We start from the raw sequence: 70553 nt of genomic DNA, 5'->3' as shown, positions 1-70553 counted from the left end.
AGTAATTAACAGGCAAAAGAAGTGAGGGAACCAGAGATTACCAAAAACAAAGGTTTTATTTACAAAATTGCCAGCAACTAAAGTTAAACCACAACGAAAATCCCAGTGGCAAAGCTCAGCTCTCTCCTCCTTTTAAATCCTCCTGATTAACAAGCCCACGTCTGGACAGCTCAGTGATGGGAAGGAGAGGGAGGGGCAGTACCTGGAGACAGGAGAGAGGGAGAGAACACAAACAACAAGGCTTGAAGGCCATAACAGTACAGCACTTTTTACAGACACCACCTAAGTTTAGTCATGAGTAAAATCAAACCAAGTCAAAACAATCAGATAAACATCTGTTAAATAGAAATAAAAGAAACCATATATTTAGTAGTCTGATAAATTTTTTAAATGTTTTTTCCTTTATTGGCAAATCTCAATTTTTAGGATGAGATCCCCAGATCATATAGCCAGATCAGCACAACTGTGCCAGTGCTCCAGCGCTTTTTGACGGCGACTATGACACCAGACCTGATTTTCGCCTCAGCCGGGATTCTCTGAATGCCCTCCTGAGGATGTTGCACCAGGATCGACACCATGGCTGGGGCCAAACCATTAAGGTGCTCGTTTTCCTATTCTGGTTGGCTTGTGGGACCTCCTACCCTGTTGTCTGCAGGGTTTTCGCCATGCCTAAGACCACTGTGTTCCGGTCCACCAGGGAGGTCCTTAAGACCCTCCTGCAATTTCGCAGCCACATCGTCAGGCTCCCAGCAACAGAGGAAGAAAGGAGGGCTGTGGGGGAAGGCTTTGCCAGGTTGGCCAACCACGGTGCGTTCCGGAGGGCTTTGGGCGCAATAGATGGCTGCCATATACACATAAAAGCTCCAGCCAACGACGCCATCTGCTATTTTAACAGAAAATTGTTTTATTCAGTTGTCTTATAAGCTGTCTGTGACCATAATGGCAGATTTATTGATGTGTTTTGTGGTTACCCTGGGTCAACCCATGATGCCAGAATCTTGCGCCGCAGTCCACTTTTTTTGTCTGCAGTGTATCCTCCAGCAGATTTTTTCCTGCTTGGGGATGGAGGATATCCCTGTATTGAAAATCCCATCACCATCATCACCCCATACAGGGAACCTGTGCAGAGGCCAATCCAAGCCCGCTTCAACAAGCACCATTCAAGGACGAGGTGCATAATTGAGACCTCTTTTGGGAGGATGAAAGCTCGGTGGAGGGCTATTTTCTTACAGACCTTACCCCTGGATAGGATGATTGTCCCCAAGGTAGTCACTGCTTGTACCATCCTCCATAACATCTGCTTGGAGTAGGGGATGTTGTGGACGAGGCAGTGGCTGGGCCCGCCGGAAGACGTGGACATGTGGCAGAAGTAGTGAGGTCTGCAAGGAGAGAGGAACTTGCTGCATTAATATCAGCCCCCCAGCAGAGACACACTGTGCTATAAGAACATGATTATGAGTAATGTTTCATTTTCACTTACCCTATTTAAGTTGTTGTAGTAACGGTAATGTAATCAGTAAATATTCATAATAAGTTTTAGAATGTAGAAAAGTTCATAACATGTTCAATTTGTAAATAGTTCTTAAGACTGATGTGTATAGTTTTCTAATAATAATAATTCCAAATTCAATCAACAAATTTATTAATATTAATTTAATAAATAAATAAAAAATGTTAGTGTAGCTGATTCATAAACAAATAAATACAAATAAATAAACAAATAAACAAATAAATAAAAACATTTTACCATTCATTCAAGAAATAAATTAATCTGTAACATTTCATACAATAAACTATTGGATCGATATTGATTGTGTAAATATAAAACTGAAAAATAATTGTCATTTCAATAAAAGATATAAAAGACTTGATTTGGGATTTGTGTGTGATTCAATAAATAAATTGGATTTGAGAAAAAGATTAATTCAATAACTATATTTCATTTGAGTATCTAATATAATCACAGAATCATTGAATAAATAAATAAATGTGGGTAGTGTATTTGTCACCGTCCACCTTATCCAGCGAATCTGTGCCATTTCAAACCGTCCCCAATTCCCCAACCAGATCTGCAATCAAAAAAAAAAAAAAAAAAAATACATGCCCTACTTTTTCAAAACTGATTCAAAAAGTGCCAAAAATCTTTCGTTAAAGTCCATCATTCTTTTCTCTGTCTCTTCTTTTTTTGATTCCTCTTTCAAAAAAATCCATGATTTCTGCCGCAACACGTTTCCTGGCTTTTGTTGGCAGGATGATGGGGACAGCTCTACTACCACCAGCTGACCCAGCTTGATCAGCTGGTGGCAGTAGAGCTGCTGTGGGAGCTGCTGCTGCGGCTGGTCTGGTTGGGGAATTGGGGATAGGTTGAGGTGTTGACGAGGGGTCGAGGGCACAGGACTCTTGGGATGAGGTGGACGGTGTTTCTGGAAGGGTGGCCACTAGTGCTGGGGGAGACATGGATGCTTTTTGCCCAAGAAAAGCATCCATGGCATAAAACCATGGCCAGGAGGCTGCTGTAACATCCCCCGGCTCAATACCTGACCCGGTTGGTGGGTTCTTCAGGTCCTGCAAAAACATTAGATATTGCAAAACTACAAAGATATATTAAGGCTATTAAGACCAACTGACTGGGAATTACCCCAAACTACTTATTGCTGAATTTACATTTAAGAACTACTAAGTTTACCATCCTTTCACAACAGCTTCTGTGTGTATAAATCCTGACTTGCCTTGTATTTTTTTTTTAAGTTTTCCCACTTACGGGACGCCTGAGTGATGGAGACTTTTGCCTCCAGGCCCATCTCTTTGAGTACAGCTCTGTAATAAATTAAGGATATATGAGATTGAGGAAAAGAAAGTTTATTTATAAAGCACATTTCTTCAAATAGGCCATGAAAGAGCTTTACATAAAATGTTGTTAAATAAATATAAAAGAGCCGAGAAGAAAGTGATTCAAACAAGCTAAAACAAAAAGACAGATAATATAGGAGAACAAATGGTTCACTACTGTGTTGGAACAGTTTATATTTACATTTGCAGTTGCATTTTCAGGCCTGTAGAAGTCACAGTTCGTTCATTTATGAAAAAACACAAAAACACATTTTTGTGTCAGCTAATAGTTACAGGGAGTGAGGTCACCGGTATAGTAGCCTATAGCACAGTTGTCACACTGTGGGTGAAGCAGTACAACTACAGTGTAAGAAATAAAAGCTACTTTAAAAATGAAATAGGACTTATTCGGAAATAAAGAACAATTGATTACTTACTCCCACCCGCCCTTTGCAGCGTTGCGCCGGCCCGTGAACAAATGATCCAGTTTGCTACGTCGCTGGATAAACTCCGTGGTCTCCTCCCGGGACCCTAAAATCACAATTAGCGTTAAGTTAACAGCAACATTATGCCAGTCATAATAAGTGCAGTGTCTTGTATGTAACTATTAGCCGAGTTATCGGTGTCTTGAAATAATTAACATTACCACAGCTAGAAAAGGAACGGAAAACTTGATGGTATTGTGATCACAGTTATGCTGACTAAATCACCGTAGCTCTTGTCAACGACAGCTCGAGTTTTAAGTAGGTTATTGCAAAATTGTTCTGTATAAGTAATACCACTACTTTCATGTTACAAAACTACGAATAACTACACCGATAACTTTAGTTACAGCAACGATACTTACACACGTAAACGAACTCGGGGCTCTCTGCCATCCTGACTGTTGGTTGTTGTTGTTGGTTATCTCGCGTTTGGCAAATAGAGTTGACCGTTGGTTCGACTCGCCGGCGCGCAATGACTGATGGGTAATATCCGTTGGCGAACTGGGCGAAGTGAGCAACCGTTGTTCACTTGTTCCCTGCACAGTTCACAGTGCCCTTCGAACTGCTCCCTGTGGTTTGGAATCACACTGAACATGGCGGCACACCCTGTGTAGTCCACTGCGCAGGGAACTACAGGGCGATCAGAACGCACCTCATGCATTTTGATGCCCCGGTCATGGTCGCGCAACCGCCCGGTAACTTTACAGGAACCTTCCTCCTACTCGGCCCTCTCAGTGGAGACACAGCAGTTGAGAGGGCTGAGCGAGAGGACGTTCCTGTAGTAGCCCCTGCCCCCCAAATACTACCAGGAACCTTTTGGTGGGAACGTGCCTATAAGGCCCGTTTCTGCCGCCGGAACTTCGGGGTAATTTTATGGGGCCGTGGCCGTTGTTGCGTGTCTCCACCGCCGGAACTACCCCGAAGGAGAGAGTTCCTGAACCTTTACAGGGGCTAAAAAACGGCCCTGCCTCGGGGTAGGGACTCTGAGCGGCCCTGAAAAACTCCTGGGTTTACACACGGCGCGATGTGATGTCAACAGAAAGCAGGCGTCCCTAGCAACACGGCCAACACTACCAAGCTAACGCTAACGTGCTAGCTAACGTTAACAACACACTTTGTAGCCGGCATTTTTAGGGGCGCTAACATTAGCTTTAGCGGACGTTAGCTTACGCTAACAACACACTTTTTAACCGGCATTTTTAGGGCCGCTAACGTTAGCTTTAGCGGACGTTAGCTAACGCTAACAACACACTTTTTAGCCGGCATTTTTAGGGGCACTAACGTTAGCTTTAGCGGACGTTAGCTAACGCTAACAACAGGCTTTTTTAACGACACGCATTTTGATGCCTCGGTCATGGTCGTGCAACCGCCCGGTAACTTTACAGGAACCTTCCTCCTACTCGGCCCTCTCAGTGGAGACACGGCAGGTGAGAGGGCTGAGCGAGAGGACGTTCCTGTAGTAGCTCCTGCCCCCCAAATACTACCAGGAACATTTTGGTGGAAACGGGCCTTATAGACTGCAGAGCCGTGCAGACTAGGGAACTACTGGAAGGACTAGCAGTGAAATAAAGGCAGCTGAAAAGACACAACAGAAGGATCATTACCACCAGAAACATAGTAAATAGCAAAAAATAGTAATCAGGATCTAGAACAAAGGTAATAGCAAAGAATAATACAAACGTGCATATTGTCCAAAAATATATCCCCTCCAGAACATTACTAGTTGCTTGTTGATAAGTAGAGCACAAAGCTAACTGTAGCCATTACCATTAGAATCATATAAATGCTGTTAGAACTGAAAGCAGTTGTTTTTGTCTAAAACAAGTCTTTGCCAATAGTATGAGGATATTACCTGAAGTGGAAGGCTGCTTAAAAATATTATATTTTGTGAAGGTGATCATAATTATATGCAGAGAAACTATAAGCAGAGAAAACTGTAATTTGAACTTGTTAAGACAAACAGTAATAATACATTTATGAACAAAATTAATCATAATATGCATATCCATGAAGTTCAAACCCATTAAATCTAATGACACACATTTTGTCCTGGAGAGGACATATTGTCCAAACTAAATAAAAGCTCATATAGCTGACAAAAATGACCATTCTTATGAATATATTCAATTCAGAAGTATATCTAATTTTCATTTCTACATTTTGTGGTAATTTATGTCACTTTCATTTTCCTCATATTAGTGAGGAATAAAATGAGTGTGCTGGAGAGGACTGGCTTTGGACAGACATATGTATACCATATTTGACATCAACTTGGTACATGTGAACAATACGACTCCTTAACCTCTTTCATGTCATTAATAATGATAATCCTTTGTAAAACATATAATTAATTTCAAAATGTGAGATAGTGGTTGTATTATCTTTTTGATAGGCATTATTCTGGAGATGACATTATGAAACTCCTTTGGACGGACAAATTGTTGCTTCACAAATTTTGTTGTTAAGTCTTTATTGGATGGTGGATTTTCTTCAAATAAACTTTGTTTTACTCATGAGTAATACACTATCACAGATCATCATTGGAAAACACCTTTAGTAATTTATATGTGCAGGAATGTATTGTAATAATAATGATATAATGAAGATGAAATCAAGAAAAACTGAAAAAAAAAAAAAAAAAAAAAATGTCCAAAAACAGAATTTCCACAACATTTTTGCTCTGATTGATATGAAATTTGTGCTGCAACTTCAGTTTCATACTAGCTTTAGGTAATATAAGTAAAATTGACACTGTGTTGAAGATTTTCACGAATAACAGGACATAAACTGATTTTTGGGGGAAATGTCATTTTACATAAAAGCACCCTATTGAGACCATAACATCTTGGGGACACTGTGTATTGCTGCCAGCCCAGTCGCCATCTGATGGCCATTAAGAAGAACTGCACTTTGAGGCACTTCCATTTTTCATTGTGATTGACCCAGAGGGGGACACCCTCATTTTCTGCATTTATCAATTTATTTATTTATTATCTAAACTGAATGTACATTCCTCTTTTATGCCCTGCAATCTCACCAAACCCATTCAAAATATATGGAGGCTGATGTGCTGATATAAAAATGCATTGACATCGGTAGGACCAGGGGCGTAGAATGGGGTAGGGACGCCAGTGACACGTCCCTACCAACATCCAGCCACTACTGTATAGTCCCTACCAATAGAAACACTGTCCGCCAGTGTCTAGTCTATGCTTATGGTACACAAGGGGTTAACAGCATAGACATAATATACGTTAGGGTTAGGGTTAGGGTTAGGGTTAACCCTAATATACGTATATTATGTCTATGGTTAACAGTCGGTCTCGGCTACAAGTCCCACCTCTAGCCTAATATCGCTCATCGATTGGCTCTGCCGTTTCCTGCTAATGTGTGATTGACCATCCCCGCTGCAGTCTGTGTGCATCTGCAACTGTCAGCTGTTCCATGTTGGGCGTTTGTTCTGCCTGAGTCACGTCAGCTAGACAGAGTTTAATATCAGTGGTTACATTTACATTCACATTTGTGTGTGTGTGTGTGTGTGTGTGTGTGTTTGGTGAAGTCAAAGTCAGGGTCCCAAAAAAAGAAAAGTTTCTTTAGAAGTCAAAGTGGAAGTTACTCCAAGAAAATAGGCTCACTTTATTTATTATATTGCTGATGTGGAGTTTATAATATTGGTGATAACAATAATAGTCAACTGAGCTACTGATGTTTTTCTTCACTGTTCATTTTGCCAGGTGGCAGTTATAACAATAGTTCAGCATGCTTGCTTTCTCCTTGTTGTCTCTAGGGAAGCAGGAATGATCCATTTTTACTAACCATGATTTAAAATATCAAGCTTATAGAACTGTAGAGCCTCAACAACACAGAGATTTTTTCCAGGTAAGAGCAAAACGATGGACACCAATCTGTTTGTATTTAGTGTCAAACATTTATTATATTTTATTATATTTTATTTATGTTTATGTACGATGTTGTCGATGTACAGTATGATGCACAGTTGTTTATGTCCCCACTAATGTCAAAATCAAACCTACGCCCTTGGGTAGGACAATATTGTCACTAAGTGCTTTAATTCTTTTCTTTCTTTCCTTCTTTCTTTCTCACTAAAACAGAATGTTCAATAAAAGTACCACACCCCTCTAGGCATTTGAACATCATCAGTAGTACCACATTACTTCCTCCATGGCACCTGATTGGAAAATATTTATCTTATTTAGGCACTTCCGCCTCTGGCATATGATAGCAATGGTTTGTGGGGATGTTTTAATCTCATTTGTTTCACTTCATCATTGCTTAACACCCACTGTACAGCGTTTCCTACATGTGTGTTGTACTATACTGTAAATAACCCCCCCCCCCCCCCCCCCCCCCCCACACACACACACACACTTTTAAGAGATGCCCCCCCTTCCATCCATGAGTTAGAAAAAAATATTCATATATACTGTATGTCAAACTTTTCCATGTTTGAAATCATTTCTCACATAAACAGGACACTTAAAGGATTCTTAAAGCAGCAAGAGTTCATCTACCTCAGTCTTGATTGTAGCATTTCTGACTGAAAGACTCAATAAATATTTTTTGAGAAATATTTTGGTTTGTTTCTTTTGCTTTTTAAATTGCATATATCTAGCCACTAGGTGTCCCTAGAGCCTGCCAAAATAATTAAAAGGCTGCTTATGTAGGCACAGTGGCCAGAGAGGGCGCAGACTGATGACGTCTAGTGTATAGCATGCGACTATTCCAGCGTGTGCATTCTATATTGTACATTGGTTAATATTGATGTACCCCCTCTCTTGAGAAATTGAGGACTTGACCCCCCAGAGGTGGAGTCGGATTGGCGCCCCTGCTGCAGCCCCATAATGTTTTGTACTGTGTCAGTACAAAACATTTGAGCAATTTGAGTTTTGATTCCCTGTACCATTTCTGGGTGAAGTTAGAAGAAACACATTGTGATTAACACTACAACTCCTTTGCTTTAGAAAGTCAGTGCAAACAGCAAACCGCAGCAGTGTACTGTAAAAGATATTGTTTATTTACACCTTAAGTATCAGTATATGAAAGATGCTCTGCAATCAGACTGCATGATGTGTACTGGAAATGTAAGCTGATTATCAGTGTTTCAAGTGAAGTTTTTCTTGGGATTAGAGTTACAGTTTTTGTAATCAGATAATTGTAATCCTGTTACACATAATCAGCTACTTGTGTAACCCTTTGTGAAACAGAAGCTATGCTTGAAATGAAGCATCACAGAGTATAAACTGAGTATAAACATGATCATATATGTGTATGTTAGAATTACATATAGTTTGACATTGTATAAAGTTACCATATGACCAGCCCAACCCCCATCCTATAATCCCTGGGGTTCCTGACCCCCTCATATTGAGATCCACCAAAAAGGGAAAATCAGTCTTTGATCTCTTTAGTGTCTCTTGTCCTGTTCCAGCTGGTTGCTGGTTGCTTTGGTGCTGCACGTTTGTAGGTGAACCTCTGCACTCAAACCAGTTGGTGCATTAATACTGCTATCAAAACACAAGTGGCAGTCACACTAGACAGGGAGGGTATTGCAAATTCTATTCTTTTGACAGAAGAAATGTGGTGACTGCTTTATGAACAGCTTATGGTATGATACTTAATTGATCAGCCATTTTCATCAATTTTGGATTCTATCGCCATCAGAATGTAAAAGTGCAACTCAACAAGCCTTTTCTCAACCACCAGGCTATTGTGTGTGAGTGTGTGTGTATCTCTTTCTCTCAATATAGATACACACACACACACACACACACACACACACACACATCTGTATGTATATGTATATCTATATATCTATATCTATATATCTATATATCTATATATATATATGTATTATGCATTCAGAAAGTTTCAATCCTCTTCACTTTTCTTCACTTCACCTTTTTGTGTGTTGCAGCTTGATGCTACACTTAAATTAATTTTTTCTCTTATTAATCTACACTCAGTACCCTGAAACTGTGTGGAGATGGGACAAAGTTCCAGAAGGACAACCATCACTGCAGCCCTCCACTGATCTGGGCTTTATGGCAGAGTGACTAGACGGAAGCCTCTCCTCAGTGCAAAACACATGAAAGCCTGCTTGGAGTTTGCAGAAAAGAACCTGAAGGACTCTCAGACTGTGAGAAACAAGATCCCAACAACATCCCATCAGTGAAGCATGGTGGTGGCAGCATCATGCTGTGGGGGTGTTTTTCAGCAGCAGGGACTGGGAGACAGCTCAGGGTTGAGGAAAAGCTGAATGGAGCAAAGTAGAGAAATGTCCTCAATGAAAACCTGTTCCACAGCACTCCTGGCCTCAGACTGGGCCGAAGGTTCACCTCCCAACATGATAGTGACCCTGAGCTCACAGCCAAGACAACACAGGAGTGACTTAGGGACAACTCTGTGAATGTCCTAGAGTGGCCCAGCCAGAGCCCTGACTTGAACCCTATCCAACATCTCTGGAGAGACCTGAACATGGCTGTCCACCGACAGTCCCCATCCACCCTAAGTACTGAGTAAAAGGTAAAGGGTCTGAATACTTATGTCAATGTGATATTTCAGTTTTTTCTTTTTAATAAATTTACAAAACATTCTAAAATTCTGTTTTAACTTTGTCATTATGGGTTACTGAGTGTAGATTAATGAGAGAAAAAATGAATGTAAACAACTGTAGCATCGGGCTGCAATATAACAAAAGAGAAAAAAGGGTCTGAATACTTTCTGAATTATATCTATCTATCTATCTATATATATATACGTATATATAGATATATAGATATATAGATATAGATATACACACATACACACACACACACACACATATCTATATATATATATATATATATATATACGTGTCTGTGTGTCTGTGTGTACATATGTATATGTACACTTCTCTCTATATATATATAGAAATAAAATATGATTTCCTGTATGCACATTATTACTGCTGTGCATATAGCATGATTACTATGTGTTGATGTAAATCCTTCTGAAGAATGTAATATGCATCTGTTATCCACAGGTACTGTTGAAGTTGGGAGTTTCAAAATGTTTTCCTTCATTTTGTTTAATTTTCCTGTTTTAAGCAAAATGAACTTTGTTAGAGTGTTGTGTTGTATAGTTTTCTTGGTGTGATATGAGTTCACATGGTGGTGAAATATCCTTATTAGTTGCTCCGTGCTCTTGTTGGCATAATCTATGTTGCTCATTTATATGTTACTTGGGACCTGTTTTGCTGCACTGTGGAAGTTAAAGCAAGGATAGAAATACAGAATTGTGGATTAGCAGCCGAGCGGAGCTCAGAGCAATTAATGAGTATATTTCCATGTGTATTCATATAACATCCAGGTAACTATACAATCCAACACTCTACCAAAGGACAGTTTTGCTTTAATCAGGTAGTCCCACTGAGATCAGCATCTCTTTTTCGAGACCTGAGAATAACATGCATTCATACAATGAAAAAGAAATACGCAATTCAGTCACATGTTCCAACAACATGAAAAACTGCTAAAAATATTCTTGCTGTTGAATGCAACCCCATTCTGAATTGATACTTTGGTGATGTGGTCGCCATGGAAACAGGCACTGCGGCAGTGTAGTCGCCATATCATTACAGTGGCTGCCATCATGATGCTGAGACAGTCACAAACTAATCAGACTCTCTTCCTCTTCCTCAGCTGCCTGCGTATCTATAGCTGTTTCACTGTCATAGTAACAGCTTCCCTCTGGTGTGTCAGGGGGCTGGTTGCCACAGTGACTGTTGCCAGGCTTCTTCTCAGACTGGTCATTGGGGTGATAGACGAAGCAGTAGGCCCCTGGTGGGAGGCTGCTCTTAACACTGAGGGCCAATTCTGTCGGGGCCAGGGGCCGATAAACATTGTCCACATACACACTCAGTGTGTAGGAGTCTGGAGGAGATAAAGAAGGAGGGGTCAGACTACCAGGAGAAGAACAGGAGAGGCCATGCAGTGTCATAACAATAACATTTATGAATTTATATTTACAAATTCATTGCACCAGCACCATCACAATGTCTTTTATAGGATAAGGAAAATATCATTCAATTTAAAGCAGGACCATGTGACATTTTACCACAAAATAACAGCTTCAACATCATTTTAATGCTTCACTGGTATGTAGTAAGTACAGTTCTGTCTCTGTCATGGCCACTGCGCCCTGAAAGCCTGCTCCTGCACTAGAAGTTTGGGGGACCAGTCAGACGAGTCGTAACGCTTTATGGCATGACGTCACCACGTCACCAGCAGCAACAGTGTATAGAAATAATGGCGGTAGCTTTGCCAAAAGAAACATGCCACGCTAAGCCTCTGAGCTGCTCGATGTTTGGCTGTGTTGGTGGAGTTGCTGACTTGCTGGTTTTTGTTCATCAACCAAGTCGGCCTAGTCTGACAGAGGAATTTATTTGAGCAGATATACTTTGTCTCCCCATCTGGTGGTAGCAGCATATTTTCTCTGGTTCAGGTCAAACTAAACTCATGTTACTGTTCTCTCTGTGTGTTAAGTATATGTAAACTTTGATTGCTGTCTGTGCATGTATTTTCACTTAAAACATAGGTTTTCAAGTCAAAAACTTGTTAAAACGCCGCCACACTTTGTTTGTAGTTAGCATGTACACGTGTTAACTACATCAGACAAGACTATTCCACACAGCTGGGATTCCAGATTTTTCCAGTTTTTTTCCAGGTTCTAGTTTCACCCTCACGTTGCTGTTTGTACACTAAATTCCATGCGTTGTATAACTGTAGCTATAAACATGCTGACTTGACCCTTTTTTGTATTTCCTTTCTAATGTGAAGCCAGTACTACAGTAAGAGGTCCAAGAGTTGGAGTGTGTACAGCCTGAAGGAGACAAGGGACTACAGCTACACCCGATACCTGCAGAAGGCCACATACAAGGCTGATGTGGCTGGAATGAAAGAATATGACCTCATGAGACCAATCACTGATTCTTGAGAATTTGGATAAATCATGTCCCACTAAGAAAAATGCTATTTCTGCTGGGAATTTACAACATTTTAATGAATAAAAAGAATCAAGGGCATAATCAGGGAGTCCTTTGCACATTTGTAAGGTTCTTTTATAGGTTTATTTTTAATTTGTATTAATTTAATGATTATATGTTGGCCCATGGCCTACAAAACCAGTTGTCCTCGGATAGGAGATAATCATTTCAACTTGATTAAAACAACAAAAAGTAATAATTTCATTGAATAATATCTTTACCACATGAAAGAGTACATCATAATATGTATTAAAAACTACAAACAATGGGTTTTGAACAATATTTACTATTATTTTGTGGTTGCTCAAAATGTGTCCCACATATTCGTCACCACCGTCAGATATATATTTAAAAAATAATAATAAAAAAACTACAAGGTCAATTACATTCCTGAGGATCCCTTTTCAAACCTTCAGCTCTACTGCATGCTTCAAGACCGCTCAGGCTCCTGGAAGTTTGCTATTTTCTCTTAAATCTCTTCATATTTTTGGACACTGCTACTGTCACAACCATAACATGTCAACACCGTCACTTCTGTATAAAAAATATTAAATTAGATTATGGAATAAATGTATACTTTTTAAGAAGAGGTCTGATGTAGGTAGCAACAGGGGGGAAACAAGCTGGCTAATGTGAACAACTCATGCTTATCATGTGAAAGGGCAGGTTTTTGTCACCACCGTCAGACGTCACCACCGTCAGGTTTTCTGTGTGACGGTGATGACTGAAGTCTGAAAAATGCTTATAACAGTGCTCAGGATTGTTATTTTTTGTACCAAATAGTTAAATAAAGTTGTTAAGCAAGAAGCCATTGACTTGAGTGGTATACATTTTGGAAATGTATGTTGTAATGAGGCGACTGTCACCACCGTCAGATTAGTGTCACCACTGTCAGAGGCAGTTATATTGGTTTTAAATGAATTTGCTTACAATATGTTTCTTTGGTGCTGTTGAGTTATTAAAGTAATAGTCTCTTTAATACAAAAATATGTTTTTCAAATTAAAAAAAAAAACATTACAGTGACAGTGTTGACAAAAACAAAGTAGCCTAATAACTGGAAAAACCTATTTTATGAAAAAAATGCAAAACGAGGAGGTTGCACCGGTACATTGCTGAACAGCCAAGACCTTGGCCTATAATGATATACCTTCAGATTCTGTAATTTAACGCACTTTTTTTTTTTTTCAAAATTAAAACCTGTTTTATCCAAATTCCCAAGAATCAGTGCAATACTCTTATATGTTATGTAATCACAAGTCAACCTACTTATATTGTGATCAGTGATGTACATGTATGAATAAAAACAGACTATATTTCTCCTCAGCTCAATATCAGCTCTGAGGTTATTTTTAATTCATGTGATGAAACTCATGAGAGGATTCAGGGAAGGTTCATAGAGACAAAATGCAAGAAAAAGAATGACACTGGACTCTTGATGTCATTTTTCACTCAGGTTAGTTTCACATGTCCTTGCTTTGTTTTATAAAAAGATATCTTTGGGGAGGAAGGTCTCATGTAAATTTCATACTGTGTACAAGTCATTTTTATACAGGGTATATTTTGATCACTTTTCCAAGAGAAAATATTTTACTAGGCTCTGTACTGTCAGCTGATGGGCCAAATGCAAACTGAAGTGCAGATCAACGATAAAGCAGCTGGTCAATGAATGAAACCCCCCTTAATAAGACATGAGCTCCTTTTCATACAATTAAACACATTCTCTCTAATCCTAGACGCGATAGAGTTACTATAGGAATACTACAGAAATATAGTTATATATTCATAGTCATATAGTCATTTCTAACTTTTTTTTTAAAAACAATAGGATAATGAATTGAACGTTCTGTTTACATTAAGCAGTGAAAATCTAAAAAGCCTTGTGCTGACAGTAGCTGTTTCAGAGAGTTACCTTGTTCAAAACGTTCAGCACACTGCTCTACCAACTGCTGGATGGTGGTAGTGGGCAGAACACCCATAGTTTTGGGGTTGGATCCGTTCTCAGGACAGCACACTGTGAGGAAGTCCTACACAGCATACACATACACAAACACAATATTCGCACCGTGTTAGGAGAAGTGCAGAAGTGTCTCAGTGTGCTCCAGTTCCAACATGTTCCCAGTGGTGGAAATAGCACTACAAACTTCAACTGAAGTAGAAGTACTATCACTCTGCTAGTATTTGACTGCAGTAGAAGTAGAAGTAGTGCAGTAAAGATCTACGTCAGTAAAAGGAAGAAGTGTCTCATTTCAAATGTCCTGGCAGTAAAAGTTCCTTTTTCCAAACAGTAACTGTGTTAGCTGGGATCTTTTCCATGCAGTTAGAAAAGGAGAAGAGAACACGCTGCACACTTCATTCTTATAATAGAGCATTACTCAAAACTGGAGTGAAGACCCTATAGACTCCATTTACAAATATGGAGTAAATTTAATATGATGGTTGAGTCCACTTGGTTCTCATTGTCAGGCCAGCTCTGATATTTTCCCCTTTTTCCTGCACTTATCCCACATTTTTTGACAGTTGATTCTAAATGGTCCTCACTTCCATCGACCATCTGCAGTTTTTCATGGTGCAGCTTTTATTGTGAAATTTGGAAATAACAAAAAGAAGAACCAACAAAGCAGAAGCAGATTCCTCCACTCATCTTTGATGACTGAGTGTTCATAGTGAAAGGTTCCACAATCTGTCACTGATCATCTGTTCTCTGTAATGGATCTGATTTAAAATGTAGTACAACACTCAAGCAAAAATGTTCTTCAGTCAAAGTAAAAATTTCAGCTTTAAGAAATAATCAATGCTTTGTACTCATATTGTAAATACTTTGAAATACAGATTTCATGCATATGTAGAAAAAAGAACCATGTGACCACAAGCGGGATAGATGCTAATATTCTTAAGCACTGGCCCCATGGGCTGTCAAGCCCCTATGTTTGGGGGCATAAATGTAAACTACGGTAAAAACATTAAAGAAAAGGTAATTTAACGCAATTTAACACAGCCTTCTTTAACTGTGACACATCAATAAATGAAATAATTTAACATACCATGTAAATTAAATAACTGGTAGACAAAGAAAAGGTTAAGAAGACCCCATACTTTATTTATAAATCCATATGTGTAACACATGAATGCTGGAAAGTTGAGTAACTTGAATGAGCCGCTGAAGAGTGGATCAAATCCACCTGAGTGTCATCTGAATGCATGCTACACATTAAGCTAATAAATGTGTTTAATTTGTTATATGATTTATTAAACATTAATGTGATATCTGATTTGATTTGTTTTCAGTTTTCTCATTTGCGAATTTGTTTTGCTGTTAAGTTCTTTTTTATACTTCCTGGCCACTGAACACAAGATTGTACAGTCACAATGAACAGACAGTGGAAGGTGTAGATGCAGAGTTTCAGACAAGCACAAAGGCAGTCTCACCTTAATCACTGAGCTGTAGAGCATGTGTGCATGAATGCATATGTGTATTTGTGTGTGTATATGTGTGGGCACCTGCACAGATCCCTGGGCCATGCGCTCCTTGTTCAGGGTGCGTCGTCTCTCCCAGCGGTGAATCGAGTCCTGAACTTCTCTGCTTAGCTGCCGTGTTGCTCCCCTCTGCTGGTCGAAGCTCTTAATGTGCTCCAGAGCTCCATAAGTGGTGGTTAGGTAATAGGAGCCTACACACACACATTCAAAAACACATGAAAATATGCAAAAACTGTCCGTCAAAAATATCTTTCAGGAGAACACTACTTTCTAGGATTCAATTTGTACCCTCTCCCAATGTGAGTGATGGATCCATTAACTCCATCATATATTCAACATCCAGTTGCAGTGCAGCCAAGTTGGATCTAGCCAGGACATACATCATCACAGGCAGGAAGTCATCAGCGCCATGGGCCCGCCCTAAAAATGTGCAGATACACACAAACATACACAAAAACAAAAAAAGCTGATACTTTGAGGAAACTGTCCAAAATGAGTTTAATGTGGACAAGACTGACACCAACATTAGTTTGTACCTTTGTTTGAAACGTTTAACCTGTTTATTTACTAAAACTGGAATTTGTCTGGTAGTCCAAACTAGTGTGACAGTTTTTTGAAGTCAAAATTTAGAGGCCAGAAATTACTACAATGGTTGAGTCCTATGTTGCATAACAAAGAAAAAATAGGTTTTTGCTACTCTATCCTGAGTTGATATAAAACAGTGGTGAATCCAAAGATGAGGAGAATAAAACAAACAAGGAACACTTGGATTAACACTATCAAACATTACATGTTGCCTGGACAGCTAACAGATGTACTTTAGAGTCCTAGATGAACCTGCAGGTCTTCAGTTCAGGACAGGGTTAGGGGTCAGAGGTTAAAGGGCATATTATAGGTTCTGACCTGAACAGCTAACAGACATGGAGTCATAGATGATCTTGCAGGTCTTCAGCAGCAGCTCTATCTTCCTCTGGGGAGAATACTCCAGATGCAGACTGTTCAGTTTACTGCTGATCTTCTCCATAGCCGGAGCTTCAGGGATTGCAGTGGTGATTCCCAGCGCTGTGGTGGTGCTGCCTAGGACCACAGACTGACACACATATAGTACAGATTACTATCATTAATATCAGGATCATTTATAGAAGGGTATAATTTTTACTGCTGGTGCTACATGATAGACCTTTTCTACAGCAGCCACTTTGACATGAAAAAGCAGGTAAACACAGGTGTTTTTAATGATAACAAGTAAGGTTCCACTGCATTTAAATGTCGAAGGGTGTTTTCAGTGAGTCAGAATCAGAATCAGAATACTTTATTGATCCCCAGGGGGAAATTACTTTTTGTTGCAATCAGCATGAACAACACCAGGGCCCTGGCTCTGTTAGACCTAAATGGAACTGGAGCTAGTATTTCATGTCAGAATGGCTGCTGTGAAAAAGGTCTATAGTTCACTTACTATTACTGGTTCACTTACTATTATTTCAACGGCTGTTGCTACTTCTACTATTAGTGCTATTACTACCGCTACTGCTACTACTATGAACTACTTTTAGTAGTAGTACTATTACTAGCACTGCTTTTATTACCATTGTTACTGGTATTGTTATTACAATTATTACCAATGACAATCTTTCTAATAATACTACTACCACCACTACAGTTACTTTTACTACTACTGGTACTATTATTAATAGTGCTGCAGCAACTATGACATCTAAACTTATGTGACTACTATTGCTGCTACTGCTTCTACTACTACTACTACTAATAATAATAATAATGGCAGCATGTCAGAGGTATTTAGAACACCTGTTTGTGTGATAGAGTCTGTGCAGAGTCTTAGTGTGAACTCTGTCCCAGCTGTAGTAATGATGGTAATAATTATACTACTACTTCTGCTTTTAATATGACAACTGCTGCTACTGCTGCCGCAAGGACATACAGTCCATCCCCCCATGACAGGGCATTCCTGTCTCACCTGGTTCTGTGACAATTGTTGAAGGCTGTCATTGTCAGTGTGCAGTTTCTCCAGACTGCGGTAAATTGGCTCTCGCAGTGGCTTCAATACACTCTTACACAGAGCTGCTTCCACTATGGTCTCTGGGAGGATACACACACAGTTTAGTGATGTGTGTATTGGTGTTGTGACTATTCAATTAAGATAGAAATGTTGAAATTACTTATTTAAATTTGACCATTTTAACCCCCCACTCCCCTCAAAAAAAAGAAAAAAGAAAGAAAAAAAGAAAGACAAGTGGTGTAGTGTTTCCCCTAGAATATTATTTTTGTCAGTGAGGAAAACCCTCTGAAACAGCCTTTAGACCAGAGTAGGACACTAAAACTCTCCACTGAAGATCATACCAATAAAAGTTCTTGTAGGTTTAGTAGCTCTGGTAGGTAAATTCTTGGATATAACACTGTTTATAAATGGCCAAATTATTCACAAAAACATTATTGACTATTAATTTCAATTTTCACAGACTGCTATGTTTGATACTACTCCCACATCATAATAGACTTATTTGAATGAGAAAACCAGTATTATTAATAACAATGTCACAATCTGTGGTCAGGAACCACCATTATATCACAGGTAAACAACACTGACTGGCCAACAGCCGATTTTTGTTAAAAATCAGATGTTTTGCCAGTCAGATCTGATTGTTACCATAAATTGGATGTTGGTCCTATTTGGCCTGATACGTTTGTTTTAATTAGTTGTAAAGATACCTAGTTTGTCCTGTGTGTACTGATGTTGCGGCTCCAACATGGCTTGCAGCTCTGTACTCTGCAGCAGGTAGCTTTTCAGTTGAGTCATCATCTGTCTGATCTCCTGTAGCAGCTCAGTGGTGGAGGTGTGACGTGACATGGTCTCCAAGGTGAAGGCACGGTGCTCCTTAACCTAAACAAAAAAGACAATAACATGGCAAAAAGTTATTAATGTATGGTTTGTTGACATACAGGTTTCAGTCTTCGTTCTCTTGTCTCTACACTGGGAGAAATGTTCATATTGAAGGAGCTAAGCCTATTGCTTGGCTACTGAGGTGATTGCCCAGGAAAACCTGTGGATGAAGCGCATTTGCTGCTGCTTGCTGTGTTCTCAGTAAGGAGTTCCGCACGCTGTTCTTCTGGTGCAAATATAACAGACAATTTATTACCCACAGCGCACGGTAACAGGGTCAGAGTCCATTTTCATTACAAACAAAAACCGAGCAAACACACTCAAGCATGTTCGCGCTCTCGCGGTCAAAAACCAAAAACCAACCTTTTGCCTCTCTTGGAGCAAGGGCAAATACTCTCTTATCCATCTCTTCCAGAAAAAATCTGAGAGGTACTGTACTTGTCTCCAGCATCTTCTCACATACTGGTCATGCGGTTCAAACACTCCAGGTGGCAAAGCTGGTTTACCTTTCAGGAGAAGATGGTTAGGCGTGAGAGGTTCCAGGTCCGTAGCATCATCCGAGAGCTTAGTAATTGGACGATCATTCAGAATGGCTTCCACTTCACAGAACACTGTATGCAGTCCATCATCATCCAGCTTCTGTTGACGTGGGACAGAACTGAGCACTCTCCTCACCAGGCGGATCATCTGTTCCCACACACCACCATGGTGTGAGCCTGCAGGTGGATTAAAACTCCAACGAATTCCAACCTGTGACAGAGCTCCTTGAATCCTATCCTGATTCAAAGCAACAAGAGCCTCCTTCAGTTCTCTGTCTGCCCCGACGAAGTTGGTACCATTATCAGATGTTAGGTGTGCCACTTGACCTCTCCTGCTGATAAAACGCCGCAGAGCATTGATGCATGCGTCCGTGTCCAGTGAAGCAGCTACCTCCAGATGAACAGCCCGGCTTGCCATACAGGTAAATATAACTCCATATCGCTTGCAGGTTGATCTTTCGTCTCTCGTTACTTCGACTGGTCCAAAGTAATCCACTCCTGTGTTGGTAAACGGTGGCAAATCAGGAAGGATTCTCATCTTTGGTAGATCTGCCATTTTTTGTTCCAATGCTCTGCAGTTGTAACGCCTACAAAAGCTGCATTCCCCAATGATCTTCCTGACAGCTGCATTGGCGTTCGTGATCCAAAACCTCTTCCTCACCTTGGACAGTGTGTGAGTCCGCCCACTATGGCCCAGATTTTGGTGTACATGCCTGAGAATGAGCATAGAGATGTGCTGCTCCTTGGAGAGAATGAGGGGATGCTTTGCTTCCTCGGGCATTACTCCTCTACTCAATCTTCCTCCAACCCTCAAAAGTCCATCCTCCAAAACTGGATCCAGCCTGTATATGGGACTTCGTCGACTCACTGTCACTTTCCCAGATGACAAAGCAGCAATTTCCTCACCAAATCTCTGTTGCTGACAATAGCGAACTATGGCAATCTCTGCTCCCAATAGATCATCCAGCGTCAGTGCGCCACTCCTGAATGTCAATGTGACCCTTTGTCTTTCAGCCTGCCTTGAAATGTCCTGACTGCTTTCATCTGGATGATTAGCCACAGAAGCCTCCAACTGCTTCTTCAAGCGACTCTGTTCCCACAGCATAGCCTTTAACCTGAGGATCCAGGCGACCGCTGTCTTGAGCCTCTTCCAGTCAGAAAAGTAGGTCATAAGCTGGTCAGTAGGACTAGACACGTCACACACACTGATGGTATTTACTGTTGCCTCCTTTCTGACCTCTTGGTCATTAGAATCCACAGAGACGTCCAACACAGTTTTAGGCCAGTCCTCCTCATGCTTCCAAAGAAATGTGGGACCTTCCAGCCACCTGCTGTTGTTGAAAAAGTCAGTGACCTTCATCCCCCTTGATGCGTCGTCTGCTGGATTGTCTTTGGAACTGACATGCCTCCACTGTGAGGGTTCAGATGTTTCTCTGATGATCGAGATTCTGTTGGCGACGAATGTGTGAAAGCGTCTATCCTCATTGTTAACATACTTCAACACTGAAGTGCTGTCGGTCCAAAAGACTGAATCCTCCAACTGGAAGTCCAACTCTGCCTTTAGCAATGAGTCCACTCTGACCGCAAGGACAGCAGCTGTCAACTCAAGACGGGGAATAGTTACAGCCTTTAGTGGGGTCACTCTGGCTTTGCCGAGCAGGAAAGTGACCTGGATGTTATTTTCCTGATTTAACATCCGGATGTATGTTACAGTTCCGTATCCACTTTCACTGGCATCAGCAAAGTGATGCAATTGGGCATGTTTGACCCCTCCAAAGTCCACGGGCTTGACGCATCTCCCCACATTGAATACAGCCAGCTGATCCAAATCCTCCAACCATCTTTTCCAGTGGGGTAAGATGTCCTGCGGCAAATCGTCATCCCATCCGCAACCTCTCCCACAGAGCTCCTACTGCATCATCTTGGCAAGCAAGGTGACCGGTGCCAGAAAACCCAACGGGTCATACACTGAGCTGGAAACTGACAGCATACCACGCCGGGTGAGAGACTATTGTTTCATCTCCATCTTGAACCCAAAAGAGTCCGTCTCGACACACCACTGCAGACACAGAGCCCTTTCGACTGGAAGCTTATCTCGGTTCAAATCCAACTCCTTTAGGTCCTTGGCCCTTTGATCCTCTGCAATGGCTTGCAAAACAACACGACTGTTGCTAATCCACTTCTCCAAGATGAAGCCTCCCTTCTGACACACCAAGTACCAAGATCTTTTATCATCTGGACAGCTTCTCTTTCAGTGGCTGAGCTCTTCAAACAGTCGTCCACATAAAAATTCTGTTTGACAGATTGAATCGCCTCGTCCACAAACTCAGACTGGTTATCATCAGCCGTTTTCCTCAGTGCATAGCTTGCGCAGCTGGGAGATGATACAGCGCTGGTGTACAGTCATCCTATACTCCACAAGGTCTTTAGTGAGATCTCCATCTGGCCACCAGAGAAAGCGGAGAAAGTCCCTGTCTTCTTCAGCAACTCTCACCTGGTGAAACATAGCTTTAATGTCACCCATGAATGCCACCGGTTCCTTTCTGAAGCGGATAAGGACTCCTAGCAGTGAGCTGGTAAGGTTAGGACCCTGCAAAAGTTCACTGTTCAGTGATGCTTCTTGAAATGTGGCTCCACAGTCAAACACCACACGGAGGGTTCCTTTCCTTGGATGGTGGACACCATGGTGAGGGATGTACCACACCTTCCCCTCTTCCCAATGCAGTTGCTGCTGAGGCGCTTGCTCTGCATAGTTCTTACTTATGAGCGTGTTCATGTACTCAGCATACTCCTGGTGCAAGCCTTTGTTGTTCAGGAACCTTTTCCTCAAACCCTGAATCCTTTGCTTCGCCACTGCAAAGTTATTAGGCATACACACCTCTTTGTTCTTAAAGGGCAATTTCAGACAATACCTTCCTTCCTGCAGCACTGCTGAGTGCTCCATGATCTCCAGAAACTTGTGATCTTCTCTGGACATTTCTTTCTCCCTTGAGGTTTTCTCATTAAAATCATGGTTGTACTGTTTGGCCAGCATTTCTTCGAGTTTACACACGGAGATCTTGTTCACCGTGACCAAGGGTAGCTCCACCTCAGAAGCACCACTGTTTCCATTCAGTGGACCATTAACAACCCATCCCAGCACTGTCCTAACGGCATACGGGCCATTCCCGCAGCTGTTAATAACCTCCCAAGGTTCCAATAATTTGGGAGCATCGGATCCAATCAACAGGTCAACAGTTGCTTTGATGTTTGGGATTTTTACCTTTGACAAATGTGGCCATTTCGCCAGTTCCTCAGGTGTCACCATATTATCAACAGTGACTGGCATTTTCATCTGTGTGAGAACCTCTGGGAAAATATGAAAATCATTGCCGTCCAGACCGGATACCTCCAAACCAGTCAATGAGTACGCCGGGACTACTGTCTTTTGCCCCATTGTGCTCAACAGGAAGTTGGTTTTTCTGCCTGCGACATTCAACTTCCGCATTAGATGTTCTGTGCAGAAGGTGGCGGAACTGCTAGGATCCAGAAAGGCATAGGTTTTTATGATGCGATTTCCCTTTGCACTTTTAATCTTCACAGGGAGAATGGATAATACACACCGGTCCTTACGGCCCCTGTATGTCCACATGTTTTAGGTGAAGTTGGCTGTTTGGATGTTTCCAACAGTTCTGAAGCTGGTTGCCTTTTAATATGAAACACGGTGGGATGAGTTTGACCACATACTTTGCATGTTAAGTGCCTCTCGCATTCACGGCTCATGTGACCAACACATAGGCATGCAAAGCAAACTCCATTTTCCGTCAGAAACAGAATCTTTTCCTTGTGCTTCTTTCCTTTGAACTGTTTGCACTCCTTCAAGAGTGACCACGAGCACAGCAAAGGCATCCAATTTTCTCCACCTTTCCTTGGGCTGATGTTGGCTCTTTAAGTACCTCAGGAACTTCCATAGATGTTACTGTGGTGGCAACAACATTTCCCTTTACTCCATTTCTGGGTTGTGACTTAAATGTGGCACCGGTCTTCATCCCAGCAACACCAGATCTCGGATCCTGTATTTCACCAAACAGAGGGTCAGAAAGAATGCTGACACGACGCTCGATGAACATGACCAGATCATTGAAGCGAGCTCTTTGGTTGGTTGTCTCCATTATGTCATGAGCTATGGTCCTCCATTGCTCCCTCATTTTGAATGGCAACTTTGACATAATGGCTCTCATGTTTACCGGCATATCCAGTTCCTGCATATACTGGAGCTCCTCCATTACATTGCAGCATCCACGCAAGAATAAGGAGTAGGCTTGGAGTGCTTTGACGTCCTCTGATTTTATTGTTTGCCATGACAATGCCTTTTCCATATAAGCAGTTGCGATTTTATATTGATTTCCAAAATGTTTATGTAGAAGATCCTTTGCCACTGCATAGCCACGCTCAGGAGCCATATGCTGGCAGCTACGCACCAGTTCACGTGGCTGTCCTCTGGTAAACTGTTCCAGGTAGTATAAACAGTCCGCTTTTCCTGCTTTTTCCTCCACTCCCTGCTCAAAAGCCCTAATGAATGCCCTGTATTGGAGAAGGTCCCCTTCGAATGTGGGAATATCCCGTGGTGGAAGTGACATCAAATGCTGCTGCTGCACCAGAGCTGCTGTTATTTCATTCTGTCTGTGCATGATGGTAAGCATGTCTCCGGCTGGCTTTGATGATGGTGAGTAGGTTGAGCAACTGTTGGGCTGTTGTGTTGAAAATGCTGTGATGATTCCACTAGTTTGTTTTCCTCTTGTTGTTCACAGGGGCTGCATTGATGCATTGAAGCAGCCTTAACCCACAGCTCTGTTTCCTTGGGTCGCACATTCTTTAACAGGGGTCTGTTGGGTGGCAATGACCATTTTGTTAAATCATTTTGTTGTGCTGATTTCCATGCTTCAGGCTCATACTCCTTTGCCAGAGGATTCAACCCATTGACAGATTCCTTTTTGCTTTTCTCCTTCTCAAAATAGGAACTCATGCCATTGGGGGGTCCCTGAGAAGAACTTCTCCTGTCTGAAGCTTGTAATACTGCCAACCTAGCAGTGGATGCAGCTATTTCGGCTTCCACTTCCTCTTTTTCTCCTCAACTGCTGCTCCTGCTCCTCCAAAGCATGTTTTTCCTTTAAAGCTGCAGCACGTGCCACAAGTGCGGCCCTTTCTGCCTCAGCCTTTATGGCTGCAGAGGATGTGGTACTTGACTTGCCACTGCTACGGCTCCTATGACTTGAGCGTTTACTAACATTTGAAACACTGTCATTTGGATTAACATCATCCACAACATTACCATTTTTGTTTGAATGACCTTCATCACATGAAACCCATATTTTTGTGTTAGCAATACACTCATTAATAGGCAACATTTTTGCTTTAAACCATATTTCATGTTTTTCTTTTTCATCACATGGTAGCAAACCCAACAAACAATCATGCATGCTTTTTACTTCATCCTTCACTTCAATCAGTTTACCAAGAGCATCCTGTACCTGTGCTTTATCCTGCGTTACCATTAAACCTTGTACTGATTTTATTATGTTGGCTGCTTTATTTAATTTAGCTTTTCTGCCAGACTGTAACCTGTCCAGTTCGTTTGCAAGCGCCTTTGCCGTGAGCTTAACCTGTCGTTTTTCGGATCGTGTGTCCACACCCTCGTCCTCCGCCGCCACAAAATGTGCCGAAGCATCCAGCCGCTGCCCTTGTCCTCCGCCGCCGCAAAACGTGCCGAAGCGTCCAGCAGCTGCCCTCGTCCTCCGAAGCCGCCTCCGTTATGTCGCAAAACGTGCCGAAGCGTCCACAAAAAAATACAACTGGTGCAGGTTTTTGACTATTATTGAAGGAGCTAAGCCTATTGCTTGGCTACTGAGGTGATTGACCAGGAAAACCTGTGGTTGACGCGCATTTGCTGCTGCTTGCTGTGTTCTCAGTAAGGAGTTCCGCACGCTGTTCTTCTGGTGCAAATATAACAGACAATTTATTACCCACAGCGCACGGTAACAGGGTCAGAGTCCATTTTCATTACAAACAAAAACCGAGCAAACACACTCAAGCATGTTCGCGCTCTCGCGGTCAAAAACCATTTGCCTTTCCGGGCCAAACACCTGCCGACAACAGTGACATCACTACATATATACACCTGTGCACAATGACATCACAGCGACACCCACAGTATATACAGGGAATAACAGCTAAATTTGACACACCATATTTGGCTCCTATAGTTCATGTTAATAGCTGCCCTACAAAAAAGATATATGATCTTTGAATGAGACACATCTGCATTACCATTCTTACATTTATATTTTGTTTTTGCATTTTGTTGACACTGTTATCTAGAGCAACTAAGCTCTGTGTTGGTTGTATCACAGTATTAGCATTTTTGTGAAGCTGCCAATACCTGATATTTTTAGCCAATATTCAGTGGATTTAACTGGACAACTTTTGCACTCAAAAAACCAACACAAAGATTCAGTGTTTCCCACAATTTTATTCTTGTCTGGACAGAAAAAATTAAAGTTTTTAGTTGGGTTTTAGGCAGGTTCTGCTGAGAGTTCTACACATTGACAACAGGTGAATTCTGTGAAAACTATAATCTACTAGTGCATCCAATCCAAAGGTATCTGTATACTGACTCAAACACTCATGCAGGTTCACCTCTTATGCTTTAGAGATCCAGACAATAGATGAAGATCTTTTCCAAAATGCTCTGTGTCTGCTTAGTGGTGTTTTGGGAGTTAGATCCTACTTGTTTACTGTACTCACCAGACTACCAAAGTAGCTCAGTGGGTCCCTGGCCAGTTCTACAATGCGTTGTGTGAGACGGCGGTCGTGGCTGATGAGGCCACTGAGGACAGTGGATAGGCGATGCCGGGCTCGGTCCAGCATCACTGTGGTGGGGGTTCGCTTCACTGCTGCCTTTTGGTTGCGGCCGTCTGCACTGCGACTGGAAAGAAACATACAATGAATGTTACAGCCAAGATAAGATTACACTTTACAGTAAAAATAGATTGATCTCTTCATTCAAATTAAATTCACAACAGCCTTTGTTGTATTTTTATTCACTTAACTGATGTGAGAGAGCAACTTAGGAAGAGCTGCAGTAGAATTCAGGAGCATCTGTGAACATGCATGTTTTTAAAGACATGTCTTACTTTGACCACAAGCCTGCTAACCAACAATGTTTTTTTTTTTTTAAACATATCTGTAAAGAGCATTAGAGAGCATAAAGAAACATTCACAGAAAATAATATAATGTTTGATGCCACCTTTTAAAGAGCAATAAAGGTACTCAAATCTCTTTGTTACCCTGGTAAATCTGATTGACCTCAACTTGCATCTAAAGTCTAAATATGACCACCAAAACCTTGGAGAAATCAGGTTTGTTTAAGTATGTACAAAAGAAATACAATACAAATGATAGATACAATTAAGTCCATCAGTATTTGGACAGTGGCACAATATTCATAATTTTGCCCTTGTACACCACCACAGTGCATCTGAAGTGGTGCAGACTCTAAACTTTAATTTAAGGAGTGGAACAAAAATATGGCATTAACCATTTAGGAATTACAGCCAGTTTTATACATTGTCCACCCATTTTCAGAGGCTCAAAAGTAATTGGACACTTGACTAAAAAGCAGTTTGGTGGCCAGGTGTGACATTTTTCCTAGTTATTCCATGACAAATTAAGAGAATAAAAGCTCTGGAGTTCATTCCAAGTGTTTGCATTTGCATTTGATAGCTGTTTATCAGAACCCCCAACCAAAGAGGTGTCCATCATTAAGCTCCAAAAAAAAAAAAAAAAAAAAAAAAAAAATCTATCAGGCAGATAGAAACAACTTTATGAGTAGCCAAATCAACGGTTTGGTATATCCCGAAAAGAGGGAATGCACTGGTAAGCTCAGCAACACCAAGAGGCCTGGAAGACGACAGAAGACATCTAAAGTGGATGACCAAGAATTATTTCCCTGGTGAAGAAAAACCCATTCACAATGTCTAGGGAAGTCAAAAACTCTCAAGGTAGGCGTATCTTTGTCCAAATCTACAGTCAAGACACGTTTACAAGAAAATAAATACAGAGGGTATACAGCAAGGTGCAAACCACTGGTGTCACTAAAAAACAGGAAAGCCAGATTCAATTTTGCAAAAAAATTAAAAAAGCCTGCCCAATTCTGGAAAAAGGTTTTTTTTTTTGGACAGATGAAACAAAGATAAACTTATGGAGTGTGGAGAATAAAAGGAACAGCTTATGACCCTCCATCACTTCCTCCATCATCTGTCCAGCATGGTGGAGGCAGTGTTATGGCATGGGCATGTATGGCTGCCAATGGATCTGGGTCATTAGTGTTGATGTGACTGCTGATGAAAGTAGCAGGATGAATTCTGATGTTTATGCTATACTATCTGCTCAGATTCAGCCAAATGCTACAAAACTGATAAGATGGTGCTTCACAGTGCAGATGGACAATGACCCAAAACATACTGTGAAAGCAGCCTGAGAGTTACTGAAAGCAAACAAGTGGAATATCCCTCAATAGCCAAGTCAGTCCCCAGACCTCAACCCAACTGAGCTGCTTTTCACCTGCTGAAGACCAAACTGAAGGCTGAAAGACCCACAAACAAGCAGCAACTGAAGGAGCTGCAGTAAAGGCTTGGCAGAGCATCTCAAGGGAGGAAAGTGGTGATGTCCATGGGTTCCAGACTTCAGGCAGTCATGGACTGTAAAGGATTTTCCTCCAAATACTGAGTATAATCCTTATCTGACCTGATGACCTGGTCATTACCAGGTCAACTCTGCCCATCTTACCAATCTGCAGGCTTATGACCTGGGGGTGTCTGATCACAAGGCCATGGGGCTATCCTCCTCATCTTCCATCTCTAAGCCTAAACGCCAAATCAGTTTCAGAAATATAAAAAACATCAGTACAGAAACCCTGACTGCAGATCTTCAGCATCTTTCCACTGATTTTTCATCAGCTGACGACGCACTGGACTACTATAACAGCCACCTGAGCAGCCTCTTGGACCTTGATGCTCCTATTAAGACCAGGACAGTCACCTTCTACCGCCCCACGCCCTGGGTCACAGACAAACTGTGGAAAATGAAGGCGGCAGCACGCGTCCTTGAGCGGCGCTACATTTCCACTGGCCTGATTGTGCACAAACAGGCGTACAGAGAGCACCAAAGGGCCTACGCAAAGTCCCTCAAAGATGCATGGTCAAAGTTCTTCTCAGATACCATCAGAAACAGGGCAGGAAATTCAAAACAGCTCTTCTCAGCCAACCGTCTCCTCAGACCAATATCCTCTCCACCCAACGAGGCCACAGAAGAACAATGTGATAAATTCATGGCCTTTTTTACCTCAAAAATTTCAAAAATTCGCTCTGCACTCTCTGGTCCCCAAACTGCTTCTTCAACACACAGTCAGCCTGTCATCTCTCACCACCTCAATCACCTTCCTGAAGTCAGCCTGGAAACAGTTCAGAACATCATCAGGAAGATGAAATCCTCCACATGGACCCTCATCACCTTTGAATCCCACATAAATCATCTCATAAATCATCATTTCTTTCCACCATCTCTGCAACATCGCTAAGCTCCGCCCCACTCTTACCCTCCCAAATGCCGAAAAACTGGTCCATGCCTTTGTCTCCTCGAGACTGGACTACTGTAATGCACTTCTCATCGGGATCCCTAGCAAGAGTCTCCAGAGGCTTCAATACATCCAAAACTCTGCAGCTAGGATCCTGATGAGAGTGCGGAAATATGAACATACATATCACACCCATCCTTCAGACATTACTCAGGATATGATGGCAATGTCTGAATGAAAAGTAACATCTTTGTCAGGCTTTGGAATGCACTTTAGCCACATATCTGGCTCCAAATGGCAGGACTGCTCTGTCTTTGTTTTTCCAGCTAAGACTGCACAGATTTGAAGGACCTCAGGTCTCTGAAATGGTGGTTCAGTGAAGTTCTGCTCTGCAGTTGTGGGTCAGTGAGACTGTCCTCCAGAAAAGAACAACCCCATATGGTGTTTGTACAGCAGCTTATAATGGCATAGAATTATGTTTTAAAGTTATGCAACCTCTAGCAGTCCTGTAAATAATGGCACTCTGGTATAGTGTTAAACCTGACCTTTTCCTAATCTTAACTATTATGACATACTTTTCCATAACCTTAACAATAACCTTTTCCTAACCGTAACCTTAAGTAGTTATAGTGGCTAGCGCGCTAACTAGTGGACTAATGTTCATTAGCAAATGTTAGCTTGCTAGTGCTCAGGAAACAGTCCTTTGGTTTGTATTAGAGACATCCCTGTTGGTATTAGAGGGTTGGAACAAGTGATCCATGTGGTTGTATGGGTTGGAGGACTTGTTGGGATTGGCCTAGTGGCCTAGAGGTTAAAGAAGTGTGTGAAGATTTGTGCCTGCAGCACCAATGGATCCCCAAATGTGGACTAGGGAAGTGACTGGAGAACTCTACAAAAAAAAGCATGGGAGGGACCAAGATCAGTTGTGACAAATGAAATGAAAAGTGAAAACTCCATACAAATGTAAGAAAAATGTAACCTCCTCTTTTCATTAGCCAACTAAGTGTTAACTTGTGAAACTATGAGTCAAATCTTAAATTAAAAAATTGAATTAAAAGCTTTGTTTTGAATGTCAGCATACTTTCTGGCGGAGTAATGTTTAACTAATAATGAGTGACAGTTATTTAATCTCATGAGGCTACACTAGTGGCACTAGCTAGCTAGAAGGTCTAGCCTTCACCTTGGCAGACCACATCCTTTGAAGGAGGCACCCGCTTCATTGGGACATAGCTATAGAGTCAACTATCTTTTAGGGCTTTCCACTGATCGGCTATATCGGATCGGCCGATATTTTGCATTTTATGCAATGTGTGTGATTGGCTGTAATCTTAATTCGCCGATCCAATCAATGACGTCACTGTCGTGTTGAAACTTTTTGCAGATGCTCCCGTTGCATTGTTTTATCATCTGTCTCATTTACTCGGAAGAAGTTCCACACCACCGCCATGTTAGTTTTGAGCCCTGTCACTATGTGATGGACAATAAAGTTTTTTGAATCTTGAATCATTCGCTGTCAGATTCAAACAAACATGTCAGTGGTGTGGGACTTCTTCAAAGTGTCTGAGAAAGATAAAACTCAAGCTCAGTAAACGGTACATAAGTATATACAGTAAGTAAACAAGTTATTTAAATAGACATATTGCAAGCGAGCTTGCCCCCGGTATGTAGGGGAGAGTGGGGTAATTTGTGCCAAGGGGCAAGTAGTGCCACCCCTGTTATCTAGAAAACTATAGAAGAAGTTGGTCATGTGACCACATATTTTTGAAGAGGCATCCATTTCACTCATCTTATAAAGAAGGGAGACACATGGCTTGAGAGGTAAGCACATTTAAGTTCAAAAAACATTTTTTTGCCCTCCAAAGTAAAATTTCTATGATCAAGGTTTTTTGATTGCTGTGTTTGAACAATTATAGAAAACTTTGAAAACAGTTTACACAGGTTTTAGTACTTTAGTAAGCTACACCATGAGTCTATACAGTTAGCATGATGTTAGCTCAAAACAGCTGGGGGATGCATTTTTTTCAAAATGGTGGGCTTGGGGTAATTTGTGCCAAAGGGCCTTGGGGTAATTTGTGCCAGTGGCACAACTTGTGATTATATACTATATATTACTTTCTTGTATTTTATTGTTATTGTACATTGTCTTCTTACCTTTGATCACTAAAACTATTCAGATTCAGATGAAGATGATTTGCAGGTGCTCATTTTGGAAGTTTTATTTTGTTCTGGGTATGTGTTCATGTGGCGCTAGGCCTTGTTATAGAAAAGTGGCCTGTGATCTTGTTAAAATAATAAATAAATGTTAAATAAATAATTTTGTATTGAATTTGTTTTGCTTTTATATAGCATTATCATTTGTGAGATTAAAATGATCTGTTTTACTTCAGTTATCAATGGCACAATTTACCCCAGTGTATTCTCTCTAATGGCACAATTTACCCCGCACCGGGGGCAAGTTGTGCCACAAAACCACTTTTTTTTCGAAAGCTACACTATATTACCAAAAGTATTCGCTCACCCATTCAAATGATCAGAATCAGGTGTCCTAATCACTTGGCCTGGCCACAGGTGTATAAAATCAAGCACTCAGGCATGCAGACTGTGAAACAAGACATTTGTGAAAGAATGGGCCGCTCTCAGGAGCTCAGTGAATTCCAGCGTGGAACTGTCATAGGATGCCACCTGTGCAACAAATCCAGTCGTGAAATTTCCTCGCTCCTAAATATTCCACAGTCAACTGTCAGCTCTATTATAACAAAATGGAAGCGTTTGGGAACAACAGCAACTCAGCCACAAAGTGGTAGGCCACGTAAAGTGACGGAGAGGGGTCAGCGGATGCTGAAGCGCATAGTGCAAAGAGGTCGCCGACTTTCTGCACAGTCAATTGCTACAGAGCTACAAACTTCATGTGACCTTCAGATTAGCCCAAGTACAGTACGCAGAGAGCTTCATGGAATGGGTTTCCATGGCCGAGCAGCTGCAGCCAAGCCACACATCACCAAGTGCAATGCAAAGCGTCGGATGCAATGGTGTAAAGCACGCCGCCACTGGCCTCTAGAGCAGTGGAGACGCGTTCTCTGGAGTGATGAATCACGCTTTTCCATCTGGCAATCTGATGGACGAGTGGAGGTTGCCAGGAGAACGGTACATTTCAGACTGCATTGTGCCGACTGTGAAATTTGGTGGAGGAGGAATTATGGTGTGGGGTTGTTTTTCAGGAGCTGGCTTGGCCCCTTAGTTCCAGTGAAAGGAACTTTGAATGCTTCAGGATACCAAAACATTTTGGACAATTCCATGCTCCCAACCTTGTGGGAACAGTTTGGAGCGGGCCCCTTCCTCTTCCAACATGACTGTGCACCAGTGCACAAAGCAAGGTCCATAAAGACATGGATGACAGAGTCTGGTGTGGATGAACTTGACTGGCCTGCACAGAGTCCTGACCTGAACCCGATAGAACACCTTTGGGATGAATTAGAGCGGAGACTGAGAGCCAGGCCTTCTCGACCAACATCAGTGTGACCTCACCAATGCGCTTTTGGAAGAATGGTCAAAAATTCCTATAAACACTCTCCTCAACCTTGTGGACAGTCTTCCCAGAAGAGTTGAAGCTGTAATAGCTGCAAAAGGTGGACCGACATCATATTGAACTCTATGGGTTAGGAATGGGATGGCACTTCAGTTCATAGTATGAGTAAAGGCAGGTGAGCGAATACTTTTGGTAATATAGTGTATATTTCTCAAACAGTTTATATAAGATCCAAAGTGATTGTTCCCAGGGATGCACAACATCCTAAACTATATGTGCATATTTTAGTTGGAGGCATTACTGTAATCCCCTTGCTTTAAAGGCACTTTAAGTAAAAATTGGCACTATTTACCCCACTCTCCCCTACATCATCACGTTGATATACAACAAACGCATGGCCCGACGTCATCATAAATCAGTATAGTTCAAATACATTCATCATGTCTTCCTTTTAACTAAAAGACATTTTTGTTCCTTTTAATCAGCCATGGGATGTTTATTTACCTTAACAGTTTCGGAGGTGACTTCCTCCTTCAGAAAGGTCCAACTGACAGCCGGAGCGGCACCTGGCAGATCCGGAAGACCAGACCTGACCAGGTGGCCGCGCACTGTGCGGTTCCGCGGCCGGTGCCGGCCGGCACCAGGTCTGTCGGATCTGACAGGTGCGCCGCGCACACAGACTGCCGTACTTTCATTATAAACCGACTTTTGTTTATATGCGGTTGCAGCAGCACAACAGACAACAACACAGACAACATGGTTGATTATTGATTGCGCAACGCGGCGATTCGCCGGTAATCACACTGTGCGCATTAAACGGTTTTGCGGAGGCAGGAGGAAAGTTGCACCGATTTACACCGTATTCACGTTCGCGCTGCGTGCGTGACCGTGCATGTGCTCGTGCATGAACGCTTGGGCGCGGTACAAACTTTGTAATGTGAGTAGCCTCTAACTCATTCATTTCATTGGATAATATGCCGGTGGGGTGAGTGGAAGTCCCTGATTGACCGAAAAGATTCTTCTGATTGGCTGAGCCTCTTGTAAAAGTGGCCCACTGCCTCTGCTCTGCAGGCATAACTTATCGATCACAAGTGGCTTTTCTCAGGCTCAACAGATAGATCACAGATAAAGAGAACCGTTTTTAGTCAAAAGAAAAAAAAGGCTCTTGATGAGCACTTCAGCGTGAGAAATCGGAGGTGTGGCGTGAGAGCGTGTGAAGCCAATCAAATGCGTGAGTCTCACGGCCAATGCGTGAGAGTTGGCAGCTCTGATATTGCTTCCTCATATGATCGGATCGGTGATTGGGTTTTTTAAACTCACTGATCGGTGATCGGTGATCGGTCCCAAAAATCCTGATCGTGTAAAGCGTACTATTTTTGTTTTTATTTACCATCTCTGATTTAGGGTTAAGATGTTTTATGGGTCAAATGTTGTTTTAGGGTTAACTCTCACATTAATTAAGATTCTGTTCCATTTAGGTGTAACACAGACAGGGTCCTGGTAATGTGCATGCTGGCTCACTGAAAACTGGATACACTTGCATAGAACAGAACCTTACTTAATGACATTAATAACACCTTTTACCTGATATTTCTTGTCAAAATGGCTGCTGTGAAAAAGATCTATTGATGAATCGGTGGTGTGATATCAACCTCTGACTGTGTTTATTTCTGACTGTGACAATGCTTTCTACATTTTTGTGTTCTTGAGAAGTTTCCTCTCTCCATTCAAATCCTGGATAAATAACAATAAAACAGGTTTTATATATCATCCAAACTGAGCCACTAGGCCTGGTCCAGCCTCCAAGATATACCTGTGATTTTGCTCCTGATCTTGGTTCGTCTCTCCTTCCTCCTCTGTGCTGCTGGTTGAGCACGAGTCAGGGTCAGTCCCATCCACAGCACCCCCCTGTGGCGAATACAGGGACATGTCTGGCCGCCGTGCCGGGGAGGGACGGACCACTCTCACGCCAGCACTCTGATTGGCTGATCCTGTGAGGTTGGGCATGGATGGTGTGTTATGCTCGTAAGGTTGCCTTCTCCTCGGGGGAGGGACTGGACGAGAGGGCTTCTTTAATAATGGTTGGCAGTCATAGCTGGATTTCTGTTTTTCCTCCACTCCTTCTTTATCTGTTTTCACCTGTCTCTCTTCCCTTGCCTCATCTCTCTCCGTCACCCCCTCATCGTCTTTTTTCACCTCCTCCACTTGATGTTGGCTGCTGCTGCAGGAACCCCCTTGTGCAGCCACCTGCTCTGTCAAAGATGAATTAGTTCCTGTTTTCTCCTCTCCTAACTCCCCTGCTCCATCTTGCTCATTTTTCTCAGCAGGATTATGTCCCTTCTCTCTCTCCGTCATCTTCCCTCCTTCCTGATCTTTGCTTTTCCTGGATGAGGTGCGACGTAGAGGAGCAGGAGGCAGAGGGGGAGCAGTTCGACTCTGCAAGGGGACAGGAGGCCGCAGCGGAGGAGGCGATGTTGACACCGACTTCCTCTCTTCTTTCTCCCCTCCTCCTGCCCTTCCTTCCTCTTTTCTCTCAGCTGCCGGGGTGAGAGAGAAGGAGGTGTTAGCTGAAGGGGGAAGGGAGGAGAGGAGGCCCGACCCAGACCCTAAGCTCAGGCTGGGGGGTCGAGGTGGGGGTCGCTTGTATCTAGGTGACATTTCCTGGTTGGTCGTGGGTTTACTCTGATCTCTGACCTCCGGCTTCTTTTTAGCAGTTTCTCCATTCTGCAGGGAGGAGCTGACGTTCTGAGAGGTTGTATTTTCCAGGTTGGAGTCAGGGTCCTTGGCGTTTTCCTCCACAGCAACTGGGTTGATGTACCAGTGCAGACTGGGCTGACTGCCGTGGTTCTTATCCAAAACCATGTCCTGGTTTTCTGCCTGCTGGTTCAAATCAGACGTCCAGAAATCTGCAAAACATACAGTCCAGGCTAAGAACGTTGTTTTGTAATTATTTAACAGATTATTCTTTTGCTTTGGTTTTTTTTCATATTGTTTTCTTACTTTATTTCCTCCATGTATTTTTTTTTAAATGTCAGATCATATTCACTTGGCTTGTTTTGGACCATTTAGTGGCTTGACGTGTCCCTAGGCTGTTACCCTAACTTAACAGAAAAACAAAATATGTAAAATACATAAGATAGGATTATAGTATGCAATTTTTTTTTACAATGCATGTGTGCACATCATGGCACTTCATTCTGTACATATCCAGGGCCTTTTCTACCCTTGTTAATGTGATATGATTCATACTTTGCATGCCTGTGTGTATATATACTGTAAATTTCCATATTTCCTTCCTTTATGTCTCTTCATATGTTTAGAAATATTGAAATTTTTATGTTATTTTCATCCTCCATGCATTTTCATACTTTCTATACTTCTTTCCAAAATAAAAGTTACACTCCCACACACCATCTGTAGTATTACATTTTATTTCAGCAACATTCTGATGCATTTCCTGGGCATTTTCATTTTCATTTTTTTTTTTTTTTATTCTAGTATGTTTTATTTGTGTACTTGTTATTTCTGAGCATGCATGCTGTGTATCACATGTTTTCACACCTTTCAATCATGTATTTCTACTAAATATCCAATTTCTTTGTTGCTGAGGCCACCCAATTCCCTCATGTTGATCATTAAAGTTTGATCTCATCCACTCATCTCATCCAAATCTAACAAACACAGTATATTTAGTTTTATTTACCTGCTCCCATGGCAGAGATGGCCTCCAGCTCCTCCTTAGCTGCCATGCTGATGACCCTGGGTAACCTCAGTGGGACAGCCAGGACATCCCTGATTGGTGGATTTGGGAATAAAAACCCCAGCAATGTGAGTTCAAAAGCATGACATAAACAGAGATCACACATTCCTACCTACTGTTTAATGTGGATATTAATGTGGATATGTATGCTTGTATGTACAAGTGTGGATATGTACTTTTCTGAGCTGTATGTGTACTTACATGTATATTATTTGTTTATATGCATGTTATTATTTCTGTGTGTGTGTGTGTGTGTGTGTGTGTGTGTGTGTGTCCAGATTACCTGCTGATACAGTAGAAAGACACCAGTTTGAAGATGTCATCGAAAACCAGAGAGGAACCTTCTAAGTGGAGAACTGAGAAAGAAAAGATTTATTTAGAACAGTTCTCACATATGCATCACTAACTGCTCTGCCATTTTATCAATGCTGAGAAATAATATTAAAATCACATTTTTTATATATGTGTAGACACACACACACACACACACGCACGTACACACACACGCACGTACACACACACACACACACACACACACACACACATATGTACTATATGTACTAGCTGTATCTGTTCAACTACTTTGACCATTTTTAGTAAGTCCATACATGTCTTGTGTTGTTTGACCATCAGGTTGTGGACGAGTGGCGCCCCCTGTCCATCAGGTAGGCGTATTGACAACATCAAACCCTGGTCCTCTGTCCTCTGAACCAAGAACGCCTGAAAATGTCGCCATCAGCGGTTTCAGTATTGAGGTCAGAACACAAACCCATGTAACATATCAGGTTTTAAACACATTGCAACACATGACACAACACAAACGTCTGAATATAGGTGTTCTTCCCGTTGTAAACTGAATTTGAAGCTCCTTTTACAGCCATGTCCTATAAATAAATCCGAACTCATTTTCTAACTGTAGGTTGAGCGTAAACAATAACAGCAACATCATCTGACTAGGGGTTGTTATTACACTTTGACCAGTATGGGCTTTAAGAGGTCATAATGGTTTGCCAATAGTTTGTGCCAAATTCAATATCTTTACCATTTTACATTTTCAGAAAGACACTAATTAATACTTATTTCCAGTGCTGTCTTCTATAAATTCCTCGAAATAATTCTGTGAACTTAAAGATGTATGCCAGGCTGAAAAGATGTAAGTGTGTGTGTGTGTGTGTGTGTGTGTGTGTGTGCGTGTGTCTCACCCCAGCTGCCTGTCTCTCCATTATACTCGTGGCTTTGTCGGGGCTGAGTCCTTTGGGCTGCCATACTGAAACACTGCCAAGCAGCTGATCTATAGGTCTTAGGACTGGGGCAGATGGAGAGGATGGAGGGGAGAGAGGAGGAGGAGGAGCAGGAGAATGTAGAGGAGAGGAGGAGGGAGTGAGCGATAGAGGGGGAGGAAGAGGAGGAGGAGGGAGAGGGGGTGATGGAGTCAAATCAGAGGAGACTGGGGGGGGAGTCGAGACGGATGGGCAAAAAGAAAGCAGAGGCGAGGGTGCAGGGGAGACAGGAGTTGGGGAGAGAGGAGGAGGGAGGGATGGAGAAGGAGGGTTGAAGGAAGGAGGAGGAGGAAGAGAGGGCTTGGAGGCAGATGGAGGGAGAGGAGGAGGTAGGGATGGAGGGGAGGATGGGGTAACAGGAGGACGAGAGGGCAGCTGGGAGGGCTTGGCCATGGGAGGTGGGGGTTTGGGTCGGCATGGCCTGGGAGGAGGCAGGGCAGAGGAGAGTACAGAAGGCGGAGGGATAGAGGAGGGAGGAGGGGTGGTGGGAGTGTCGAGCGCTCCTGTCAGCGCGTTCGTTTGGCTGTAAATGAAGAAAAGTTAATATGTTGGTTAAAAGAAAAAACTGTTTTGTCACAGATATTGCAGACAGGATGTTATTTCAATGGTGCTAAAACATTCTGCAGGTACCCCTTGTTACTTAATCGGATTCTCTTTTGGAATAAAGAAAATATCAATACACTTGAGTATCACAATATTATATTTTGTGATTCTGTATTAATTCTGAAAACACTGCAAGGATTTGTGGCAGATAGTTGTTCATTTTGTGTTGTTGTTTAAAACCTGACTGCTGAAGTGCTGAAATCTGTCTTCAGCTGTTTGGCTCTTCCACTCTTCCACTATATTGCATTCAGTATCGCACTATATCGCAATTTATTGACTGGTAACCCCTGTTTCGTTATACATGTCATAATGCCAGATTCTTGCCAATACACAACCCTCGTGGAAAATGAGCTCATCAGAAAACAAGCCAATCAGAACTGGCCCCAGCTGTTTCGTCAGAACTCAAAAATCAACCATCATCTCCTGTCGTCATCTGTCTCTGATTTGATTTTCAAGATATCCAGATTATAATACCAATCATCAATGAGAGAAATTTTCTCAAAGCCTTCAAAATAATTTCTAACCTTTGGAGGTTTGTGCGTGAAAAAGTAAAAATTTGTGCTTATGTGGTATAATCTGAAAGTGATACGTGTAATTTTAAAAATCACATTGCTAACGGTTAAGTGGTTAGCCACCCATCACAGCCTGTCACACACAGGGCATATGAAGCAGCACTTAGATCAGGGGTGTCAAACTCGTGCCATGGAGGGCCGAGAGGCTGCAGGTTTTCATTCCAACCAACAACTCCACCAGGTGATTAGTCCCGCCTCTCTGTTCGGAGGTAGGGTGATCAGTGAAATCACCTGGTCCTCTCTGAATAGACAAGCTAAGCCAGTGTGCTGCTGTTAGCCAGTGAAAATAGAGCGGAGTGGCAACTCTTCGCTTTGTTACACAATCTATGTCAGTGACCATTTTTAGTAAGTCCATACATGTCTTGTCAAAAAAAACACACTCATCGGATCTGCACGATTCACACAAGTCACCCAAATGGCCACGAAAAAAGCGAGTTGCACTTTTCGGTTTTGCATCTCTGCATTTGGATGATTCGCTCTCTAACTCCCTAATTTTTCTCTCTCTTACCTTCTCAGCCCCACCCTTTTCTTTCCTTTTTTTAGGATTAGCAACACGAGTGGTGTCCATGGTCTCTCTCTAGTCATCTCAACTTGCACACACTACCACGAGCATAGATATCTACGAGTATCTTTGACACGGCTGAGTGGCGAGTAAGCCTGCGCATCTAAGGGCCTACCAGCGCATTGTTGCCACCTATCGGTCTGGACATGGAACAACAGTAGATTACAAGCAAAAAGGGGAGGGAAAAAAAAAAAAAAAAAAAAGACCAGCCGGCCGGCTGGCCGCCGGTCAACTGGCAGCACCGGCCGTTCTGGTATTCTCCAGAACGTCCAGATGGCCAGTCCGCCCCTGGGTGTTGGTGAATATGCATCTTTAGCATACAGCAGATCAATAGTTCCGTTCTTCCTAGTTGGACAGTCCATAAACTGATGCAGAGCAGAGGGCGTGGAGTCTAAGGTTACATCATTAAAATCCCCAGAGGTGACAATATATGCATCTGGATGCTGGGTTTGTAACCTTGCAATGGTGGTGTGTACAGCCTCACACGCTGTCTCTGCATCGGCCTTCGGGGGGATGTAAACGCAGATAGCGATGACATGTGTAAACTCCCTCAGCAGGTAGTAGGGTCTTAGGCAAACAGCTAGCAGCTCAATATCACGGCAGCAAATCATTGCTTTCACAGTCACATGCCCTGGGTTACACCATCTGTTATTGATGTAAAGTATGAGACCCAAACCTTTACTTTGTCCACATGCTTTGGTGTCTCTGTCGGCTCTCACTGCGATGAAACTTGGTAGATCCACACTAGCATCAGGTGTGTAGCTGGTTAGCCATGTCTCTGTGAGGATGATAAGGCTGCTCTCCTGGTTGCTCCGCTAGTTTTTCATTAGCGCCGTCAACTCGTCCATCATGTTAGCTGGCGAATTTACATTCCCCATCATAATCAAGGGGGGAACGGCCGGCTTGTACCGTCGTCGTCCGTGTGCTCTGTCCTTTAGTTTAGCCTTGAACTTAGCCCCAATTCGGCACCCTCGGTACTTCCGCATTAACTCTCGGGGGATGAGATGGCGTCTGCGGGCATGCCCTCTTTTTGTCAGTGCTAGCAGAATCTCCCTCAAGTAGAGGAGTCTTTCGACAATATTGTCACTATCTTGCGGTAACTGAACGATACTTGTGCCAAAAGCACTCATGTTATACAAACAACAACACTTACACGACTCATACACACACACGGGAGCAGCGGACAGGCAGCCCTCACGTGAAGACGCCATAGAAGAGAAGATGGATGGATGGGAATAAGATAAGGACTATACTGGATCAATACTGGATCATTTGTTTAGAGCTTGTTGAGAGTTTGTTTAATGTGCACCCCCCCCCCCCCCCCCCCAATGCAGTTGAGATGGAAATAATCCATATTTGGGCAACAGTTTGCACTCCTTGTTGCGTGTGACTTGTGAGGCCTATGTCAGGTTGTAATTGTAATTAACAATCAGCAGCCAGTTGCTCCTTAATATTGAATGAATGTCTCAAAAACAGTTTGTAAGGTTCTAGGTGCAAGAGGAGCCCTGGAAAATAATAATATTAAATTCTACTAAAGGTTAAGGGAGGCCAAATAGCTAACACTGTTCAGTCCAGCTTTCTCTGGAGGAAGCATTCATTCACTACTGTTTAGAAATCAGTTTGGGTTTAACTCTTCAGTTTAGATTGAGCACTTCCTCTGTGTAGAGAGGATTTCCTGCCAGTGACCAGCATGCCAGCAGCTGAATTTAATTCAACCAAACGAGACGCTCCTCTCTCTTGTGGCACCACTTTGTGATTTTGGATTTTCCCTTAAAGCAGCTCAAGAAATTGTTTCCTGGATGTTTCCTGCTTTCTTTCAGTAGAGAAACTTTGGCTGATAGGAAGGTGCTGATCCTCAAGACTTTTATATTTAAAATGTGTTGACCATCTCCTAAAGAACACTTGCCAAAGATCACCTGTCAGTTAAATAGTGTGACCAGTGCTGTTCACCCATGGTGGCTATTGCTGTTCATGCTAACTACCCATTTCTTCTTTTTATTACAGACTAGAAATATAAGAAATATTGCTTTCTGTGCACCAGATGATGCACCAGATATCATGGATATCAGAAGTCAGGCGTAACATTGACTACAAACCTTTGCCCACACATGGTTTTCTGGATCCAGCAACAGATTAAAAACTTAGATTTTTTTTTTAATGTTTCTCGCTTAATTGGGACTGGATCTACTGAATTTTGAAGCCAATTTCCAACCCAAATTATTATTTTGCTTACAAATTTTGCTAAATGTATGACTAGAATCATTAGGCCCGTTTCCACCAGAATGTTCCTGGTAGTATTTGGGGGGCAGGAGCTGCTACAGGAACGTCCTCTCGCTCGTCCCTCTCAACTGCCGTGTCTCCACTGAGAGGGCCGAGTAGGAGGAAGGTTCCTGTAAAGTTACCGGGCGGTTGCGCAACCATGACCGGGGCATCAAAATACATGTTGTTAAAAAAGCCTGTTGTTAGCGTTAGCTAACGTCTGCTAAAGCTAACGTTAGTGCCCCTAAAAATGCCGGTTAAAAAGTGTGTTGTTAGCGTTAGCTAACGTCCGCTAAAGCTAACGTCTGCATTCAAAGATGGCAACAAAAGAATTAAGAGAAGGAGAATCAGGACAACTCTGCTTGTATGCAACTGGTCAACATGGGTGTCTAACCACTTAGCCATTAGCAAGGTGTGTTTTAAAACTGCAACAGTTGTATTCAGGTTCTAAAAAATGCAGGACATTTTCTTCTCTTCATATGCAAACAAATGTCCAAATGTCATAAATTACTTTGAAGGAATTAGAAAACCTGATTCATTTTTTCCACAGATGATCAATTTTGCATCCAGGAATGCTAACAAATGCTGACACAACTTTTAAGATCTATTGGTTTCACATTAAGGAGTCTCAGAAAATGTGATCTGTATTCTTCTAAGTTACTGACATCCATTTATTCTAATTCTGCGGCAGTTCATTTATGCTGCTGCAAGACTTCTCTGACTCACTTTAATTTTGCCTCAGTTGGCACAAAATACAGCTGCCAGGCTAACCAGAATTAAGCAGCGTGACCACATCACTCTAATTTTAGCTTCATTATAGCAGCTTCCGGGGCAGTTCAGACTTGTTTACAGTATCTGATTTTCATAACAATGCATGGTCTGCCACCAGATTATATTTAAGATCTTTTCAGGTTCCTCCCTTCTGGAGGAGCAGACAGAAATTTGAATTTGCTGGCTGTTAATATGAATTTGTGCAACATAAATGTTGTATTGTCCCTTTCATATTGAAATTGGTATATAGACTAGAATAGAATAGAATAGAATAGAACAGAGTCGAAAAACTATCAAGTGTAAATTTGTTTTCTCATTTTTCCACTGACACGTTTTGTTTTGTTAGAGTTTCAGAGGTTTGAGGCTTAATGTCTTTAAATGAAGTGTCACTATCATTCTTTGTCTTGTACTGTTTGATTTGCTAGTTTACCATAGAGCACATTGTGGTTTTGCTTTGAAAGACACCCCACCAAAAGAATTTTTATTCTTTTTTTTGAGTTAGTCTTTGATTTCTCTTTTTCTCTGACCTGGCTCCTTGTCCCCTTTTCAAGAGATAGCTGTGACAACTGCAAACTTCTCTCTCATAAGTTTTTATTATTATAAATTTGTTTTTATTTTCTGCAGTGTTATCCACTTTGTTACTTTATATTTACCAGCAAATGCCAAGCAGACAGTTTGCAGGGTGTAATCAAACTTGTTTTGCATTGTAACCACAATGATGTAAGACTCTGCACTACATTGCTGTGTTTTTTGTCATATTTGCATCTGAACCATCAATCTGCATACAAATAGCACAACATTTTGAATTTGAAATGTGCAGTGCATACACAGAAGTCCAATTTTACATGCGGATTATACACCAGTCATTGCACAGAGGTTAATGGTAACTTCTGTACACAGCATATGTACAACATTTGCACATGCACAGAGATTACGTAAAGTGCACACATTTGTGGACATTAGCTCATTAGCTCAGCAGCTAACATAAGCCATCAAAACTACTAGGTTAGGTTTAGGAAAAGGTTATGGTTAGGAAAATGTGATGGGGGTTAGGGTTTAGGGTTAGGGTTATTTGGTTAAGGTTACAAAGTCTTATCTAGCAAGCTAACATTAGCATGCTAAAAAAAAAAAAAAAAAAAAAAAGCACTGGTAACATTAGCTAACATAAAAAACAAACACCGGTCTCAGTTGAAGGGGAAATCGAACCCAGGATGATTGAACCTTTGAATCGAACCTTCCTAACAAGTACTCAGAGACACTAGTGTGAAAGGTATGTGGTGAATGTAGAGTAAATGTTGAATTATAAAAAGAGGAAACAGAGAGAAAGCCATTGGTGTAATCTCTTTGTACTCTACATGACCCACTAATCAAAAGTGTGACTAAGTGTTGGCCACATTCAGATTTTCATTAAATGATCAAAATATCTGATCTGGGATGTTTAAGAAAATATTGAAAACAAACAAACAAACAAACAAAAAAAAAACTCTTGAACTGAGATGTTTTCATATATTTGAACAACAAATAACTGACAGTGGTAAAAACTTTTATGTTAAAATCTTTGTGTTTTTTAAGCCACATAGAATGCAGCCTGGAGCTGAAGCCACTCTGCCGTGAGTGAAAAAAATTCATGCAGAGCAGAGTGAACCACATGACAGATTCCAAGAGTCCTGTGGGTGCCAAGCATACCATGTTAATTCTTAGAAACAGGGTAAAATGACTTAGCATTACAGACTAAGTTCTCAGTAATATACTCAAAACAGACATGCTGGAGCACATTTAAAAATATATATTATTATCTTTACCTGCAGATAGAGAAATCAAGCTTTTGTTTTCTGCATTGTTATAAAGAATCATTAGAAAACACTTGACACTTCTATGATCCCAAAAAGGTTTTTTTTTCATGACTTAAGCTGCTGTTTGCACAGGACAACTCCACCTCTTTTGACCTAACATAACTTTGTGAATTTCCTTCGGGATGAATAAAGTATCTATCTATCTATCTATCTATCTATCTATCTATCTATCTATCTATCTTTAGGAAAACTGCAGCCTCGTGAAAGTGCAACATAATAGTGACATGAATGAATTGCCAACAAATTTCTTGGTTCTGCTTCATATTTATTAACAGTCCTTCAGGGAGTACATGGAACTAGTTTGATTTAAGAGTTAACCAACAAAATCTTTGAGAAAACTTTCAAACTGAACCTAAGTTATTTTATTTTATGAAATATTGCACTATGGATTCAGTGTCACCAGCCTCAACACTATTCCTGCAGAAATGTAAGAATGTCTTTCATAATAAATAATAAACACATCCTGATGTGAATGATCTTAAACCACCTTTTTGTCTTCAGAGCAGATGTTGTGCAGTAGAGGAAGTAGTAATGACCAGAGCCAGTTATTATCAGTCTTAATCCAATCAAAAATTTGAGTTGGAGAGCTTGAAGTCACATCCCTTCAGATATTCATGTTTAAGTTGACACCCATGATAGGGCATGTTTAGTGCAGGAAGACTTGCTGCACATTGACCTACATTAGCTGGACAGTGAGTCATCACATCTGTTTTTTCCTGCTTGGTTTTCTGACTTTCGACTCCAGAGTCCCCAACGTCCTCGCTCCCTCCCATCAACAGTTACTGCTTCTTTAAAAATACAATTTGTACGTGTTATTTTACCCTCCTCCCCGTACCTCCATTTATCCCAGTAAAACTCACCGTGTGTCCTGGGAAACAACGCTGGCTTCCATCATATTTCCACAGTTTGAAACTTTGGCTGCTCTCTGCCTTCTCTCTCTCTTGCTACTCCATCTAAAACCCCGCCTTCTCTCCGCTGCTTTTCCTCTTTCTGCTGCTCAGAGCAGGGCTGAATAAGGAAAAACTGAAGGGTAAAGGAAAGTATGTTTTGCTCTGTCAGTGTCAGCCCTCCCTCTGCTCTGCCTTAACTTCCTGAACTGAGAGTCAGGCAGGAAGAGGCCAACCACTCTGGTCAAACTCCCCCATACTATTTCTCTCTTTTTTGTTGTTTTTATCACACTCTCCTATACTTTATTTTCTCATGTACACACACATATAGTCTGTAATGAATAAGCCTGGTTCCTCTGTCCCTTATTTTAATGGTTAACGGTACAGGATTAAATCAGTGTTACACTGCAATATTTGAATGTGTGCATATGCATAAGTAAACTCAAATATGTGCATGCTTACAAAAAGATTAGATCAAATCTTTGAGTGCATATTGCTTCCTGTTGAAATTTTTGAAATGTGCGCACTATATTTCAACTTTAAGCCACATATCCTCATGCACACAATGCAGTTCTTTTCTCATAAATACTAATACATCTGTATCCAAAGGTATTTTTATGCAAACGTTTGAACTCTTTAAGTCACATTTTGTTTGACTTTCACACATTCAAACAGCTACAACTGTTGTTCTCAAAATGTTTTTCAGACTATTTGTCTGCCAGCCCTTGAAAAAAGTTGTTTTTATTGATTTATTCCCCGTATGCTCTATTTTAAATATTCAGCAGATGCAGTTTCACTCCCCTCCTCCTCTCTTTCATTCTCCCCTCCCCTCTGCCCTAAAGATTTCCAGATGCCTTCCGTCTCACACTCTGGAATGTACAACTGCATGCTTCCTGCTCCACTTTTCTTTCTCCCCCTCCATTGTCCCTCTTCTCCTCTCATTCAGCCTCACCGATTTTACACTTCTTCCCTCACTTGCTCTCATGTGCTCCTCTATCCTTGGTGTTAACATTTTTGCATCTCCTCTTTCTTTTTATATGTCAGTTCTACGCTGGCCTTCATTAATAGTCACTTATCACCACCTTTCATAGGTTAAAGATTGCTCCCTGATCACAGCTGGTGAACATACAATTTTTTTACATTTGTGTTTATCTGAACATGGAAATCATTTCAGTGTGGTGTGGGAGGATTTTACTCAGAGATCTATAAAACCTGCTGTGAATCCTCCCTCACCTTGCAGACCCACGTAAAGATTTTCATTAGTCTGGTTTTCAGTTTTGAGTTTAGTGTCTCATGATGGTCTAAATGCTGCTCTAAAGAAGTTTACCACCCAGATCAGGAGACAAATCTGGAAAGCAGCAATAAATACTTAAAATTTCCAAAGTAGCTTTGTTTTTTTTTTCAAAAAAAAAAAAAAAAAAAAAAGCACTAATATTGGCTTACAAAAAGCCATAACAGCTGAACCCTAATGCTGACACGTACTATAAAAATCCTCTATATGAGTCTTCAGCAAACGTCATTTCCTCTTGTTCATCTGGCTCATGTAATTCAAAAGCCGTTTTGTATTGCCCATAAAATTAAATGTAATGCTCTAAAGCAAGAGTGAAATAATTTCACTCTGTCTGACACTTCCTTTTTTAGCACTTTGGAGCCCTCAGTCCACTGTTCCCCCCAAATCCAGAGATAAGCACGTACATTAATTTAATAAACACGCATTAGTGGTCAAACTGCACAAACACATACACACCAACGCAGCAGAGCATGCTGACTATGCAGCTGCTTCCTGTGTGAGACCAGTGGCCCAGTGCCTTTTTGGCTCTGCAGATTCAGCCAGTCTTCCTGTTGAGCTGAATGTGTGAAACTGAATTGGCTGTACTTCACCACAGCAACTCCTAGATGGAGCCACAGCACAGTGCATCACAGACTATACTTAACCCTGCCCAAGAAAAGCACATCTCATAGAACACAACAAAACACAGGCGATTGTTTATTTATTATGATTAAAGGGGCACTGATTAGCATATACTATCCAGGGGTACATAATGACCATAATAAATCTGTGGACATGTTGATCAGTAGCAGTCAATACAAGGCATACAGCAACAAAGGCTAAAAAGCCTCATTCTCAAAGGGAAAATAACAAAGCATTATTCCAGTTTTTTGCATGATGATATATTACCTCTTCTCTGAATATTTCTGTTGGATCTCTGCTCTAATTAGGTCTAATTTACTTCTTTTCATTGTCATGGTTACTAATAAAGGTTGGAAAACTAACTTCCACTTTAAGAGGTTTGCACCTCCAGCTGTGTCAGCTTGGGCCAAGAGGTAGACAGTGCAGAGCCTTTAAAATATGTAGCTGTTTGGTGTTTTTTAATACATTGCTAACCAGTATTTTAGCATATATCTGCATTCTGAAATGGGGCTCTACCACTCCTTTTTTTGTTTTGGTTGAAATGGTGACTGAACATTTGGTACATGATTCATTTGCTTACCAAGACTTGGCTGCAGTATTTGACTATCTTTCAGCATTCCTTATCAATGATGACGACAAATGAGTGTGTGACACTTTGTTTTAAGAATATTGCAATTTTACAGTACTATATAACGATGATAGGCAGGACAGATGGTGAGAATAATCACATAAATTGTGTTGCTGGAACAGTTGTCTGTAAAGGAACAGTGGAAGAAGAGCTGGACCTCACATATCAGTCTAAAAGTCTGTTCAAAACACACTGTGCACAGTAGATTATGTATATCCATCTACAAATATACATCTGACATTCTGTTAGCAGTGTGGCATTCAGTGCAACTGCAGCAGCTGAGGGAAGTGTACTCAGAGCCATTGAGAGAATGAGAGCCGCAACAACTCCATTCACTCCAACAGACCATTTTTTTCACAGCAATGGCAGATCATGGAGCTCAATAGTTCCTGGAAGTTAGCAGGAAGAGCTAGCAGCGCTGTAGAGTTGCAACAGACCTGACTGTCTGTGGTGCACTTTTAAAGGGTAAGAAGTTTAAAGAATAAGATTTTATATTATCAACATATCTGAATAAAATTAACATATGTATTAAAACATGTTAATGGTTTATCCCCGACTAAATTAGTAGATTTAGGGAATGTCAATAGCTAACACATACGGCTAATAAGTTAGCAACACATTATGATAACCACAAGCAACCTATTAAGTTAGCAACACATTATGATAACCACAAGCAACCTATCTGTGTGCCAAGCTGTCCCACAGCTTGGCACACAGATACCCCTTTTCCACCAGGGCTGGTTCGGAGCCGGTGCCTGACTTAGCACCAGTTTTTTGGTTTTCCATCGCCCAAGCACCAGCCAAACTGGTTCCAAATCGGTTCCAAGCAAGCACCAACAGCGAGCAGGGGCTAAACGGGAGCCAGGGAAAGAACCGATGACGTGGCCCACCGCGTCATTGGTGGGCGGACTTACAGACTCAAACAGGAGCAGCGATCGCTATAAACGTAAAGCTTAACATACTCACCGTTCGTTCCGACCACGAATACGACGGGTAGCCGGCAATAATTGCGTTGTTTGCCTCTGGACCGCAATGTAGGCTTGTAAACACACGAGTAGTATTTGCATCGCTACGGTGGGTCGTCCATGTTTGTTGTTGTGATTCCGAGTGAGCGTCTCGCACACCCACGTGATCACGTTTTACGATGACGTCATGACGTGGCTCTGACTTGGCTCCGCTTGGCTGTTGGCCGGTGGAAAAGCAAACCTGTTCTTTGTTGGCACCAGTTAAGCACTGGCTCTAGCACCAGCTCCGAACTAGCACCAGGTGCTTTGGTGGAAAAGAGGCAAGAGAGACAGCCACAGTGAGGCTTTCCTCCATTGTTGTTTTGCCGTTCTGCCAAAATCTGCCAGATTTTTTTCTGATTCCACTATTCTCTCCTATTGGACACGCCGAGGTGTCGTCACTGGGCGCTGCGCCCAAATTAAAAAATTTTCAATTTGGGCACAGCATGCACAGATACCGGCGCCAGCCTCGTGCTGCGCTCAGCTCGGTGCAGACTGGTGCGCCCTTGCCTCCTGGCTCCTGGTTACCTGCTGCTGTTGCTATGGCAGGGCGGGCACAGTGTAGCTTAGCAACACTGAGTGACAGCCTTTTGACCAATGAACGGAGTGCATACTCACTGACGTGTGAATGAGCTCTGCTCATTGGTCAAACAGCAGGAGGGGGGGCAGACTCTCAAAAATAAGGGACAAAGTGCGTCCCTTATTGGTTCAATACGGGATGTGTGTTTTGTTTGCCAAATACGGGACAATTCCGTATTTCAAGGGACGGTTGGCAACCCTAATTAAGTGTATATTCCATTCTCTTAGTATCATTTCATCCAACAATGTGAAATTAAAGAGAAGGGCTTCTAGATGTGATTTTTGGGGTTAAGGTTAGGGTTAGGGTTATGAGCATGTCCATTTTGGAGTACGAGCTAGTAGCTGGTATAATAAAATTAATGTCAATGTCAATGTCAATGTCAGCTTTATTTGTATAGCACATTTAAAACAGCCAGTGGCCTACCAAAGTGCTTTACAGTAAAGAAGCAGAAGCAATAAAAGCAATAGCAAGAAATAAAAAAACAAAAAGACATGTAACATATAAAAGACATAAAAACAACAACATAAAAACAAAACGAATATAGACCCAATAAAAGTAATTATACTCCGCCAAAAGCTAAAGTGAACAAGTGCGTCTTCAGTTGGGCTTTAAAGGTGGAGAGACTATTTGCAGTACGCACACTGAGAGGTAGTGCATTCCACAAAGTGGGAGCTGCAACCGCAAATGCTCGATCCCCTCTAGATTTTAAAAAAGAACGAGGCACGTCTAAGATGACTAGGTTAGCAGACCTAAGGGCTCTGGAGGGTTGGTGCAATTTAACAAGGTCAGACAGGTACTCAGGGGACAGCCCATTCAATGTTAATGTTACACAATAAGGAAAAGAACTATTTTGTAATACATGGCTATTGATATGGGTCTTCTAAACATTAAACAAACATGTAACTTATGGGTTGAGTGTTTTTAGGCTTTGGGATTCTGTCCCTCTGTCTGACGGCAGAGGGAGAGGGAAGTTGGTCGAACATATCCCCTCCAAACCTATATAAATGTGTCTAACCCTGCCTCCTCTCTTTTCCCCTCCTTCACTCTCTCTCTTCCAGCACATTTTTATATTTATGCATTTATAAATATAAAGTTTTATTTAATGAATTCATTGCAGTAAATAAATGCACATTTAAATGACGTATACATAAAATATATATTATGGGTCAGTGTACAGTACAGGCCAAAAGTTTGGACACACCTTCTCATTCAATGCGTTTTCTTTATTTTCATGACTATTTACATTGTAGATTCTCACTGAAGGAATCAAAACTATGAATGAACACATGTTGAGTTATGTACTTAACAAAAAAAAGGTGAAATAACTGAAAACATGTTTTATATTCTAGTTTCTTCAAAATAGCCACCCTTTGCTCTGATTACTGCTTTGCACACTCTTGGCATTCTCTCGATGAGCTTCAAGAGGTAGTCACCTGAAATGGTTTTCACTTCACAGGTGTGCCTTATCCGGGTTAATTAGTCGAATTTCTTGCTTTATCAATGGGGTTGGGTCCATCAGTTGTGTTGTGCAGAAGTCAGGTTACTACACAGCTGACAGCCCTATTGGACAACTGTTAAAATTCATATTATGGCAAGAACCAATCAGCTAACTAAAGAAAAACGAGTGGCCATCATTACTTTAAGAAATGAAAGTCAGTCATTCCGGAAAATTGCAAAAACTTTAAATGTGTCCCCAAGTGGAGTCGCAAAAACCATCAAGCGCTACAACGAAACTGGCACACATGAGGACCGACCCAGGAAAGGAAGACCAAGAGTCACCTCTGCTTCTGAGGACAAGTTCATCCGAGTCACCAGCCTCAGAAATCGCAAGTTAACAGCAGCTCAGATCAGAGATCTGAGCTGCCACACAGAGTTCTAGCAGCAGACCCATCTCTAGAACAACTGTTAAGAGGAGACTGCGCCAATCAGGCCTTCATGGTCAAATAGCTGCTAGGAAACCACTGCTAAGGAGAGGCAACAAGCAGAAGAGATTTGTTTGGGCCAAGAAACACAAGGAATGGACATTAGACCAGTGGAAATCTGTGCTTTGGTCTGATGAGTCCAAATTTGAGATCTTTGGTTCCAACCGCCGTGTCTTTGTGAGACACAGAAAAGGTGAACGGATGGATTCCACATGCCTGGTTCCCACTGTGAAGCATGGAGGAGGAGGTGTGATGGTGTGGGGGTGTTTTGCTGGTGACACTGTTGGGGATTTATTCAAAACTGAAGGCACACTGAACCAGCATGGCTACCACAGTATCCTGCAGCGACATGCCATCCCATCCGGTTTGCGTTTAGTTGGACCATCATTTATTTTTCAACAGGACAATGACCCCAAACACACCTCCAGGCTGTGTAAGGGCTATTTGACCAAGAAGGAGAGTGATGGAGTGCTGCGGCAGATGACCTGGCCTCCACAGTCACCGGACCTGAACCCAATCGAGATGGTTTGGGGTGAGCTGGACCGCAGAGTGAAGGCAAAGGGGCCAACAAGTGCTAAACACCTCTGGGAACTCCTTCAAGACTGTTGGAAAACCATTTCAGGTGACTACCTCTTGAAGCTCATTGAGAGAATGCCAAGAGTGTGCAAAGCAGTAAACAGAGCAAAGGGTGGCTATTTTGAAGAAACTAGAATATAAAACATGTTTTCAGTTATTTCACCTTTTTTTGTTAAGTACATAACTCCACGTGTTCATTCATAGTTTTGATTCCTTCAGTGAGAACCTACAATGTAAATAGTCATGAAAATAAAGAAAACGCATTGAATGAGAAGGTGTGTCCAAACTTTTGGCCTGTACTGTATATATTGGTAAGTGCATGGTTTATTTTGTCACAGAATTACAGTTAGGTCCATAAGTATTTGGACAGTGACACTATAGTCATAATTTTGCCCTTGTACACCACCACAGTGCATTTGAGTAACCAAGATGTGATTGAAGTGCAGACTCCCAGCTTTAATTTAAGGGGTTGAACAAAAATATGACATTAACCATTTGGGAATTACAGCCAGTTTTGCACATTATCACCCCATTTTCAGAGGCTCAGAAGTAATTGGACACTTGACTAAAAAGCAGTTTCATGGCCAGGTGTGGCCTTTCCCCTTGTCACCCCATGACAATTTAAGAAGATTAAAAGGTCTGGAGTTCATTCCAAGTGTTTGCATTTGTATTTGGTAGCTGTTTATCACAGCCCTCAACATGCAATCCAAAGAGGTGTCTATGCAGGTGAAGGAGACCATCATGAAAAAAAAAAAAAAAAAAAATTGTCAGGCATATAGCAACAACTAGGAGTAGCCAAATCAACGGTTTGGTATATCCTGAAAAAGAAGGAATGTACTGGTAAGCTCAGCAACACCAAAAGACTAGGAAGACCACAGAAGACATCTAAAGTGGATGACCAAATAATTTTTTCCCTGGTGAAGAAAAACCCATTCACAACGTCAAGGTATACAAAGATTTAACCTGTACCAGAGTGATGAGAACAGAAAAGTGTGGAGAATGAAAAGAACAGCTCATGACCCAAAGCAGAGCACATCATCTGTCCAGCGTGGCTGAGGCAGTGTTATGGCATGAGCATGTATGGCTGCCACTGGAACTGGCTCACTAGTGCCGATGTGACTGTTGATGGAAGTTGCAGGATGAATTCTGGTGTTTATGCTATACTATCTGCTCAGATTCAGCCAAATGCCACAAAACTTCACAGTGCAGATGGACAATGACCCAAAACATGCTGTGAAAGCAGCCCGAGAGTTACTGAAAGCAAACAAGTGGAATATCCCTCAATGGCCAAGTCAGTCCCCAGACCTCAACCCAACTGAGCTGCTTTTCACCTGCTGAAGACCAAACTGAAGGCTGAAAGACCCACAAACAAGCAGCAACTGAAGGAGCTGCAGTAAAGGCTTGGCAGAGCATCTCAAGGGAGGAAACTGGTGATGTCCATGTGTTCCAGACTTCAGGCAGTCATGGACTGTAAAGGATTTTCCTCCAAATATTTAATATGATCCTTATAATTATAGTTATGTATAGCTTGTCCCATTACTTCTGAGCCTCTGAAAATGGGGTGACAATGTATAAAACTGGCTATAATTCCTAAACAGTTAATGCCATGTTTATGCTAAGCCCCTTAAATGAATGAATGAATGAATTTTATTTCGAACATGTCTAAAAGAACATGTCTAAATTAAAGCTGAAAGTCTGCACTTCAATCACGTCTTGATTACTCCACTTCAAATCCACTGTTGTGGTGTTTAAGGGCAAAATTATAAATACTGTGTCACGATTCAGATACTTTTGGACCTGACTGTAAAATAACCATAGAGCTGCTTATTATACATGCTTAGAAATGCTGACTTCTATGGCATCAAGCCACATCATGTAATGTTATATCATTATATTCAAGAAACAACATGTAGGTGGTTATTCTGTCATCATTCTGTCATCATTTTACTGTTAATGGTTACAGCCACTGATGATTTATTAAACAAGCTTATGGTTCATTGCTCTCCATCTCCTGTACTTATAATACACACATTAACTGCACACATTAACTGTATTTTAACCAAGTTAACATTAGCTTAAAATGTATCAGCAAGGCAGATAACATAACGCTAGCTGTTCACACCAGTCCTGAAATATTAGCAAATTTTACTTTGTTAAAAAATTGTCAGTGTATTATAAAAATACTGTAAGTCAATGCATCTATTGACTACAGTTATGAAAAATTGTAGTTCTGTCAAATAGTATGCTTTTAAATCGGTCACCAAGAGCTTCCAGGAACTATCTGAAGTCTACATGAATCACATGACAATCAAGTGTTGTGAACCTTCGCTGATGCGACTGTCTCTCTACATGGTTCTGAGTATACTCTGTTAATGGCAATGAGTCGTGCATTGGCTCACTGTACCATTAGGAAGATAAAATTAACTGAATGAGAAAAAAAAAACAAAGTGAATGAGAGCATCTGTATTCCTGAGGCTGGAAACTGCTTGGATGGTCTAAACTAAAATAGGTGAATTCACATGTAGTGGTGAAATATACCTTCAGATACCTTTAACCCTATTTTCCCATCAAACTCATGTTTCCTCAAACTCATGCTCCCACAATTTTATATTCCCTCAACCTTCCTTCAGCCCTGGGACCCCTAAAACTAATATTCCTGTAACCTTATATTCCTTCAACCTTATGCTCTCTTAATTTTATGTTCCCTCAGCCTTGTGTTCCTTTAACTTTCTGTCACCTCAACCTTATGTTCAGTCAATTCTATGTTCCCTTAATTTCCTTGAAGATTTTGTCCCTTCATCCTGGTGTTCCCTGTAATTTGTTTCCTCAACCAGTGTTCCCTCAACCCTGCTGCCTTAAAACCATGTGCCCCTAATCCAATGCTTCTAAACCCTGCTGTGCCAGACCAGTGTTCTCTTAAACCCACGGAATATTTCCTTCAATTCAAAGTTCCTTCCAAAGACTGTCTGAATTTCAGGGCTACAGTGTAGTTGAGATAAAATGTACAGTAGGCCAAGCGATTGTACGAAGTACACACCATTACAAATTACAATCGAGAACAATATACCTCATGTATGCACCATATATCAGGTTATGCTGAACTGGTACACTCGTGACTTTAAGGCAATTCAGTGTTTTTACAGGCAGCATTTTTTTTTTCTTTACAGTGAATGACTGTCAGATCTTCCTCCATGTCTCTGCTTGCCTCTCTGTCTCTCTCTCACACACACATACACACACACACACACACACACAGAGAGAGAGAGAGAGAGAGAGAGAGAGAGAGAGAGAATCAACAGCAGTTGAACTGACATGAAGAACAAGCAGAATAAAAGGGGAGTATGACTCACTGTTCATCTGTGTCAGTCATACAAGGTATCTTGGAAACTACTGGCCCAGTTTTAACAAGACTTGAGTGAATGATGCATCCTGCGATTCCAATTCAGGATTTTCAAAAATCAAGTCTAAATTCCATTTATAAAGAAACAGTACAATGATGAAATGAGAGCTGCTTCTTGTGTGTTCATTCCCTTGCTCATAGGCACTTCAACCCCTCAACTGTACCCCACAAAAAAGCAATTAGCCCCACTCCCACACCAATGCCACCATCCTGGATCAATGATTCAGAATTTACTAAAAAAGAATAGTAGAACACACCCTAAAGTTCCTCATTTTGTTATTTTAGATCTGTCTTTGAAGCTAAGCACTCATTGTTTGAATAGTGTTGAAATCAATAAGTGTCCAGTACTGTGTTGTCTTTTTCCTTTAATGGAGATAGGTGGTGCTTAGTCATACTTACTATCCAATTCTTCTTCCATTCATTCAATCAAAAATGCAAAACACATCACGTCCTGTGCAGTTTTTCCCAATAAGGTCTTTGCAGACACCAAGTGTTTTGAACAGGATGGAAATGGAAAAGCTTTCAGGCTGCAGGTTGAATCACTATTGTGTTACATGAATATGCAAAAGGGAGTAGCGAAATTGACATTTATTTGTCTGAACATGTGGGTTATTATTACTTGATGACAAAACATATTCCTCCTGCTTGAGCATGTCCTCATGCCAGCATCTGTATGTATTGAGAACCTGTTGTATCTTTGGTGTGACGTTGAGTGCCTGTTACTCAGGCTTTTAAATAACACTGTATATGTGTATCCATTGTTGCACTCACTCTCTCTCTTTCTCTCGAAGCCGCCTCCACAGTAATGTGTGTTGTGCTGAGGTGAGGAGTGGGAGGAAGAGGGCAAACTGAGAGGGCTACAAGAGGGATGGAGAGAGCAAGAGAAGAGAAGAGTATGTGGGAGAATGAAGCATAGGTACTGTAGATAGATAGATAGATAGATAGATAGATAGATAGATAGATAGATAGGAAGAAAATGAACAGGCTGAATAAGCTTTCAGGGCTGAAACATTTTTTTCAAGCACTCTTGTTTACTGTTATGTAATGTATAATGGAGTGTGTTATACTATGCTATAGAGATAGATAGATAGTTAGATAGATAGAGATAGATAGTTCTGTTCCTCTGTCTTCATTTCCAGTGTTACCTCATTTCTAAATCGTCTGATGATTATGATTTCCCTCGGGTAACAGACTCAGGTCAAACTAAATCTAGAGGAGAAAAAGAAAGAGAGGGAGAGAGGCAGATGGATAGAGAAGAAGTTGCTTTGCAGCTCCAAAGCTCTTAAAGCCCTGAAGCTGCGTAGAGTGTAAATGGGAGGGATAGGGAAAGAGAGAGAAAGCGAAGGAGAGAGAGCGAGCGAGGCAGAGGGAGGCTGAATTGAAAGAAGAAAAGGAGAGAGAGAGTGAAAGAGGGAGAGGAGGAGGAGGTTTTGCGTTGGTGTGTTGGTTGGCAGAGAGAGCGCTTGTCAAAAAAACCTCCCTCTGACAGCAGGCATGATTCACAGCAGAGAGAGAGAGAGAGAGAGAGAGAGAGAGAGAGACGACAGAAAAAGAAAAACGACAGCGAAAGAAAGAGAGAGAGAGCAGCGACAGGGCAGAGATGCTGGTAAGAAAAAACAGATGAAGATGCTGATTTTCAGGGAGAATGGCAACAAATTACCAGAGATGGACTATGAATGATGGACTTAAACACTGATCGATCAACAGGATTGACTGATGCTATTCATGACTGTGACCATGTTGATAAGGTTCTGGCTTTTCTATTGATTGGGAAAAATAGAAGAGATGGCAGTGGTGGTGATTAGAGAGAGAGAGAAACAGAGAGGGGGAGAGAGTGAGAGAGAAGATGCTTGAGAATGTAGGTGCACTGAAATGATTGAGGGAGAAACATTAAAAGAGACAGACTAGCAATGATTCTCAACTATCAATGGGCCCCTTTGATGGAGCCTAAACGATTTGCAAGGAAAGACTAATGTATGCAAATTAAACTGTACCAACTCTTTAAAATTACATTTAGCATGGATAGTGGTATGGATACCTCAGGACCACTGTGGGAAATCCTTTCAGAGAAAGATGCTTTTCTAAATATAAATTTCAAGTTGTTCTCGTCTAAGATTGTTCTCTAAGAAGAGGTTTCATGATTTTAATTCCTCCTAGGACTTGTTTTTTCCCCCAAGACTTGTTGAGATTTGGGGAAAATAGTCTACCAGTTGTTCCAGCAGTGAAGTCTGTGCTTCTGCATTCGAAAACAATCGTTGATTTCTCTTGATGGTATTGAGCTCAGTTTTGGAGTGTTCATGTTGAACGTGATCCATTCCTAACTATCAGTTTGTGCTGTTACCTGCTGAAATATGACAAATTCTTATCAAACATTCCATGGACTGTGCTGTGCAGGAAGTTAAATCTCAACCCAAATTTTCCCATCTCCACAGTATGACTAAGCCGTAGTAAAAAATCTTAGCAAAACAGCTTTAGAACTGATATCTGGAAGATATTTAAGTCTCAATTTGACAAATTGACTCAGATAGGAACTATGGGTGGCAACCGCCACCCATTGTCTTAATTTTCATTTTGCTGTTGTATTTCCATGGAGATTCAATGTTAGTGCTAGGTGTTGTCTCAACATTTATCTAGTGTCAAAATGTTTGTTAGGTTGTTTCTCATCTTGACTTTGAGAAGTTATTAAGATCTTTTAGTCAAAATTTATTGGTACCTTATTCCCATTAAATTACTCCATAGGCTTATAAGAGCTATGAGCAAACCTCTCTCTCTGTTGTGAATAGGTTTCCCTCCACTGATTGTGTTCCTTACCATTTGAAGATGGGAATTGCTCAGCCTATCCTTCTGAAAATATTTCCTCATTTCTTAAAGATGTTATACATAGTATTTTAACATTAATGAATAATTGCAATAGAAATAAGTATAATTGCTGTGAACAAATGACACTGTTGCCAAAACGACAGTCAGTCTCTATCCTATCCCTACAGTACATACAATATTGTGAACCACAGGTTTGGATTTGCTGTGAAATCTGCTGAAATGCTTTAAAGCACAAAACAGGAACTGGTTCATTTGGCAGTAACCCACAACTTCATTTCAGTCCCACTTTTGTAAACGCATAGTTGTATTTTGATGTTTGTTTAGTTGGGCTGAAAGTATACTAGCTTTTTTGAAGGACTATGGTCAGCAGTTCTTCTTCTGGCTTTATGCAACAGGAAGCAGTGGGAAATACAGTCTTAATTTTGAGAACCACATGTGTTGCATGTTGCAACTTTAATGACAACAGACCTATTTCAGAGTTGCCTTTAAACTCTTTTCAAGAAAGTGGCATCAAATATGGTCAAAAACAATATTATTTCTGAATATTTCAGTCCACTTGAGAGTAAAACGGTATTTCTAAGACACACCATGGACTTTGGTTCAAACATGTTTTTATTTAACTTATCTCTTCCATTTCTGGTAAAGTGCTATAGAAGCACTGTTGAATTGAAATGAATTAGTTAAGGGCACATTACTTAAGGTAATTAAAATTACACTGTTTTTTTCGTTTCTTATATGAGTTTGGGCCTAATATGTCAGCATCCCACTAACACTCATGGAAAGCAGTAACTCTTTGAAGCTTTTTTTTTCGGTTCTGTTCAACTGTTTTTTGTTTTTTTTTTTGCTTTATTTTTCACAGACAGATGATGATAATCAGCAAACAGTGAGAGGAAACAAAAATGAAAGAAGATGCTTTGACTCAGCCTGGATTCAATCCTCCATCCACTCAGCTCTGTCTTTCTGTCAGTCTGTGTCTGCTGAATAAAGGATTTAATTGGCTCTAAACAAACACCCAGATCAATAGACATCCAGAATAGATACAGTCATACCTGGAGGAGAGACAAGCTCAGAACAGCATCTCCATGTACATAAAAATTGGACATCTTATTTATTTGTGTTTTTCTTCTTTCACAGATTAATTGGAATATTCCTCTGAAGAGGAGTCCTTTTTCCACCTTCAGATGGACTCATCACTCATCATTAAAGCCATCAGGATCAACTTAAGGATTATGGAGCAGTAGTTTGACACAACAGAAGAAGCAGTGACATCACATAGTGCAAGAAAGACAAGAAAGTGGAAAACGCCAGGTACATTTCAAAAACACTTAAAAACAGACTGAATTTCACACGCCTTCATTTCCTCCTCCTTTAAATGGGCTAAGAATTCTGAACTTGCAATGGCTTGTGCAAGGCTGCTTGCCATGCTTCTGGCATTTTCTGAGATTCACTACAATTAACCACAATTCACGCTTCAAATTTTTCACGTGCTTCCCACCAGCCCCTCCCACCATTAGCCATTCGACCAATCATGGGCAAGCCTCTTAGCCGTCCCGGGTGTTTCAGGAAGAGCTCCTGCTGCCTGGAGAAAGCTAGGGAGGGGGAGGGGGGAAGGGGAGCCGACGGGGGGTACGGAGACGGCTACGTACCCCAGCGGTCCATCTATGATACCATGTGCATCAACCAACAGATAGACAGCCATCATCACCTGGGAGGCTCTGTACGGCGAGATGGTGGAGGCGGTGGCGAGGGGGGCTTTAGCTACTCTGCGAGCGGTTCCCTCAGGGTTAGCAGGTCCCCGGCGGATATGTTTGACCCACAGCCCCGCTCTTTAACCCCGAACCCCTCATTTGTGCGCCGCCTGGATGAAAGAGCCATTTATGATTCTTTAAAGCTTGCCGGTCATGAAGCAGAAGGGGGCAGTTGCCATTCACCAGGACGTTTCACACGATCAGCCTCCCCCGCCGTATCATCATTCTCAGCGCCAGGAGTGTCCTCATCATCATCAAAGAAACATCACCACCACCACCATCACCATGGAGACAGCACAAAAAGCAGAGATGGCCGCCATTCGTGGAAAGTCTTAACGCCTCCTAGACACCTGGAGTGTCTGGAGCTCTCTACAGGAGATATGCTAGAGAGAGGAGGGGGTTATCTTAATGCTGGGCTCTACGCACCCCCAGGGGGAAACTCCTCGTCACTTACGTCGCCCCTCATTTCTCCCTTCTCTGGCTCACCTCTCTCTTCTGGTTACCATACACCAGTCTTTTTCTCCCCTGCCAAACCTCGCCCGGTGCAGACTCAGAGTTTACGCTGCTCTCCACCCCACGTCATCCAGCCGAGGCATTACTCCCAAACCCAGAGCCTCCGGCTGTCACCCCCACATGAGCTGAGACGGTCTCCCTACCGAGCCCCGTTGGTCCAACTGTCAGCTCGTGACCTCCAAGAAGACCTGCGGGATCGAGGCTGGGGCCGTAGCGAGAGAGAGCGGGAGTGGGAGAGGGAGAGAGAGAGGGAGATGGAGAGAGGCTGGGCAGAGCGAGAGTGGGAGAGAGAGAGGGAGAGAGGGAGGCTGGAGAGGGAGAGAGCAAGAGAGAGGGAGAGGAGAGAAACATCGGTGAGTAGCTTTGGGACGTTTGGTTATGGTCGGGCAGCTCCTCTATGTTCAGATAGAGACTCGGTATTTTTAGATCCTGACCAGGTTCTGGACACAACTCCACTGTTGCTCCCCCAGGCTTCCCCCTCCCCCTCCCCTAGTGCTGCTCCCAGGATGGGCACTGGGGCTGTGGGGAGGAACAGAGCTGGATCTAAGGTTGGGCCTGAAAACAAAGGTATGGTTTTAGTTGATAGTGGAGTTGGTTGCGGGCCTGGCCCAAGGTTAGGAACTGAGGTTATGACTGGAAATATGTCAGAGGCAAAAATCAGGTCTGGAATAAAAACTGAAAATGGAGCTGAAGCTTGGAGTAAATTTGACAATGGAATGGGGTCCAGCATTGAAAATGGGACTTTAACAAGCACGGGGTCCCAGGTGATGGCAGGATCAGGAGGTAAGGTAATTGAAGAAAAAGTGCAATCTGGGATAATTGGGGCATCAGCTGTGAATAAGGAGGAACTTAGGGGAGGAACAAGAATTGGAGACAGAAATGAAGGAGGGTTTATTAAACCAGAATCTCTTGCTGAAGCTAGGCCTTCAACTAAATTGGAAAATGATGATGAGCCCAGAGATAAACTCAAGATTGCAGGGGGATCTGGTCCTGGGACTAAAGTGGAGATTGAGGCTGGGCTGGAGGTCATGGCTAATTCAAAGCAGGTGCATTTAACAGAACACAAGACTGGAATAGAAACTAAAGGTGTTAATAAAGTTAATAATGAGGCTGTAGGAGGGGCTGGGTCCAGGGCAGAAGCTAAAGTTGATACTGATGTCCAGATTGCTCCTAAACCTGGGTCTACATCAGGACTGGAGCCTGAAGCTGCTAGTGAGACAGCGATTAAGAATAAAACTGAGACTGGGGTCATGAGTGAAGACCAGAATAACAACATGGATAAAAGTCAGACAAGTGTTGGGGCTGGAGGCAAGACTGACAATATTTCTGTAGATAAAGCTGAGAGAAAAACTTTTGATGTGGATAAAATTGAGTCTACTTTCATCGAAAAAGGTTCCAAATCTCAGAGGTCCAGATCTTCCGGTTCCAAGCCTGGCTCTAGGACTCGGCCTGGCACTGCCATAGGGCTACGTCCAGGCGTGGCCAGTCCTCGATTAAATGGTGGGTTGGAGGGCCTTGAATCAACAGGCCCTCCTGAAGGCTTGGAGTTTACCTGGCCCCGCCGAATAATTGTCAGAAAGAGGACTGTGCGGCAGGGTGGGGCACTCCACAACCTCCCAATCCTCCCCCCACTCCCCTCTGTCCTCTCAGCATTAGAGAAGCGGCACCCTCACTCCCATCTCCTCCCTCGCCCAGGCTACTTGTCTGAGAACCCACTAATGAGCTTAATAAACCCTACAGTAACAAGTATAGTGGGACGGTACTCACTGAAAGAGCCACCCCACCCAGAGACAGGCCATGGGGCTGCTTTGGTGGTGAGGGCTTCACTGAAAGAACAGAACTTAGAACAGTGGAGGGTCTGCAGAGAACAGGAGGAACATAGGAGAAGCAGAAGCAAGGAAAACCAAGGAGATATGGAGAGGGAGAAGGCAGAGAATGAAGGGAGAAAGCAAAAGGAAGAGAAGAGAGAGAAGGAGAGGAGCAGAAATGAGGAAATACAGGATAATGTGAGAGAGAGGGTAGTTATTGATGAGGGGGCAGTGGAAGAAAAGGAAGACAGAAGAGGGGATGTCCAAGAAAATGTGAACAAAAAGGAAGAAATAAAAAAGGAAGAGAAAACCGAAGCCAAGTGCAAAGAAGTGGAAGTGAGAAGGAAAGAAGAAATTCAAGAAAGGCTTGGAAAAGAGCAGCAGGAAGTAGTGGCTAAACTAGAGGGAGAAGAAACTGATGTGGAGGCAGGAGATGCAGGAACAGTTGGAGTGGAAGGTGAGGTGGAGAGTTGGGATGCAGTGCTTGAGATGGTCAACACATTATGGGATGATGGCTGGGGGAAAGGAGGAGCTGGAGGAGGTGATACCGACTCCTTACCAGGCTCCCTGCAGCGCTGGCCTCTCCTTCGACCTCCAGCGGGCTTTGGAGGTTCCCATCCCCCCTCATCTGCAGCCTCAGAGCTTAGTCTGACGGAGTTAGAGAGGAGAGCCAGGGAGCTGGACTCAGACTTAGAGCACCTTGACTTGTCTCAGCCCCACAGGGACACACAGGATTTATACCAAACGCTCCCTGAACCACAGAGGGAGCGGGCTGACATGTACCAAACACACCCAGGGCCCCAAAGAGAGAAAGCTACTCTGTTAACAGGTAAATGCATTCAGATTGTCTGTTTATTTTGTTTGATCTCATTTTTTTCTCTTTGTGCAATAACATATATACTGTATTTTCTGTTGAAAATAAGAAAAGCCATAACAAACAAACCTACAAACAAGAACTCACACACTGATGGAAAACAAGAATAGGCCAAAACAAGGATACAAGGATACAAGGATACAAGGAAGTTTATTCGTCATTATACAACAGGTTGTATAACGAAATTAAAATGTGGTTACCTCTTAATTGATTCATTAAACATGGCATTTCTCACATCATCAGCACATTTGTGTAGTCTACAAGGTCAATATGGTTCTCTTGGGTAGCAGCATCTTTGAACATCTGCCAGTCCGTGCATTCAAAACAGTCCTGTAGAGCCGCTGCAGCTTCATCTGTCCACACTTTAACTGTTTTTACAGTTGGTTTGACCCTTTTTGTCAGCTGGATGTAGGTAGGCAGGAGAAGCAGGGAGATGTGGTCTGGCCAAAATGAGGACGAAAGAGGGCTCTGTAGCTGCCAGGAACATTGGTGTAGACATGGTCCAGTGTGTTGTTTCCTCTGGTGGGGATGTGCTGGTGGAATCTAGGTAAAACAGTTCTGAGGTCCGTTTGATTAAAATCCACAGCAACAATAATAACAGCATCTGGCTGTTTTGCCATGTGACTGCTGATGACCTCATACAATTCCTGGAGTGCATTTTTGAATTTGCATCCGGTGGAATGTAAACAGCAATAACAAACACACTGGTGAATTCTCTAGGCAGGTAATACGGCCGACATCTCAGCAGTAAACAAACAGCACTGGCATTCATTTTAGATGATGTGCAAACATGACAATTAAGTTAATTCATTCATTCCTTTGTTTATTTATTCAGGGAGGGCCAATTGAGAGCAAGCTTTCTTTTCCAATGACACCCTGATTACATAATAAGTACAAAAGCTGAAAAAGTGAACTAAAAATATGTCAATCAGTAAACTCTAGTCAAACAGTCAAGGTGGACAGTTGCACAATTTTCCTGATCAGTTAGTGCTCTGGTTCTTGTTACCCAGAAATGCTAATGAATTTCTTGTCACCTCCTCTGATCTGATAATGACAGTGCAGGGCTCGAAATACCCACCTGCAACCGGCAATTTGCATAAAAATTTTCGAGATTGCAGAAAAAAATAAAAACAACTTGCAATTTTGCAGGCAAAAAAATCCATGTCATTTTTCCTTTTCTACCCAATCTGGCTTGTAATAGGTCCAATAAAGAATAAAGATCGTTATAAACAGTTTTCAGTGTGATTACTTCTTAATAAAATCTGCGAAAACCCGTAAAATATTTTGTGCAGAAGACGCCAAATATGGAAGAAGCAGCTAAACTCAACATAAATGCATTGAAGTCGGCAAACATCAGAGCCCTTTGGAAGCTCGCGGCAAGAAAAAAAAAAGTCCCGAATGGCCAGAAGCCAGTGTGGCCTGGAAAACTTTCCAGCAACAACAACCTGGCCAAATGCAAACAGCCGTCCATATTGTCCTTTCCGTCTCGTACTCATGCCGATGACGAACCCATGGCCACTGTATCCTCGCCGAACGTTTCCACTGAGGACCAGTCCGAAGGTTCTTGTGTGGTTCCTCGGGAAGAGGACATCCCAGGCCCAAGGAACCACGCCAGCACCACCGGCCTCGTCCTCAGTGGATACATGACATGTAGAAGATAATGCAACTCTCAAATCTTTGTTTCAAAGGGTGAGCAATAAAGCCCTGTGCATAGACTAATTCTGTTTTTGTTTCAGTTAACATATCATGTTGATTCAGTCAGTAGCAGACCAATATTGTTTTCAGAGCATCAGAGTGTTTATTTAGAACAGTAGTCCCCAACCAACGGTCCGCGGCCCGGTACTGGTCCATGAGACATTTCGTGCAGTGTGAAAAATAAATAAATAAATAAAACACTCCCCTGTGCCAGAACTTAAACTGAGACTACACAATAGTGTAGTCTCAGTTGTAAATTTGAAACATTTCTAAATATGGCGTATATGAACTACTAGTTTAGCCTGTTCTTATCATTAATTCTGTAGCATGTTCATACAATAACATCTTAGAACTTGTTTTGCACATTAATTTGGTAGTAATGCTTTGAGTCTGTATAAGTGGGACTTAGTATAGTGTTGGGTTGTAGGATTACCTAGGTGCGATATGAGTCCACATGGTGTTGAAATATCCTCATTAGTAGCTCCATGCTCCCTGGGCTGCTCCAGAATACTGTATTTATAGTTCTTCATTCACTTCCACAGTGCGGCAACACAGGTCCCAAAATAACATTTTGAGCATATACTGTAAATGAAAACAGACAAAGTAGATTATGGCAATATAAAAAAGGATATGTCCTGATACCCATTTTTGGATTAAGTGTTTGATTGTCTTTTCTTGTTATTTTCTTATTTGAATTGGAAAGTATATTCATCAGTCAGCATCTGCAGGAAACACAGTATATAATCTTTCCACTAGGAAGAAACAACCTGACAGTGTTATCAAACAAAATTGTAATTCCTAGGGAAAAAAATGCATAAGTAAAAGCTAGCCCTGCTCTGGAGAAGGGTCAGGTGGCCCAGGATTAAGGTCATTGCTAGCCCAGGTTAGCATGTGCAAGTGTGAATTCTTGCATAGCCTGGGGCTAAGTGAGTGAACTATTTGGAGCCCACATAAATTTAGACCTAATTTAGACCTGTGTTCGGTAGACAAAGAAGGGTAGCATGGAGGTGGCTGAATGAGGTGTTGAATGTAGGAGTGTAGGCCATGCAGCAACTTAATTAGCAGAGTTTGCCGTGTAGAAGCTGGGGTAATAATGACTAAAAGCAGAAGGTCAGGACCAGTGATAGCCTCACGGGGCCAGACATAGTTCTCTTTGAGTGTTCCCTCTGAGAACTATATCGGGGCACATTTATGTTGACAAGTGGTTATGGGTGCTGCCGAGATCAGCCAGGGATACGGTTGCACTGTTTGTCTGTCCTTTAATAACCTATAACCTTCTGCTAGTCCATGCAGTTATGCACCTGTAGTGGAAGCGAATACGTTTTTTTGGTAACAGACAACAAACAAAAGCATTACCTACCTAGCAAACTAACAGCTTCAAAATGGATCCTTTGCGTGAAAAATGTTTACTTTCCAGTTTTAAGTATGCCCATTTTTGGAACACCTCATTGTCCCCTTCCAGATTAAAGCCAAATCTTCCACAGATGTCTACAGTAATTCCGTATGACTGCCACCAAGGCTACAGGTGTTGTGGGCCAAATTTCATGAAACACTGGTGAAAAAAGGTGCCCACTTGATTACACCAATTCCAATGACTTGACCTCACTCACACACTTGTCCTTAAGACTAGAGTAGGTTGCTATAGTGAAATCTGCTGCCAACTGGTACTGTTAGGATGGTATAGCCTGATTTTTCTCATTAGCCTGATGGTACTCATGGAAGTGATACTGAGTCATTCTGTTAAACGCTAAATTGGGCCTGTATCTGAATGCTCACCTTGGATCATGGCGCAAAGGATTGTAACATAATGCCATGTGTTATGATAAATGGTATATACTCTTTTAGGTGCTAGTTCCTCTTTAGAGGAAAGACTGTTTTAACTTGGACACTTACGCCAGTGTGTTTTATTGTTTTATCATAAGCCAGCAGCTGTGCTATATTTTTATTCTTAATATTTTATTTGCCCAATCTACCTTGTCAATAAATTAGTTTACACATAGTTTCACCTCTGCCTCTTGTGTGTGTGTGGTGTGGCCTGATTTTACTCAATCAGTACAACCTTGTGACATGTCCACTTGGACACGTGGACATGCGGCTCCACCTCCCGAATTAACTCGCCTATAATATAATATATAATATATATATAAAAAGCCACCTTGCTTTAGCCTCAGTTGAACAAATCTACCTCCCTCTCTCCATCATGGGTTTTGGTTTGCGGATTTAGGATAGCGCAGCCTGCCCTTAAAGGCAATTGCACCTGACACACTGATTGGTTTAATTGGCGTAACGCCCAAACCACACCTATGCATAATATAGCGGGTAGCGCAGGTGTTTTATGGATAACGGCAAGTGCGCAAGATAGCAACTTTTATGGGGGAACGCCTCTTACGCAATGCTAAATCCCCAAATAACAAATAACGGATTTAGGGACTCTGGCACAAGATAGGGCCCCAAGTCTAACTGAGTTCAAATCAAGATCAATTTCTCATTTACCAATAATGAACTATCTTAGAAGTAAAAATCTAAGATTCTAAGACTGGTGAATATTCTGAAGTTTTCCAAAGCAGCGTTTAGTGGGAACGTGCACCCAGCAACCAAAGATCATGTTAACATCACTGTCTGTAGTTCTGAAATGTCATGGTTCTGTTTTCCTGTGTTTTTGGTGTTTCCGTTGCCCTATTCCCATCAGTGGTTTCACCTGTGTCTAGTTCCTCAGTCCTGTTTGCTCCTCCTAGTTCCACACGAGTCTGTGCCAGTTATCCCTGGTTGTTCTGATCCCTCCCAGTGTTTCCCTCAGCCTATCCTCTGTCTTGTGCTCCAGCCACTTCCCCAGGTGTGTCTTGTTATCTTATTAGTTCCTTGTACATTTAGGTCCTGTGTTCAGTTCTGTTCCTTGTCCATTCATTCCCTGCGTTCCAAATCGCATACTTATACCTTTTACTTTTAGTAGGTACTGCAGCTGCCCTTACAAAGTATGTAGTTTAGTATGAAATATGCATGCGTATGCATACTATTGGGACACACTACATACATCATCCCTGAAGTCCGGCCCTCTCGCTCACTTCCGCCGCCTTCCGTAGCGGCAAATTTGAATGTTGTTGTCAAAATGCCACTGCTGTTTCATACTGCACTGTCCTCTGTCATATTTATTATCTTCTGTCTTCCTGTCGCTTCTGCTGTCACTGAGAGAGTTTTGTGCGATATGTGTGTTTTGTTGTCGTCCGTATGTGGGCCAGTGTTTTCCTATGTTTATGCCTGTGATCCTTGAGTTCCTTGTGGTTGTCAGTTATTAAATTATTTTGCTTCTCTACAACCTGCTCCTACATTTGGGTCATGATATGAAAGGGTTAATGAATTGATGTCCTGATGATAATGGATGTCTGCAAGCCACACTATATATGTCGTAAATACCTCATCTTCAAGCAAGGAGGAGGAACAAATCAGTGAAAGCACCTAGTGTAGTTTTTGGTTGGAATGAAAATCTTCAGGCTCTGAGCCCTCCATGGCATATGGTTGACTATCCTGCATTTTTGCTTGCCAGGTAGTCATGAGAGCAAAGCAGAAAGCACAAGCAGTGTATGGTTACAGTATGTTACTGTTGCCTGCCTGAACAACACATTAAATGCAATTATTAGTATGGATGTCATTCCAAATTGAACAAGTCAGGCATTCAAGAGCTTGAATGCATGTGTGTAGGTGGAGGTGGAATTAGGCTAGCCCCAGAGAGATTGGGCCGGCTGACACAAGCTTGGTTATTTTAAAAGCTGATAGGTACCTGTGGATTTACTGGTAACAACACTTGTGAGGCCCTGCGGTGATCTGAGCAAGTAAATTAGGAATTAGGGATGACATCGCAATAAATATCACTTCTATTCACAGTGGCACACATTACAGCATGCAGTTTACAGTGACTCCTGCATGTATTTCAGTTTGTTAGGACTCACTTAACCATTTACAAGTGGTCAGGAGTATTTGTAGATCTATCATCATTTTCAAGATTGTCTTAATTTAAGATGGTTTTGTAAGTTTAAGAAGCCTCATAAGATGGATACTATGATCATCTTAGCCTTAAGAACCTATCGGAAAACAAGGTCAAGGTTCAAAACCAATATCACACCAAATTAATGAAGCAAATTATCCATACTTTTAAACTGTAATCTTTGCAACCCTACAACAACAACAACGGCCAGATGATGACTAACCCAGATCCAGTAACCCTGATTATATCTCCAGTGGTTTAGCCAACTGGGTAATTAAAGACATTGATTACTTTCTCTTTCTCCAGTCATGATGTATTCTGTTTCCTAAATTTTCCAGGAGTGGCAAGCAGATCCCAGGTCACTTTGGAACTTAGTGCTTTTGCACCTCCCACTACAGAGACAAATCGTTCTCCTATTGATTGGTCAAGCAAACCTGCTACAGCAGCTTCCACACCTGGCATAAGGTAACTCCATAAAGATGGTTAGCAGCGGCTTAGAACCTCTCTCAAACACACATTAACATACATATTGCGTGATTAGATGGTCACCAATGTGACCATCTAATCACAAAAACACATTCCAGGCCTAAAAGCATCAAAGACACAATGAATATCTTATGAAACCAAATTGTCAATGAAATAGATCGCAATTCAACATACAGCAATCACAGTAACAGACACTATTGTGCTTATCCAACCCAGAAGCACAGGCATATCTCAGAGGTGCCAGGTTGCCTGGCTAGGAAGATACTTAGCGAATGGATTGTCATGGTACTGCTGGATAGGGAACAAGAAAGACAAGGGCCAAATTTCAACGTACAAGGCTGTAATGTCAATGCTATACAGGGGTATAAATTTTGTTGCATTTGCTTATATTGCATTTGCTTATTTGTGTATATTGTAGAAATGCAAAAACAACGTAGGTGTTGTTTATTAGGGTTATTGTTATTGGGTTATTGTACTTTTTGTCAGATACTCAAAGAGTAAAGCATTGTTTCAGATATAATTTTTTAGTAGCTGGTCCTTACCGCATTGTATTATGTCAAGATTTACTCCCAATGTTTTGCATTAACTGTGTCTGGATTCAAATTACAAGTAAATATAACATACAACATGCAACATCTTGAGGCTGCTGGAGTTAGACCAGGGGTAACATCTACAAAGAAAATCATAGTAACATGACAGTTGCGCTCTGAAGCACATCACATACACACACATAAATGCGTCAGTGCCTTTGAAGTTTCTTTCCAATGCCTACGTCAAAGCAGCTTAAGGCCTATTCACACTAACTTTGATGTGAATATACAACACGAAAGTATGACATTCGTAAAGATTTTGCACCAAACCTTTTCACACAGTCCAATGTTGAATTTTGGTCATTCTCAGAAAATGCTAGGCACCTAAATGAAAGCAAAGAAGTAACCTGTTCATTCTGAGTCATGGCCAACATCTTCCACTGCACCACAGACCAACACTGTTGAAGAGAAATTAGCTTCCTAGTAGTGTTATTATCACTAGACATCAGGTTTTCCACTGAAACTCACCATTGTGGATTCCCAATTTGCCAGTTGCTGATTGCCATATTACTTGTTTTAGGTCTGCTTGTTTGTAGCTGTTATAGCTTTTATCTTACAGTTTTCTATTCTTGGAGACCAAAGGTCGGACTGTTTACGAAAAAGGTAATCTGATTGGTCTCTTGGCCTTCAGGAAAAAAGATCAATATTTGCAGTGCAATATTTTGGACTCAGTGTGACAGAGTTCATAGAGATGCATTGCTTTAATTTTTAAAATCTTGCTTTGCATGTTTGTTCCTGATGAAAATTCAGACTGGGTGTAAATGGTGCTTGTTGTGTCTTTGCAGGTTCTCTCACTTATCAGTGTTCACACACCAACGTCACTGTTCTTTGGCTAGCTGGGTAACAAATGGAGACATAAACACCAAACCAAATCATACCATGGCCTCAGCAAAGTTGAACCGAGTCAATAGATTCACAACTATTTGTCTTTAACCAAGACATCTTGGCAACCATTCAAAACAGAGCCAAGAAACCAACAGTAGAAATCTCTGTTGTGCATTAGGACAAAATCAAATCCATGACCTTGACTTTTAAAAAGTAGGTTATGAAAATTAAAT

General features: G+C 41.8%; 1 protein-coding gene across 1 annotated transcript; it reads right to left on the bottom strand.

Annotated features, from left to right (window-relative positions):
- Nucleotides 1–10206: 10206 nt before the first annotated feature.
- Nucleotides 10207–45092, bottom strand: rin3 (Ras and Rab interactor 3). The gene is made up of 14 exons (XM_030081786.1): nucleotides 44934–45092; nucleotides 37376–37976; nucleotides 36782–36893; nucleotides 36457–36529; nucleotides 36117–36205; nucleotides 34227–35319; nucleotides 26057–26237; nucleotides 18563–18734; nucleotides 17811–17932; nucleotides 16736–16922; nucleotides 16121–16252; nucleotides 15857–16023; nucleotides 14268–14382; nucleotides 10207–11245 (listed from the first exon to the last, which is right to left on the bottom strand). The coding sequence occupies exons 1-14, from the start codon at nucleotides 44966–44968 to the stop codon at nucleotides 10980–10982; spliced, it is 3345 nt and encodes a 1114-aa protein (XP_029937646.1). The 5' UTR covers nucleotides 44969–45092; the 3' UTR covers nucleotides 10207–10979.
- Nucleotides 45093–70553: the final 25461 nt, after the last annotated feature.

Source organism: Myripristis murdjan, chromosome 22, assembly GCF_902150065.1.
Source record: "Myripristis murdjan chromosome 22, fMyrMur1.1, whole genome shotgun sequence".
NCBI lineage: Eukaryota > Metazoa > Chordata > Actinopteri > Holocentriformes > Holocentridae > Myripristis > Myripristis murdjan.
Note: the sequence above shows the minus strand (reverse complement) of the source record. Positions and strands in the feature narration are given on the sequence as shown.

Coding starts and splice junctions, on each gene's coding strand:
- rin3 (XM_030081786.1), bottom strand. CDS start 44,968: ATGATGGAAGCCAGCGTTGTTTCCCAGGACACACG. Junction 26,238..34,226: donor GATCAGGAGCAAAATCACAG/GTATATCTTGGA, acceptor GTTTCTTTCCAG/TCGCAGTGCAGACGGCCGCA. Junction 11,246..14,267: donor TGCTGAACGTTTTGAACAAG/GTAACTCTCTGA, acceptor TATCTCCTCCAG/ACTCCTACACACTGAGTGTG.